Genomic DNA, 72,089 nt, shown 5'->3' on the forward strand with positions numbered 1-72,089 from the left:
CTGGCAGCTGCAGCACACTGCTTGTTCATACTTAAATGGTGATGCACCAGAACACCTAGATCCTTCTTACAGTTACTACTGTTGAGGCTGTATCTCCTGTTCTATATCCATGCATTTGGTTTCTCCTGCCTAATTGCAGACCCTTACTTTTCTTACCAATGAGCTGCATTTTGTTGGGTGTAATAAGGCTGTTAATTAAAACAACAAAAAGCGACAATACAAAGATGTCAGGCACCCTCATAAAGGACTGGCCATTTTCTCAACTTCGTTTGACCTGTACCTGGGACTTTTAGAAAGCAAAGTTGATAAAACATGATTTATTGCAGAAAGAAAGGAAGAATCAAATCAACCCTTTAAATTGTGTACTTACTTCTGAGTAATTATCTGAGAATATTTAAAATGTTTTAATATTTACATGACATATAATAAGAAATTCACCAGATTCTTTTCTGTCACTACCTTCAGAAAGTAAGACATATGTTGTCATTGGCACCTTATAGTCCATTTCTTCTAATGCCAGCAGTTGCTGGCAGAAGTGGACTATTTTCTGGAGACCACAGCCGATAAACTGCACTCCTGATGCAATGAGCTTCTTGGTGGGCCTCTTCTGAATTTGGTGTGTATTAAGTGTGATGGCAGCTTAGTGTAACGTGATTGGGGTCTTGTGTGCTGAATGAGCCTGTGCACTACAGTGGTTTGAAAACCCTGATTTATGGGTTAGCATCTGGTGGAATATCTGGTGTCAGTTGTACCTTATATAGTATAGCATGGTTAAGTAAACCATGCCTTAGCTCAGTGTGTGAACTCAGCTGTATGATTTATTGTATTTATTTATATTCATGTTCCTAGATCTCCCATATCCTTATAGAACTGCTAAAAGGAAGAAGATAGGCATTTTAATCTATTAATGATTATATAGAGGGAAGTGGAAGAAGTCTAGTTTTATAAGAGCTGTGATGGCACAGTGATTAGGATGCAATATTGCAGGTTAATTCTGCTGACTGCCAGGGGTTCAATCCTCACTGGCTCAGGGTTGACCCAGCCTTCCAGCCTTCCAAGGTTGCTAAAGTGAGGATCCAGATTGTTGGGGGCAATAGGCTGACTCTGTACACGGTTTAGAGAGGGCTGTAAAACACTATGAAGTGGTATATAAAATTAAGTGCTATTGCTCTTAGGCTCTTCTCATGTCTGTTGAAGAAGAAGGAGCTTCATTCTCCCTGCATCTGGCACCTAACTTAATGTTAAGCCTTAGCTGGCCTTTAACCAAACTGGCCAGTTACTTAATGGAATTGACACAAATTGTATCTTTTGTACTTTAATGGATTTTACTTGCTTAAATTCCCCTCCCACTGTTTTCATTGCTTTTCTGTGAAAAGCTTTAGATTAGATGATCAGATATGATTAATGTTAAGGACATTTTTCTCTGCAAAGCTATTAAGAATTATTTTCTGACTGCAATTCAGCTCTTGACTTTTTAAAACACTTGCATTATTTCACTAGCTTTTTCCTTACTGGGAAGGGGTGGGAGTTTTGTGGCTTCCAGATATCTTTTTCTGGACTTTCTCACCACCCACCTGTTCCTCCAAAGTCCTCCCCCTTTCAGTCCCTCCCTCTCTATTCAATCTTTCTCCAAAAAACAATGACTAGAGAGCTGCACTTGCAAGAGGGGGGGGGAGTCTATGAGTCATTTGCACCTGGACGGAAGTTTTAGTGCTAAAAGCTGCAACCAGGGCCATAAAGGGCTGGCTGATGTGTTGACTCAGTACAGATGCCAGGCAACTACAGAGAGCCCCAGGAATTGAGCCAGCCCAAAGTTATTTATACATTGCACTTTGTTTTCCTCTTGAGCTTATTCTATTCTTTCAAGGAGAGTTTTATATTCTCATTTATACCAGGTACCACCGTTCTGGTTTAAGCCAACTTGCAGTTCATGGGCAGCCTGAATATTCTGGAGGCCAGTGGTTTCCTATGTCAGTTTTGTAAAGTCTGCGAGCCACAAAATCTAGTCACCCAGCAGTTTGGACTAATGGGTTATGGGAATGTGCAATCAGTTAATAGTTAATGGTTCTGTGTATCATGCAGGCTCAAAAAAGTGGATTCACTGAACACATTATGGTAAGGAGAGATTCACTGTGTAAACCCAAGGCTACCAGCCTAGGGTTAAAAACATCCAGATGACCACTGGATGGCAGCAGAGAATTGAAACTGTATCTCTTTGCTGCCATCTAGCAGTTTTCTGGATTTTTGCAGCCTCGGGTTTCTAGTCCTAATAAACCACAGAAGAAGAGGGAAAGAACTAGAAATAAAGCAAAGATTTTGGGAGATAGGACTTTTCAAGGATGTGAATGTGTACCACTCAGAAAAAGAACCCCTGTTCTCTTTCAGCGCAGATAGCAAAGCACAACATTCATTTAAGGTACCAGAAGGCAGATTGTTATTGGAGGGAAATGTCCTTACATTAATTAATTACATTAATGCTCTTACAAATTGCCACTGATAATGAGAAGGGGCCCTTTCCCTAATAGCACTGTGCACACTTCAAAAATTATTTGGAGTAAATGCTTCAGAACTCAAGCAAGCATAGCATTTCTCTATTATTCAATATAGCAGCCAGATTACCCCCCCCCACCTCTCCATGTGGATCTGGAAACAATTGTTTTAAAATTATATAGTGTAATAGCTTGAACCTATTGATTCTATGAAACAGTCAAGGTTGGTTCCCTGCTCCTCCCCATGGCTCCACCCTTCAAATTTTTTTGTGATTTATCTTTGGAGGAGTAAATTTGAGTAGTTCGGAGAACTGGTAAATACTACCTCTGACTGATCCCGCCCCATCTATTCTCTGCCTCCCAAGCCCCAGCTGATCGGGAAGAAATGGAGATTTTGCAGTAACCTTCCCATGGAGTTGGGAGGTAATGGAGATTTTACAGTATCCAAGCCATGCCACACCCACCAAGCCACACCACGCCCACAGAAAAAAAAATTAAACCCCACCACTGGTTTCCAGTTTGTAAACTAACATTATTAGCAGTCACAAACCTGGCTTGAGAACTAATAAGTTTTATAGGCTTTTTACCAAGTTGTGTAAATGTTGTTACAGGAATGCACTCTGCATGTTTTTCTCTGTTCCCACCCCCATTTCCAGTGCTCAATCATGGATCAATATGTTACTGTGTTTAAAACTCAAGTACTCTTCACTTGATGTTACATACATCAAATCATGTAAATATTCCCACATTAGATCGCTTTTGATCCTGTAACATTTCTAGCTACAATTGACCCAATTCTTACTTCTCAATTATCACTTGATTTAGCAGAGATTTAACTTGGAGACATTTTTTTTAGTCAGTCATCATGTTTTAATGGATTAATCCAACCAATTGACTAAGAGCTACAGGCAGGATTCTGTCCACAAAGGCAGCAATTTCACACAGTGAGGTTGTCAACAAATAAAAACAGATGTATTAAGTATCAGGAATATTGAAACCTTCCACAATCATTCTGTCCTGTGGGACTGCCAAATCTTTATCGACTACAATGGCTATCATTGTTGTCCAGGGACATTTATACAAGGGGATTAAAAGTAGTCGAGATGGCAGCCACAACCACAAATTTGAAGCCTCCTCTTTTATGCACATAACATTTGGGTGGGACTCTGGTCATGCAGCCCCCACCTTCATGCTTTCTTAAACCTCTTCCCCCACAGAGACTCATATGGCTGTTCATTCTCTATGCTGGCTGGGGCTAATGGGAATTGGAATCCAACAATAGGCCCGAAACCACAACAGTTCTCATTCAGATGAATACTACCGTATAGGTCCATTTCTCACAGTGATTTTGTTACTAAATTTGCTACTAGTTTACTCCTAAATATTTCGGCATGTGTGACAGTCTGACATGTCACTGAACTTGTAACATTTTTCACGCATGGTTTATTATGACTGTTTGCTTAAGTGATTGTTCAAAGTTGCAATGGAACCTCCCACAGAAGAACCTCCCACCCAACTTTGAATTTACAGTAGCTGTCCTCACCCCCAAGTCATGTTGTTTTGTGTCCTTAGCAAGTGGTTCACCTTTGTGGCGGTTTGCACATCCTGTGGTTACATGACTGCAATTTTTGGTATTTTTGCTGGTTTCTGGCAGTTTTCAGCAAACACCATCCATTGGGTATAGGGGATTTATTTAATGACAGCAGCATTCGTTTAACCACCATGTTCCTGTAATGCCTGCACAAATATGTTTTAAAGTTGGGTCCTGTCACATGGTGTCCTGCTTAATGATTGCAAGGATTTATGACCCTAATTCTGGGCTCAGTTATGGTCATAAATTGAAGACTATCTTTATCTTCAATCCTACAGTGCAGTGGAGGAGAACCCTATAAACTGTTCCCAATGACAGTTGAGTCACAAGTTCTCATCTATTCTGATCCCTTCAACTGAAGGGATGAAGTGTGGCCTCATCTAACTTATTAATAAAGTTGCTTGGTTCCCATGATATAGTTAACCATAAATTATTCACTTTAACCCAATCTAGCCTATTGTTATGATCTTCAGCATTTCTTTTAAGAACATCATCCTTTGCCAAACTACTAATTTGTCCACTAAACATATCCAGGATTTTGAGTTGACCTTAATAGCTAAAATAAAAAAAATGATAATGAAACTATTTAGCATTTAATGTTCAAAGCACTTTACATACATATACCTTCTCGTATCCCTCCCCCAAGTCCCTGTGAGGTGGGGCACTTCTAAAGCCTATATTGGATCAAAGCAATTACATTAAAAAAATATTGATATGAAAACAATTGGCTGTACTAATTTCTTAAAACTGTAGAATTTGATACTGCAACCGATGTATTTTTCAGTATTATTGTCCCCATAGTGAGGAAGTAGGAAGGTTTTTGGAAAAGAGATGATGTGATGTTACAGCTAACTCTCTGGTTCATACTGGTGGTGAGATTTTACCAGGAACTTTCTGAGACTCATCTCATGCATCCTTCATATGTGGCCATTACATATCAGCGACGGGCAATCTTTGGCCTCCAGATTTGCCGAAATAAAATTTCCAGCATCACTCCTCCTTAGCTACAAAACAGTGCTTCAGCAACTTGTAAAGGGACACGTGCTCCTGTATAACGGTACCTCTAACCCATGTTGGAAATGTGAAAAACATGGTCATTTTGCCATGCATGGCAGACTTGTGAAGAACAAACGGATAAAACTACATACAATGATATAAAGAATTTTAAAGCCTAATATTCAAATGAAACTAGATAACCAATTAGAAAAGTTTTATAAATTTTGCATATGATAACTGCAGCTAAACTATTATATTCCCCAAGTTGGAAAAATGCTGCCATACCCATAATGGAGAAATAGATTGTGAAGATGACAGAATTGGTGGTAATGACAAATTTTGTTTGATCAGGGATAAAACAAGTTTTTTTTTATAAAAGACTAGAACAAGGACTTTATGCTGAAATGGAAAAAAATGATTTTTGGATTTTGCTGATTAAAAAGTGTTGAATATTTATAAAAATGGTGGGATAAAATAAAAATAAATAAAAATATGAGAAGGGAATCTCATATGTAAGATAATTTTAAAGAGGAAACAGAGACAATAAGTTTGTAATTCTTCTAAAGGAAATTGGAAGTTGCTTCTTTATATATTTTTCTTTTTTTCTCTGTACAATCTTTCACACTTTTATCTTTTTTTGTTGGTCTTTCTGTATTATTATATTTATCTTTTAATAACATGAAAAGTGTTAATAAAAATCATATATATAAAATGAAGGTAATAAGTTCTTTGTAATAGTAATATATCAAGAGGAAAGCAAAGTTTAAGTGCCAAAATCTGTCCTCCAATTTCAACAAAGCTTCCTTCCAGTGGTGGGTTCCAGATCCCGTCGCAACTGGTACGCTGCAACGGGGCCGGGTGTCCACCACGTACACGCCCACTGCACATGCATGCACACCCATTGCCCTGCAATGCTCCTGCTGTTCGGCGGAGCGTTGCACAGGCGCTGTATGCTGTGCGCGCGTGCGCAAATGGCCCGGTTGGTTCAAATACAGGTAAGGAACGCAGGTGGGTGGGCCCTCCAAAGCACTGTTCCGGTACGGTGCTTGCTGCTCCTAGCAGGCACTGGTATGCCCGTACGGGGGCTCACCTGCCGGAACCCACTACTGCTTCCTTCTCCCAGAGAACGTCTTCTCTTTTTCTGCCTCATTCTATCTGCCTCATGCCAGGGATTTTCTTTTTTTTTTTAGACATTTTTAGTGTAAATATTTTAGCACTGATGAAGTTATCTAGCTTGGTAATGAAATGTCTGCAAGAAAACCACCAAGCTCAGAGAGCACTAAGGACCCCACAGTTCAATCTTGAGCTACAAATATTCCATCAGTGTAATTAAATTTATAAAGAGGCAGTCAGTAGTTCCTTTTGTCCCCTATAATCTGTATCTGCATCATTCCACAGCATTTTTGACTACCCCTTCTTCTTAATCTGAAAACGGTCTATGGAAGGAGTTTTCTTTGTCAGTCTTTCTCTGATTTGACCTTCATCAATACAATTGATGGCTGGGATACCAGAGAGTGGGACTATGACTGTGGAATGAAAGGAAGAGCACACACAAGTACCTTTCAGGCACTTTGCAACTAAGGTACTGTAAATATTAGACACAGCACCACAGTTACGAGAAATCTACAAAATGTTCTTCTCCCTTGGAAACAGATGTGAGAGCCATTTCTTTCCCATCAAACAAAAGAACTATCAGGGGAAATGGAGAAGATGTTTTCATCTTAGAGATAATTGGGCTGCTTTAAAACGTATGGGAGCTCAATTAAAGTTCACTTTGCTACTGAGGTATTCAGTACGGAGGTTCAAAGGAAGTTTTTCCAAGGACTGTCCTGACTGTGTAGCTTTTCCATTTCCTTCCTCCAGAGCTCTTCCTGTGCTTTGTGGTACGTGCCGTTCATTTGCAATATAAGGATGTTAAAATCAGACAAATGAAAAAGTTAATAAAAATCTGATTCGTTCCAGGAACCTTTCAAATTATTTTAGTCCCACCACCTTTCAGCCATTCTTTCTCCATCTGTCCTATCCATGTTGTTCCTTTCCCAGTAACACATGTCATCTCAGCTGCTTGCTTCAAAGGAATGTAATTTTCTATTATGTTACAATTAAAGACATGCTGCATTCATGTTCGTGTGTATATATGTGTTAGGATTAGGGAGCCTGTCAGTTTGCACAAAGGCCTTGTTTTAAATCTTTGTAGCCTTGTAACAAACTGAGTCCCCATGTGAGGGAAGCAGAAGCATTACTATATGCGTAAAAAGATGGAGAGTTAAATTCTATTTTAATTCTGTAGCACCCATGCCTCACCCTATTCTCCCTCTTCTGTTGCCTTATCCATGCATTGACCATCCTGCAGGAGGAAAGATAATCTTGAATCTTCCCCAAGTACAACAATTGGACAGGGAGTTTCTGTGGGTTTTACACAGTGGGAATCAGAGCAATCCAGTCATGTTCATAATCTCATGCTAGCAGGGTCCGTTATAGCACGATGGATGGAAAATCTCGCTAGCTCTTGGTCTCCTGTTCTTCAGACCCATCTTGCTCCAATTCTTCCTCATCTGACTGCACCACAGGAGTCTCAGCTCCTTCTTCACTGGTGTCCAGGCTATTCAGGTCTGTAGAGGCAGATGAAGTGGACGAAATTCGTGATTTGACCTCAACTGTATTGGGCACTTGCAGAGAAATATCTTCCTGGAAAGGATTTGAATCTGGCAAAGGAGATGGACAAAAAAGAAAAGAAAGAAGGCATTAATTAGATGATTGGCACTTGGTTCATCCTGTCCCATAATATCCTGGTATCAGCCCTCAGGGATAAGTGAATCTACTACCATGTTTCCCCAAAATAAGCACTTGGCCTTATTTTCAGGGAGGTCTTATTATTTTTGAGATGCAGGAGGCAGCGAGCGTGGTCACCTCATGGCTGCTGCTGTGTTTCAATATTTTCAGGGAGGGACTATTTTGGGGGGGAGGGTTATTTTAGCGCATGCGCTCAAAAGCCCAATTGGGCTTATTATCCGGGGAAGTATTATTTTGGGGGATACCAGATTTAGTTTTTACTTTACAGCTTCTGTGTATTGTAGTTGATTGACCAAACTTGAGAACTCTGTATTAAAATTGTATGAATGTTGGTGCACATTTCTGTAAACATACATACTTCTTTTATCATATTACCCTCCTGCATACATTATCAGCTAATAATAGCCCAGTATATTTTATTCTTTCTTTTCATGGATATCTACATCTTTGTGCAGACCTTTCTCTTAGCAACATACAGACAAATTTGTTGATAAACCTTATAGTAAAATTTAAAGAAGTGCAAGTTTTGAATAAGAGCCAAGGTGGTGCAGTGGTTAAATGCAGCACTGCAGGCTACTGCTAGATCAGCAGGTCAGCGGTTCAAATCTCACCGGCTCAGGGTTGACTCAGCCTTCCATCCTTCCGAGGTGGGTAAAATGAGGACCCAGATTGTTGGGGGCAATATGCTGACTCTCTGTAAACCGCTTAGAGAGGCCTGAAAGGCCTATGAAGCGGTATATAAGTCTACTGCTATTGCTATATATATATAATAACGAACTTTTTGTACGCTGCTTTAAAAAGGAAAATTATGTAAGTCTGCACTGAAATCTAAATTATAATTATTTTTGCAAATGCATATATTCACAAAATAAACCTAAGTTCTTGTTCAAATGCTACCACTTCATTTTGCAGGAAGCACAGTAGGAAATTCTAAGTATTGCTGCAGTTTTTCAAAGATACGCATTGCTTTTTGAAATCATTTAACAGACACAAGCACACCAGGCACCAATAGAAAATGCAAAATGCACTAAATTGTATTACTGCATCACCAGAGTCATACAAAGTCGTACTACTTGTTCTGGACTTAAATAAGTTGAATGTAAATCACTCTCAAAGCTATAGCACAGACAAGAAAAATGCCATTTTAGGTCAGAGGAGTTTAACCATTTCTTCTGGGAAGCAGTTATTCAATGATCAATCCTTCTTCAAACAAACAAACAGAACCTTGCAGATTGCCTAGAATTCAATGCCCCCTGACAGTTACATGCTGTAAAGAATATTATGAACTCATTGCACTATATACATATGTGCAGATAAGCTATCCAGTTCCACAAATTGAGCTGATCTTTCCTTGCAGTCACCCTGCAGATAGTGAGTGGTGGATGAGAATCCTTTTCCTCTAGTTCTGCATAACTCCTTCACCATGCCAGAAGAATCCATCATAAGCAGCCTTTTCAGGCATTTTGTCATGCCTGACCTAATTTTAAAATGTTATAAACATCTACATCTTTGGATATATTCTGCACAGTTTAGAATACAAATCATGAAATGTAATCTGAGAGGCAATTGGGAGACAGTTTCACTTAATGCTTAACTTTAAACATTCTGCGGTGGTCCAAAAGAGGTGACCAGTTTGATGAAAGATGTGACTGACTACCCCTTGCTTAGCAGATTAATTGTATGGTTTGAATCGTGCTGAAGCATTATTATTTTATTTTATTTTATTTATTACAGCATGGGTTCAGTCAGCCTAAGTTCATGGAATGCCATAGTATAGCTGCCAACTAGAGAAAGAGATGTGACTTGGATATAAAAATGCTCTTGTAAGACTGCAGCATCAATACTTCACCGCCTATTTGTTATAACAATAATCAGTTCTGTAGGACCCTGCCTTAAGATGAAAGAAAAGGAAAACATGTGTCAGCTCCTTGCAGTGCTGCAGGAGGCCACATCAAGAAAACATACCCTTCAGGGATTCCAGGAAGGTCACTTTACTGTTGTAGGGGTATTGACACAATTTTGAAAATCTGTGCAAAATCTCTACTGTCCCCTTCAAAGGCCAAAAAGATCAAGGTGGAGCTAGGCTGAATCTCTTTCCCATACTTCCCACTCTCCTGGGACTAAGCAACCATTCTCCCTTTCTCACCTACTTCTCAAGGGCAGAGCTAAATTCCTGAACAACATGTTTTTGAATCTTTTGCTCCTGGATGAAAATTGTCAAATATGTGGGACGTACCCTGAGTGAACATTCCCGAGTCCAAACAGTTTCTGCAGTTGCTTGTGCTACTATACCTATGATTATTATGCATCATTCATCTCCATTTTTACATTGTCTACATTCTGCCTCTCGCTACACAAAAATGTACATTTCAAAGGCAGAATTATTTATTCAATAGAAGATATGGAATGTTATTAATCTCGCCTCATATTTCCTGGTGAAGTGATGTAATAATGATAGGAAACACCTCAAGTTGCCATAATAGCAATAGCACTTAGCAATAGCACTTAGACTTATATACCGGTTCACAGGGCTTTATAGCCCTCTTTAAGCAGTTTACAGTGTCAGCATATTGCCCCCAATAATCAGGGCCCTTATTTTATCAACCTTGGAATAAGGTGACCAGACGTCCCGCTTTTGGCGGGACACCCCCGCTTTTTGATGCATTTTCCCGCGTCCCGCCCGCTTTTTAAAAAGGCACGCTTTTTTGGGCGCTTGCCGCTCCCGCCCATCAGCTGCTGGGCTGGCTCATCGTTCTGTTCTATGCTACCACCTACAAATTTAAGCCAGCCCAGCCTGCCGCTCACTGATTTGATTGGCTGGACTTCAGCCAATCAGTGAGCTGGCCAACCAGCTCACTGATTGGCTGGAGTCCTTAGCTGAGGACGCATGCACGAGTCTCCATTTTATTTCGTCTTTGTTTTGGGCAGCTGCGCTTACTCACTGGTGGTGAGTAAATCATGTTTTGTATTAAATTTGGTACCGTGGGAATCGGGAGGCGCTGGGCTGGGGGAAGGAGACAGCCCCCTTGCGGAGTTCGCAGCCAGCCCCTGTGCTGCGCTGGAACGGGCGGCAAAACCTCTGGAACCACGTGGAAGTTCTCGGGCGGCTGCTCCCAGCTCTCCTGCCCCGGAGGGAGCAGCCGCCGGTGGCGGCGGAGGAGGAAGCAGCCCGGCGTCGCTGCTCGCCGCGCGCTCCCTCACTCGCGGCCAGGCTTTGGTGCTGCCTTTCCCGCTCTGTGCGTGCTGCCCAGACCAGACCTCTCTTCCTTCCGTGGAGTCCGTTCGTGAATCAATGGGATTCGCCGCGGAAGGAAGAGAGGTCGGGGGAGCGGCAGACGCCAGCAGAGAACGTCCCCTCGCTTCTGGGCCTCCCCGCTGCTGTCCCGACCTCTCTTCCTTCCGTGGAGTCCGTTCGTGAATCAATGGGATTCGCCGCGGAAGGAAGAGATGTCGGGGGAGCGGCGGACGCCAGCAGAGAACGTCCCCTCGCTTCTGGGCCTCCCCGCTGCTGTCCCGATCTCTCTTCCTTCCGTGGAGTCCGTTCGTGAATCAATGGGATTCGCCGCAGAAGGAAGAGATATCGGGGGAGCGGCGGACGCCAGCAGAGAACGTCCCCTCGCTTCTGGGCCTCCCCGCTGCTGTCCCGATCTCTCTTCCTTCCGTGGAGTCCGTTCGTGAATCAATGGGATTCGCCGCGGAAGGAAGAGATATCGGGGGAGCGGCGGACGCCAGCAGAGAACGTCCCCTCGCTTCTGGGCCTCCCCGCTGCTGTCCCGATCTCTCTTCCTTCCATGGAGTCCGTTCGTGAATCAATGGGATTCGCCGCGGAAGGAAGAGAGGTCGGGGGAGCGGCGCCGCCAGCAGAGAACGTCCTCTGGCTTCTGGGGCTCCCCGCTGCTGTCTGTGGATCAATGGGATTCTGTTAAGGTTACAATTGGATGTGTTGGACGAATCTTAAAAGATGAAACTTTTATTAAAACGTTTGACTTAACTAATAAACAAACTAATCCAACCTAAATGTATAGGAGGAGAAGAGGGGGGGGATTTAAAAAGAGCAGAGGAAAAAGAAAAGAAAGCATGAAGAAAACATAAAGAAAGGGATGGGAGGGAGGGAAGGAAGGAAGGCAGTTTATGTTGAAACAGAAAATATTATATAAGGAAGAAAATGGAAATAACTTAGGAAGGAAGGAAGGAAGGAAGGAAGGAAGGAAGGAAGGAAGGAAGGAATTGCACTTAATATTGAAGGAAAAGAGAATGAAGGAAAAAGTATTGGAAGGATTGAAAGAAGGAAGGAGGAACAAAGAATTACACTTAATATTGAAATGGAAAAGAAAATATAATGAATGAAAGAAGAAGTATAGGAAGGAAGGAAGGAAGGAAGAAACAAAGACTGTTGAAACAGAAAAGATAATATAAGGAAGAAAATGGAAAGACGTATAGGAAGGAAGGAAGGAAAAAAGGAAGACAATGTTGAAATGGAAAAGAATATAAGGAAGAAAATGGAAAAAATTATAGGAAGAAAGGAAGAAATGTACTTAATATTGAAACAGACAAGGGAATGAAGGAAAAAAATATTGGAAGGATTGAAAGAACAAGGTTTTCCTTGTATGGGATTGATAGTGTCATTCTTAAATTTATTCCCCAAAATTTTTCCCATTTGTCTAGTTCAATGTTATAGCCAAAGTTCTGTGCCCATTTTATCATTGGTTCTTTTACAGTTTCCAATTTCCTCTTCCATTTGATACTTCAAGAGGAATTTGTATATTTTCCCTATCATCTTTCTGTCCAGACTTTGAATAATTTTATTCAATTCGTGTGGTTCTGTTTCAATACCATATATTTTAGTGTCTTTATTGTATTTAGTTTTAATTTGGAAGTAGGTTAGCCAATCACCTTTCATATTCTGATCTGCCAATTCTTCAATTGTTTTTAAATTTCCCTGTCTGTCAATTAGATCTCTGTATCTTAGAATTTTGTTCCAATCTGTAAAATTTGGGTGTGTCGTTCTTTCTGTTGGTGATAGCCAATTTGGGGTTTTCACATAGTGGATATTTTTGATTTTGAGCCATTGTTGCAGTAAAGTTCTAATTAAATGATTTTGAAAGTATTTGTGCGTTTTATGTTTGTCATTCATTCCATAAGAAATTATGCCAGCCTGCCTGCAGGTCATGGCCTTCTAAGATCAGAATTCTTTTATTCTTTAACTCAATCCAATCCTTCATCATTGTCATTGTTACTGCAGTTGCGTATATATAGGCTCCCTGTGTGCTTCCATCCATCCCTACGAAGATCTGCTGACTCTGCCTGCCTGCTGGTAAGTGAGCTGGGTTTTTTCTTTTATTTTTTTAATGTATTTTAAAATAATATTTTATTTATTGTGCATATGATTTTTAAAAATAGTGTTATTCTGTGTTGATTCTTTTTTTAAATTGTCTTAAACTATTTAAAAAAAGATTCTATCCAAAATAAATTGAAACAAGCCATTTTTAAAATTTCTATGCACAATACTTTGAAATGGACTCAGGAGTCATGATTGACACTGAGTGAATTTGCACTTTTAATAATCAGGAAGATACAATGGCATTGAAAAAAGTGACTGATGACCATTTTTCACACTTAGCGACCGTTGCGACCATTTTTCACACTTAGCGACCGTTGCAGCATCCTCATGGTCACGTGATCAAAATTTTGTTTGGCAACAGATTCGTATTTATGCTGGTTTCAGTGTCCTGGGGTGACCTTTTGACAAAAAAATTTTTTTTAAATCAAGCCCCACCCCCCTCCCGGTCAAGGGCGTCCCTCTTTTCCAATCTGAAAATCTGGTCACCTTACCTTGGAAGGATGGGTCAACCTTGAGCCTGGTGGGATTTGAACTACCATATTGCAGGTAGCCAGCAGGCAGCAGAAATAGCCTGCAGTACTGTACTCTAACCACTGCACCACCAGGACTCATAAGGTCCACCCAGTAAGAGTCCCCCACAATAATAGATCTAACTGGCTAATGAAATATTATGAAACATGCTAATGAATATGTGACCCACTGGCTAATTGGATTCAGGGACAGATGAAGCCAGTGATCCTGTAGCCTTCTGCACAGATCTGGGCTGTTGTTTGGTCTAGATTCTGCCCATGAATGAATCTTTGAGCTATTCTTTATGTAATGCACAGGCTTTACATTCCTTCTCCATCTTTGGACAGGAGCTTGGGTGCCGGGTTTGTAAATCTCACAGTCTGGAGATTTCATCAGTGAGGCTACTTAAGTGGAATGTGAGAAGGCTATGCTGTGAAATGTCTGAATCACTCTCAGGGTGAATCACTGTGGTATAACTGAGCCCTGTTTCCTCCAGCACAAAATCTAGTCGTCTGGTGTTAGAAGAAAGATGGGTCAGCTTTAAATCCCAACATTTAAAAAGGATCTTAATCTACACAAATTCAAAAAGTATTTTGGAGACGTTAGCAGTGCTGACTATCCAGGGGCTTAACAAACTGACTAGATGATTTGTTGGATTTTTATAATTTCATTTTTTTACATATTTGTAAACTTTACATTCATTGTACGTGCATTAAATAAAAGCATTTGATAGAACACAATGACATCACATGCACCACAACACATTATGTGACAATACAAATGCAATTTGGTGCATAATTGGCATGATCATAACCTGTTACACATGATATCTCTATCTCTACCTCTGATGTGAGGCCATCTGTGCCCTTCCAGATGTTGTTTAACTATAGTTTCAAATGTACATCACCACTGGCTGGAGCTGCTGGAAGTTATAGTTTCAACATCTGGAATATCACAGAAATGGTCCTTAAAGTGATGGTGGCAAAGCGTATTTAACTTTAGAAGTATTTTACTTAGATCAGTCAGCCTGCTTTATCCAACTCCCTCATCATATTGTATTATACTATTTTATGAAATGAGATTAATGAAGGCCACAGAGTGATGAATGCAAGATGTGATAGAAAATGGCCACTCCCTGTAAAATAAATTTGGCTCAAGATATCCAGAATTCTTAAGTCAAAAACTGGTACATGCAGCAAAGAGAAAACACTAAGCATTTTCTGTCAGGATTGCCACATAAACAAAACATACACACAGTTTGCTCCTGTGCATTTATCCATCGTTTGATTTGAATGAAATCAGTTACTTTAGCTATTCGTAAGAATATTGGCTGGATTTCAACAGTAAAAGATGCAAAAGAAGAGCACAAGAGAAATGCGAGCAAAATCTAGCATTTTGAGATTCATCAAAGGGAACTTGGCTGTGTCCTTGGAACAGTTATTTCTTTTCATAAATTTCAGACATTGTTATTTAGGCAAACCTAGAAAGAGAGGAGTAAGGAAAGCACTGTTGCTTAGCAACAAGTATGGGGTTGTTAAGCAACAGCTTCCCTGCACTTTCCATTCCCCACTCCTCAGAATAAACATCACTGTTAAAGTTTACTTCCCCCCACCAAAAAAAGCAGGGGAGAAAATGTGGTAAGTTAAAACTCCAGAGGGAAGAAGATGACAAGGTGCTATAAAAAACAGTTCACAATGTGCAGACAGCAGACAATGAAGGCCGCGACACTACTATCACCAGACTGGTTGTTTTTCTCTTTTAATTTTGGGCAGCAGATCCAAATGGCTCCAAACCCCCATTTTCTAACCCAAACAGCATTTTCTCACTTGAAACAATTCCAGTAAAGTCAGAACAATGAGCTTTAAAACAGGAGGTTTCTTTTCCAGGCTGAGTTTGAAACCTTTCTGCTCCGAAACATTTTGCACACCTCTCTGGCGCAGCCTGCTATCACAGGACACAAAATGGGTTCAGACACCGGTAGGAATCAAATAATTTAACAACAGGTTCTCCGCTCTAATGATTTCTTCCAACAACCAGTTCAACCTGACTGCTCAGAAAGTTAACAACTGGTTCTCCCGAAGTGGTGCGAACTGGCTGAATCCCACCACTGGTTTCGGGCCTGCTGCAGAGTCAGTCTGCCTTGTGGCCCAGTGGACAAATACACACTTGAGGATATCCTTTGCCCCACTTCTGAAGGCTGGCTATATAGCCTTTTATCCAAAAAGACCAGCAAAACAGCAAAGGGATCTATCTGCCACAGGGAAATCCTTGGGTTCACTTTTTGGGAAGTGGGGGTAGAGTGGGGATGTCTTGTCCTGAAAAGCTCAGAAGGGTTTTTTCTAAGGTGACCAGATTTTCAGATTGGAAAAGAGGGACACCCTTGACCGGGGGGGGGGGGGGTTGATTAAAAAAAAATTTTTTTGTCAAAAGGTCACCCCAGGACACTGAAACCAGCATAAATATGAATCTGTTGCCAAACAAAATTTTGATCACGTGACCATGAGGATGCTGCAACGGTCGCTAAGTGTGAAAAATGGTCACAACGGTCGCTAAGTGTGAAAAATGGTCTCAACGGTCGCTAAGTGTGAAAAATGGTCATCAGTCACTTTTTTCAATGCCACTGTAACTTTGGTCACTAAATGTTTTCCCCCTCCTCGAGACTCCTCACTTCTTCCTTCATTCCTCTTGCTTATCTACCTTCACCTTATCTGTCTTCTGCTCTTTCCCTCTCTTCCTTCCTTCCTCCCTCCTTCCATCCTCTTCTTTCCTCACTCACTCCCTTCCTCCTTTTTTCTCTTCCTTCCTCCTTCCATTCTTTATACGATATAAAATTCAATGAGGGTGAAACACACCAAATCTGGCAAAGCTGCCTTGCACCAACCTGGCCTGCCCATAGAATAGCAGCCACTTTGAGACACATAAACCTGGTCTGAACATATTGCATCACAAAGATTTGCAAAGATCACATTTGCAAAAAGGAACATTTCTTGTAGTAAATACATTTTATAAACAATTTAAAAGTAAAAATCCCCCCAAAATAATAAAAAAGGTATTCTATAAATAAAAGAAATCCTTAAAAACCATTGTTAAGTATTACACCAGCAATAATTTATACTGTCACCATTTCAAACTATCATCAGAAATACGAATCCGTTGCCAAACATCAACATTTTGATCGCGTAACCATGAGGATGCCACAACGGTCGCTAAGTGTGAAAATGGTCGCTAAGTGTGAAAAATGGTCATCAGTCACTTTTTTCAATGCCATTGTATCTTCCTGATTATTAAAAGTGCAAATTCACTCAGTGTCAATCATGACTCCTGAGTCCATTTCAAAGTATTGTGCATAGAAATTTTAAAAATGGCTTGTTTCAATTTATTTTGGATAGAATCTTTTTTTAAATAGTCTAAGACAATTAAAAAAAAGAATCAACACAGAATACCACTATTTTAAAAAATCATATGCACAATAAATAAAATATTATTTTAAAATACATTGAGCCTATACTCCTTACAGTAAATGACTCATCTGGAAACAAGCCAATAGCATTTTTTGTGCTTTCAAATTTACAGATGTTCCAAAATCAGCTTAAAGTCCAAATATTTAAAGACCACCCCCCTCAAAGCTATCTTACCAGAGCTTTAAATATCTTCTGGGGAGGCCCTGTAATCCCATTCATGACAAAGGTAGGGCTTTCTCAGGAGGAAGGTTTCAGCTGGTGCCCATCCTTTGGAAACCTCCTCCAGAGCAGGGAGCCCTAACCTGCTGTCCATTCAGGAAGGCTGTACAAATTATTCTGTCTTCTAGAGCCATTGGGATTTAATATGGTTTTATCACTGGATTTTCTTTTTATTGTTTTTGTGGAATTGTTACAATGATTTTATAATAATATAATTTTATTTGGCATTTTTGTTGCTGTAAACTGCTGAAAGCCCCTGATAGAATACAAATTATTTAATAATAAATTTAAAAAGCTGGATGCAAGATATGAAAACATTGCAAATTATTGTTCAAGATAATTTGAGAAAAGGGAATCATTCACCAAGAGTGCTAATAACTACTGCTAAGTTATATAGCAAATCAGATACTAAGGCCTAATGCCACAGAGGGGAGAGAAATTCATAAGTTTTCAAGATTTCCTGCACTGCTTCAAACATATACACTTAATACCAATGAATCCACAGCTATTATTTGATACAAGAAGATGGGTATGGAGAACGGAAAGAAATTTAAATTAATAAAAAAGATGCCACTGAAATCATCTGTTTTAAATTATAATCCCTCTTCCTGACAGTGGATCAATAAAAAAAGATTATGCCCAATTCAAACTGGAAAAATACATTTAGCTCAAAAAAATAAGATCGTCATGGTGATGAAAGAACATGGCAAGTATCCCTAGGAATTATTTGTCTCTCCAGGCAAATAAGGAAATACCTGTTGCTCTGGTCTTTAATGCAATTCTTGCTTAAGGCAGAGCCCTCCCCCGAAAAAATGCTTCTGCCAGGCTGCGAGAGCCACGTGGAAGTTGTCTGCACAGCTGAAAAAAGGACTGTTTGCTGGGCTGGGAGGAGGAGACAGCCCCCTGCCTTCTCCCCCTTTGGCTTTGCGGAGTTCACAGCCAGCACGGGCCGGCAAGTCTGGATGGAACCACGTGGAAGTTCTCTGCGCGACCGGCAGCCGCTTTTTACTCCTGAGTAAAAATTTTACTCGGGAGTAAATTTTACTCCCGAGTAAAATTTTTACTCGGGAGTAAGTAAAATTTACTCCCGAGTAAAATTTTTTACAAAACATGATTTATTTTACTCACCACCAGTAAGCCCAGCTGCAACCCCAACAAGAAAGACAAAATAAAATGGAGACTCGCACATGCGTCCTCAGCTAAGGAGTCCAGCCAATCAGTGAGCTGGTTGGCCAGCTCACTGATTGGCTGGAGTCCAGCCAATCAAATCAGTGAGCGGCAGGCTGGGCTGGCTTAAATTTGTAGGTAGCATAGAACAGAACGATGAGCCAGCCCAGCAGCTGATGGGCGGGAGCTGCAAGCGCCAAAAAAAGCGTGCCTTTTAAAAAAGCGGGCGGGACGCGGGAAAATGCATCAAAAAGCGGGGGTGTCCCGCCAAAAGCGTTATGTCTGGTCACCTTAGTTTTTTCCAAACTGATACTATATATGGCCATAAACTGTACTGCTCTCTTTTTAACATTGAATTATTGTGTATTTATTTAATGTATTTATTTACGTGGCTTATGAATCATTCCAACTGCAGCCAACTCTGAAAAGGTTTCAAGTGCCTCTTGAACATGGCCACTAAAACAGGGATGTCATGAAGCTAGTAAGGGCAAAAATGTTTAATCTAATTTAGGGGTTCAATTTATGGAGTGAAATAGGCGTATTACTTCTAAAGGAGGCTATACTGCTCCTGTTTTGCCCCTTATTTTGATCCAAACCTTTACTTGTGGTGTCAACAATTTTGCCACTCTGCGTAGTGTGAGCTGCAGAAGCTCTGCGGATCACAATATGGTTAGGGGACATGTCAGAGACTTTTGACGTGGCTGCTCCTGCCTTAAACCAAGATTCCTGTTGCTAAGGTTAGAAGTGGATAAACACCCAAAGTCTTGTCAGTGGGAATAAGAAAGACAATTGTTTCCTTAGACTTTAATTTATATAAATGTCTGTGATGCTTCAAGTTTTACAGAATGCCAGAATTATCCATTGCCAATAGCAGTATATCCGTGGTCTTTGGTGCTTACTTCATTGTTTATTTCAATTTTTTTCAATTCAAATTAACATAGAAAGGACCAGACATGACAAAATGGAAGCTATACGTTTGTGAAAAGGAGTAAAAAATACATATGGGTAATAGGAAATACTTGAAAGTTTAGAGCATATAAAGAATGACCCATAGCAAAAAAAAAAAAAAAGAGAGAGAAGAGTTTTTTGGTACTAATAGCAGAACATTAGTCTTTGGCCACCTAATGAGAAAGTAGGACTCACTGGAGAAGAGCCTAATGCTGGGAAAGGGGGCAAAAGAAGAAGGGAATGACAGAGAATGAGGTGGCTGGATGGAGTCAGTAGGCGTGAGGATGGTATAGGAAGGCCTGCAGGAATGTTGTCCATGGGGTTACCATGAGTCGGACACGACTTCGTAACTAACAACAAGTCAGGGTTTAACACAAATGCATACAATACCTTCTGGGTTTAAATTGATTGTGGGTATTTGAGTTGTTCAGCTACAGTTGGGAACTTATAAAACAAAAAAAGCTCAAGCCTTGTCCAGTAGCCATCTGGAAATTTGTTTTGGGTTATGACTTCATCTCCCAAATAAATGCTCCCACTAAGAAGCGGTTACAATCTCCCTTAAAAAGAATATGCCTGGGCATAGAACTTCTTTGACTAACTCTATTTGGTACCATAGTTTTTCAATGTATTTCAATGTATTATACAAGAGTGGTTCCATTGTATACCATCCCACTTATGAATATTTTTCTTGGTACTTCCCTGATTTCTACCCTATCTGTTTCTACTGGACTTTAATTTTAGAAAATAGAGCAAGAGAATGTGACAGAACAAAAAATGTATATATTTTAAAAATGTCTACAGTATTTTTCATAATTGCAGAAAAAGATACCAATGAAAGCTGCGCCATAAGCTGAGTAGGTGGTATTTCTAATGACTAGGATGCTAAGAGTTTTCCTAGGAGGCCATCTCTCTTCTGTTGTCAGCCCTTTGAGGTAGACCAGACTAGGAAATTAAAGTCAAGAATTATAATACCATTTTTATTGTAATACTGTAATATTACAGTAACATGTTTTTTCAAATGAATGCACCTCCTTCCTTTTCCCTTTATTTTCAACAGAATTAAGGAGAGTCAAATTCTGAGGTGCTTCCTCAAATTACATTTCTGCCTCAAACTGAAACTTCTTTTCTCTGACTATGACCACTGTTTCCTGTTTCTCAAGATTATTGTGGTTGCCCATTGCATCTACATTCATACTAATTTCTACCATTAACATCCATGCTGGACCTGCTGATGAACTGCATACACCCACATACTTGGTTAAATTTCCAACTCTTTCCCTGAACAAAGTATTTTACCATAACATATCCCAGATGGAACACAGGGGACAATAATTGATGTGGATAGTTACAGAAGTTGTACATACCTGGCAATAGGGTAGTTACATTGTTGTTGTCCTCGGTCCCACAGCTAAGAAATACATCAACAGTGTCTTGGTCAGAGAGATCCAACATGTCCATCTGTTCCAGCATGTCCACATTGACCTCCATGGAAGAAATGCTACCTAGGGGAGCTGGAAAGATGTAGGAACTATCAGAGGTCACACTGCATGAAGAATTCTCATAATAGCACAGGGCAAGGCCTACACACAGTTTGATAATTGTTTATATCTGTTAGATATTAGCAACTGTCATAATGGTTTCCACCAAGGTCCTCTGTTCCAGCAGGAACAGAGATTCAATCTCATTGGTCGAAGGGTCTGAACTCCCTATAAAAGGGCTGCTGTCAGATTGAACCTTTGCTGGATTGTACATAGTTGTTCTGTTACAATAAAGAGCTGTTGTTGCCTAAGCCTGAGTGTGCCTTTCCTTTACTCAATCTAAGACTGGCGACGAGGATGGGATTGGAAGGCAACTAGGTGAAACAAAAAGAGCGTAGCAATCCAGCAAGTAAATCGAGCCCAGAGCTCAGCGCGGTTTCGAGCAGCCATTTTCGAGCAGCAAACTCAAAACACCTTCAGAACACAAATTGGCCATGCACGCCCCACCGACTCTGTACGACCCAGTCACCGAGCACTGGGAATTGTATATGCTGAGGTTCGACTGCTTCCTCGAAGCCAACGACCTCGTGGGCCTTTCTGAAGGCCACAAGAAGAACATGTTCCTGGGTTACTGTGGACGGGAAGTGTTCGAAACAGCCAAAGATCTATCTAAGCCAACACCACTCCAATCAGTCACTTGGTCAGTGCTCCAACAGACGCTGAGGACACACTATGCTCCCAAGCCATCTAAGCACGTCCACCGGCACGAATTTAATATCCGCAATCAGAAAGAAAGCGAATCAATCAACGAGTACATTGCGGCACTAAGAGAGGCCGCAGCGTACTGCAAGTTCAGAGACCTAGATGAGCTTATACTTGACCGCATCATATGCAGTGTGCGGGACATTAATTTACAGAGGAGATTACTTGCCAAGTCTAATCTCACGCTACAAATTTCCTTGGATGAAGCCAGGGCATCCGAATCTGCTGTTAAGTCTACAGAAACCCTGCAGCACCAAAGCACTCCACAAGGTTGATCATTTTTTCCAAATTCAACATATCATGCCAAGTGCTACCACAAGGAAAAGCCCTTCTGAGCTTCTCATGGGTTGCTGTCTAAGGTCCCACTTAGACCGGCTACACCCAAACTATTGTGCCTCATCACCCCCAGACTCAACAAGCAAAATTCGGAATTTTAGCATAGGGGATTCAGTTTACGCCCACAACTATGCCAGGGGAACTCTGTGGATTCCTGCCACAGTGATAGGCATCACCGAGCCTCGCTCTTATCTCGTAGAGCTCGAGGATGGTCGGAATTGGAGAAGGCACGTTGACCAACTACGTAGCCGCATCTCCAACTCCACTCTTAGGCAGCCAGAGGTAATTCCTGCATGAGTTAGCCAAAGCCCTACCTAAAAGGAGCACGAAGTCACTCCTACCACAGCCAACTCAAACCCAAAGACACCGGGATACTCATCTACTTGTGTTGCAGGCTCGCAGCGAGCTCCGAGCAAACCAGCTCTAGAAGCTCCGGCCGTGGTCTGTGAAAGTTTCCAGGAGCTTCCACCAGGTGAAGCTGCAGAGCCAACAGGTCCGTCCGACCTGTCCGAAGAATACCCTCCGACTGAACTGTGCAGGTCTGGCAGAGCCACCAAAAAGCCCACCTACCTGCGTGATTATGTCACAAGTCGTTTGGTTCCATCTAAGAGGGGAGGGGATTGTACATAGTTGTTCTGTTACAATAAAGAGCTGTTGTTGCTTAAGCCTGAGTGTGTCTTTCCTTTACCCAATCTAACAATATCTATGCCTATTATGGAAGAAATGGATCTCCATTTCATAGCTTGCTGCCCAAATTAATCACAAGTAAATTACAAAGTTACTGACTGTTCTCACACAAATAACACATTGTTTTCCCATATTCTCATTCAGTACCATGAAACAGGGTAGGCAGCCTTTCTTGGAGCTTGGGGATTAAACTGAATTGCACAATGATGTAGAGAAGGCAAGGCTGCATCATAGTATCCACAGGACTAGTCCCCCCCCCCTATTTTTCTTCTTATTCTTCTTTTAGGTTTTCTATGTGATGTTTTGTTATTTTAACAGCACTGAACCTATTTGAGGGCACATGCTGTTATTTTTATAGAGTTGTTTGGGCTCAAGGTGGGAAGAAGCTGTCTTCCTGCTGAAAAGCAGTGGTACAATTGCTATAAAGCGTCACAAAAAGAGATATGGAGTAGAACACTGGTACTTGATGATACAGGATACCCATGTAAGGTCTATAAACTTGACACTTGAACTTACGTCTCCTGTGTTCTATCTGCAGGTGTGATACTGGGAAGAAGAAATCAACATCATGCTGGAAAACTTCTTCAAAGAATCTTTGCCTTTCCCAAAGTTTAAGTTGCTGTTGTTGCATCTGCTCAGGGTCCAGCCCTCGCTGCCCATTTTCAATCTCAGCTGAAATGAAATCAGAATGAAAAGTTGAAATATGGAAGTGTTTTCTCCTGCTTCTTCCAGAACCAAAAATTGTCCTTAACAATATGCAGGATAGAAACACATTTCTTTAAAGAGAAATGGTAATGGTTTGAAAAAAGTTTCACTTCTGTTGGTTTTTTTTTTTTTGCACAGGACAGGAAGCTGGATTAAAATTATCTCCAAAATCCTTTTCTATTTTTAGATACTTTCATGCTTTCATGATTCTGGAGTTTTGCTTTATTATCACTTCCTGCCAAGTAGGAACAAGCCCCAGAAAAGCATTTTTAGTAGTGGTGAAAATCAGAAGGCTTAACACTTTGTAACTACCGTATTTTTCGGACTATAAGATGCACCCGTGTATAAGATGCACCAAGACTAAGGTAACCAGACATCCCGATTTCAGCGTGACAATCACGCTTTATAACAATTTGTCCCGTTTCCCGCCGAGTTCTTAAAAAGTCCTGATTTTCTGGCTTCATATTGAAAGCCCAGTGGATTTGCTTAAGAAATCCTAACTGGGGCAAGACAAAAGACACCCTGTCTAATCCCTCTCTCTGTCTCAGTACTTTCATTAAAGATATTAAAACGTTAAAGCAACAAAACGGACCTCCCCCCCCGCACCGCTTTTACCTCATTTTATAAGAAAAATGGGGCTGCCCTTGAAGAGCATCCGGCGACTTCAGCTAGTACAGAACGCGGCCGCGCGAGCGATTGTGGGTGCACCTCGGTTCACCCACATAACACCTATCCTCCGCGAGCTGCGCTGGCTACCTGTCGATCTCCGGATGCGCTTCAAGGTGCTATTAGTCACCCATAAAGCCCTGCATGGTAGTGGATCTGGGTACTTGAGAGACCGCCTTCTGCCAATTACCTCCCTGCGATCAATTCGATCTCATAGATTGGGCCTCCTCCATATTCCATCGGCCAGCCAGTGCCGGCTGGCAACTACAAGGAGGAGGGCCTTCTCAGTAGTAGCCCCGACCCTTTGGAACGAGCTCCCCGTGGAGATTCGTACCCTCTCCACCGTCCAGGCCTTCCGCACAGCCCTTAAGAATTGGCTAGCCCGTCAGGCCTGGGGATAAGGATAGCCGCCCCTCCCGAATGATGAATGTATGTTGCTTATTACTTTTATTATATGTGTCTATGTCATTGTTTGTGTTCCCCCTCCCTGATTTTATGTGAGCCGCCCTGAGTCCCCTCAGGGAAAAGGGCGGCCTACAAATGTTAATAAAATCTAAATCTAAATCTAAAAAAAATGATCTAGTACCAGAGCTGCAGGAAATGGCTAGAGAGGTTACTTCCTGGATTTTCCAGAGGGGAGGGGCATGGAGGTTGGAGGTCTGCTCTGAAAAATGGTGGCATTTTTCCCTGACTAATTTCACCATTTCAATTTGCTCAGTTCTTTGTATTAACATCTACATCATTCTGGGTTTACTTGGAGTGCAAGCCTGCTGGTAAGTGGGTTTTTTTCTTTTCTTTTTTAATGTATTTTAAAATAATATTTTATTTATTGTGCATAGGATTTATTAAAATAGTTTTATTCTGTGTGGATTTAAGTTAAGAACTCCCTGTTATTAAGCTTTCCTCAATTAATCTCTGAGTAGATTCCCACCAACTTCAAGATCCCAAGGGCACATCTTGGAAGCTACACCTTTGCTTAGTTTATAGATGATGTCTTTCCTTAAATATGAAAATAAATACATTTATTGTTCAAATGTGTACATCTCAATAGAAATGACTCTCAGGGGTGGCAATAATCCACTAAAATAATAATATAAAACAGTAATTACAAAAACAGGAGCAACTGTTATGAAAATTATTATTAAAAAATAAAGAATAAAAATTGAGTTATTAAGTATATTAATTGCAGCAACCACAATACAATACCTCGGTCCTTCTTTTCATTAAACTAGACATACCCAATTCCAAGGAATTAAAAGACGCTTGCTCCTGGGGAGGAAAGCTATGGCAAATCTAGACAGCATCCTAGAAAACAAGGTGACCAGATTTTCAGTAAAGAGGGACACCTTTGACTGGGGGTGGGGGCTTGATTAAAAATTTTATACGGAGCAACAAAAATTTTCATACAACGCAAAAATAGTATTGTAATATTTTTTTATTTCAACATAACTACAATTTACAAATATAAATTGTAACTGTTGCCAAACATCAAAATTTTGATCACGTGACCATGAAGATGCTGCAATGGTCGCTAAGTGTGAAAATGGTCGCTAAGTGTGAAAAATGGTCATCAGTCACTTTTTTCAATGCCATTGTAACTTTGGTCACTAAGCCCATTATATCACCTTTCTTGCCACAGTTCTTAAGTGAATAACTGCAGCTGATAAGTTAGTAACATAAGTGAATCTGGTTTCCCCATTTGACTTTGTCAAAAGGTGATTATATGACCCCAGGACACTGAAATAATCATAAATATGAATCTGTTGCCAAACATCAAAATTTTGATCGTGTGACCATGAGGATGCTGGAACTGTCGCTAAGTGTGAAAATGGTCGCTAAGTGTGAAAAATGGTCATCAGCCACTTTTTTCAATGCCATTGTAACTTTGGTCACTAAGCCCATTATATCACCTTTCTTGCCACAGTTCTTAAGTGAATAACTGCAGCTGGTATTTTGTATTTTGGATAGAATCTTTTTTTAAATTATCTTAGACTATTTTAAAAAAGATTCTATCCAAAATACAAAATACCAGCTGCAGTTATTCACTTAAGAACTGTGGCAAGAAAGGTGGTATAGTGACCAAAGTTACAATGGCATTGAAAAAAGTGACTGATGACCATTTTTCACACTTAGCGACCATTTTCACACGTTGCGACTGTTGCAGCATCCTCATGGTCACGTGATATAAATTTTGAAATTTGGCAACAGTTACAATTTATATTTGTAAATTGTAGTTATGTTGAAATAAAAAAATCTTACAATACTATTTTTGCGTTGTATGAAAATTTTTGTTGCTCCGTATAAAATTTTTAATCAAACCCCCCCTCCCCCAGTCAAAGATGTCCCTCTTTACCAATCTGAAAATCTGGTCACCTTAACCAAGATTTCAAAGAGGTAAGTAAGAAAAGAAAAGTTTTTGTCCTCCCTGGCACCCAGGAGCATTCTGCAGGCTTCAGCAGGGCTGGGGTAAGGCAAAAACACCCCTGTTTTTGCGAAAAATGGCCCATTTTTAATAAAAATGGGATGTGGGGGAGGGGCCTTGGGAGACCAAAAATGGCTGTGTTCGGTGTATAAGACACACCAACATTTCCACATTCTTTTAGGGGGGGGTGCGTCTTACACTCTGAAAAATACAGTAGCATTAATTATTTTCTCTTTTCAAGCTACTTTGAGTTATATGAAGAAAGTAGACCCAACAATTTCTGACCTGCCAAATCAGCTGGACTATTTTCTGCAGAACTATAACGTGATGCAAGATGATGCAAACCAAAGTTTATATTCTGACCAGCTAATCCGCTTCATTTTCCAAAGTCTCAAATAATTTATAATCCTTTCTAGAGTGTATTCATACTGCAGCACAGTTTATAGAACAGAATTCTTTTGCGAGGGGGGGGGGGGAGCAATGTGTACACAGCCTTGAGCTCTTGGATGCCCTGTGCTGGTAGTGTAAAAATGCAATGAATTTCCTATTTGTGATGATGAGAAAAAAAATCATTAAAAGTTTGCCCTGCAAAGCAGACCAGTTCTGTGAAATTCACAAAATGAACCCAAAAACAACATGGTAAAGACTTATTAAATTACCTAGGCTAAAGGAATCAGCAAGAAAGGCTACCTTCAAAATATCAAATTGATTGATTCCTTTTGATTCATTAAACCAAATTAAAAAAAAATACTTTGAAAGGATGCTGATAAATACTGCCTCTGAAGAGGATGTATTTGAAGGCAAATTTAATCATTATCCAATATGAAACCATTTTGACATGGTGGGAGCAATCTTCCTTATTTCCCATTTATTATTTCTTACCCTTTGAGCTTTGTCTATCTACCTATAGAAAAATAATTTGGTTTCACTTATCTCTAATCTATATAAATAAGTAAGTAACAATAAATAAGTTTTGATGTTTTGTATTAATAATTATGATTTTAGGTATTTATTTATTTAGTGTTTTAATGTGCTGTAAACTGCCCAGAGGGGCTTGTTCTATGAGATGGGTAGCTATATAAATGATCGATAGGATAGATAAGCAAACAAACGAACAGACAGACAAGAAATGTTATATAAGAAACAAATAGCACAAGAAAAATATAATTCATTTAAATGTATTATTTCAGGATAGCAGGGCCTGTATCAAGGGAAAAGGGACATATTGATTCCCATATGACATTGATAATAAAAATGGGCCAAAAATATGATTTATGATAACTGTGATTTATAATCTATGACTTATCACTTTGTTGCTTGTATACACACTGACAGCTTATGCACTGGAGACAAATTCATTGTGTGTCCACTCCAGTCACGCTTGGCCAATAAAGAATTCTTTTCTGTTTTATTCTAAATGTTGAATGGAGCTCACAGAAGTGAGAACATGAATAGACAACTCTATCAATATTTTTATGCTAAACAAAGGACAAAAGCTTTGTTAAATATTTGCCAAGAACATTAGCATACCTTCTGATGTTAGTTTAGCAAAGCTAGTCTTAATTAGTTTTTAAGGTCATTACATTCTTAGTGTAGTCCTCTGTTTGAAGCTAATAGTTCAGGTTCTGCTTAGTTTATCAAGTTGTAAGAAACTGCTTGAACTGTGCAAAGAAACTGTCTTGTAGTTCGAGTGGTTTCACCTAATGCACGGTTTGTGGCAAAGTGCATCATTATGATCAGTCACTGGACAATTTGCTTATTTTCTGAATTAGACAACTGACCAAAATAAATTGAAATAATGAAGCCCATTTCAGAGGGAAAATAAACCAACCTTTAAAAAGAAAGATTGCTAAATCTGCTTCTTTTCAGTGTGATTAATATGAATGCAATCCACCCACATTTTCTTTTTTTGCGTCCTATAATCCCTTCATAAATTTTCTCCAGCATATACAATAATTGGTCCTTGAACACAGATAAAGATAAGCAAGTCTTTCCTTGGGTTTTTAAAAAATCAATTTTTAAAAATTATTTCAAAGATGCAACTCACAAAGAGACATAAAGGAACCAGATACAATCAAGTAATCATAGTCCATTATAAAAAGGCTGAATGTTGAGAAATCTCTTTTTTTTTCCTGGGGGAAAAAAAATCCACACGATCAAGGAACAAAGTAACAGCTGGAATAAGAATGGCCCCCTTGACCTTATCTAGGAGATTTTCCATAGCAAATATCAGATGCCTTTAAAAATTAAAAGACATTTCAGCTCCTCCATTCAACAACTGACGATGCAGGGACTGGCTAGACCGACATAAGGAAAATGTGATTACTAAGCTAGGCAGTGCCATAACCAAGGAAACAAAACAAATAATGAAAATTGTAATTGTCTCAAGTAGAACAGCCTTTTCAATTGCCTCAGGGGAAATTTCAGCTCAACAACAACAGTTAAACTTCCTGTTATGGGAGGGGGGAAAGGAAAGAGGGAGATGAGACAGTGTCTCTCTAGTCTGGCCTGCGAATTCAGCTCCAGATTTAGGGGGACCCCTAAATCCATTGACACCAACCAAATTGATATAATAAATATGCAATTTTGAGTTCTCCAGAACTTTTTATCAAGCAAATCACTGAATTCAGGAGAAGTAGTAAGCTACACTCCTAACATTTGGCTAGTCCTAAGAAACGCATCACCCAATGTTTGATTTGGAACTATTTTCCCCATGTATCAACCTGCCGAGGGCAACTTTTTATGTTTCAAGAAGTAATTCAAGAACCTCTGCTTTTCTACCTGAGCAATTACTCAAGAGCAAATCTATCCCACATGCCACCCTTCAAATATGCTGAGATTTCAAATTCCAGAATTTCCAGCTCGCACAAGATTCAATTAAAAGGGATTTGGTAGCAGATGATGAAAATAATGTCTCTCCTGTCCTGGAGACTTACAGTCACAACAGAGTAGTCCAACCAGATGCGTTGAACCATAAATTGCCAATCAGCATGTTCAAAAGCTAAGCATTATGGTAGTTTTTGTTGTTCAGTTATTCATTTACCTTCAATTTGCCCAAGCGTCAAGATCTTTTCCAATGACGCTTTCCTTTCATTATAGGTTCAAAATATCTAAGCTTCATCATTATTGCTTTTAGTAAGCAACCTGTGTTTACTTGATCTAGTATTAAATGATTTGTTCTTTCTCCCTTCAAGGGTATTTTCTGTCAAGTTTTTCATTCAACTTTACTTACTGCGTTTCCCATATATTGTTAAAAACTGGGTATTTTTGTTGGAATCATCTTTAATGAACCCATGAATTTCATTCCAGACAGTGTTGGGATTCCAGATCTTTTCCTACCAGTTCTATGAGAGCGTGTTTTATCAATTGCAGCAGCAGATACAATCAGAATAGGTGCTGATAATAATGATGTCATCTTTCTGACTAATGGACTCAGGGAAGTCAGAACTCTAACACTTTGCTCAGGTTCAAGAGATCCTTTATTAAGTACATCATATTGGCACAAGGTGAAGCTAGCTCTAAATTATTCCCGTGCTTAGGGATAGTTAAAAGAATGAGACCTCTCCACACCCCTTTGTCTCTCAGGTGACATGGGCCAATCAGTCCAGATGTAAAGGTTCCCCTTGCACATATGTGCTAGTCATTCCCAGCTCTAGGAGGTGGTGTTCATCTCCATTTCAAAACTGAAGAGCCAGCGCTGTTCGAAGACGTCTCCATGGTCATGTGGTCAGGATGACTAAATGCCGAAAGCACATGGAATGCTGTTACCTTCCCACCAAAGTGGTCCCTATTTTTTCTACTTGCATTTTTTACATGCTTTTGAACTGTTAGGTTGGTAGAAACTGGGACAAGTAATGGGAGCTCACTCCATTACGCAGCATTAGGAATTCGAACCGCCAAAATGCCGACCTTTCTGATTGACAAGTTCAGCATCTTAGCCACTGAGCCACTGCGTGCCATCCAGATGTAGATTTCCGCTCAACTTCAACAGGTGTCTGTTGATGTGACCTTGGTTCTCATGGCAGCTGATAGATGTTATGGCTAACCGACTGAGGCACCACATTCCTGAGTCTCCCCACTCCCTATGCTCTCCCCATTTCCCCTTGAATGGCAATCAAGAAACGAAGCAAAAGTAAGCATGGCTTCAGCTGAAGTCATTTTGCAGGTTGACAAATACTGCATATCTGAGAACTACATATCTAATCTCTTTAAAATCAGAGATAAATGCTGAAATCAACACTGCACAAAGGAGGCCATTGCCAACTTTAAAAATTCCAAGGTGTTCCTAATATATTCCCTTTAAATAATAAATATTTCAGAATCTGGGCTTGAGCTTCAAGGCTTATTGCAGACAAAGAGGAACTTTCATCCAGCTTAGATTCTGGCTGACACCATCAGCAGAAAAATATTTTTGGACACAGACACAGCCAATACGTATAAATATTTCTGTCTTCAAGGGTGTGACAATGAAAGCCATATACACAACTGTGTGATCCTATTTAGAGCTAGGGTGCAAATATAAACTAGTCTGTGAAAAACTGCTCAGCTCAGTCATCATTACTTAACTTAAAACATCCGCAGTCGAGATTTTCAAAGTGGAAGCTCCATGCCTTATTTGCATAATGTTTCCATGGGTTTAGAAATCATTTCCATTTATATATTTTCTAATACACATTTTTTCCTAAGGAAAAAATGTCTTTAAGGAAGGAAAGACAATTAACTGGTATTTTGATTGCTAAAGCTTACTGCAGGTGCTATCTCAGTTTGGAAGTAATGTTGACTATGCCCTACTTTACTAAATTGTTACAGGGATATTGTGGAAACGAGGGAAAGTATCGTATGTAATGCCTATGGCCGTGATGGCGAACCTATGGCATGGGTGCCACAGGTGGCATGCAAAGCCCTCTCTGCAGACATGCAAGCTGTTGCCCCAGCTCAGTTCCGCCGTGCATGTGCACGTGCTTTCTGCCAGTCAGCGGATTTTTCGGTCTCTGACGCGCATGCGTGGGGTGCATGTGTGAGATGTGTGTGCATGCATGGGGCCGCATGGACTGGGATCGTGTGCGCATGTGCAGGGTGCACACGGGGGGGGGGGCAGGGCTTGCGAAGGGTGTCCCCGCATTGTATTTCAGCATCGGCACCAAAAAGGTTAGTCATCACTGGCTTATGAACTATCTAATGGTAAAAGCAATTGGAACAAATACAGGCAGACTGGTCTTTTAATGACCATTGAAAGTCTGGATGGACTTACCTGGGTAGTACTTATGACTCAGAATTGAAGTTTTGATGATTTCCCCTCTCTCACCCCATGGGTGTTCAGCAATCAGGCCACATTTAGGGTTACTTGCAGCATCCCATGGTCACATAACCCACAATTTACAACAGTTTTGCAGAAAACCGGCATTTACTTCTGATTTTTGGCAAAACCATAGAGAAGCATTGGTTTGCTTAATGACCAGAGGATTTGCGTAAGGGCTGCCGTGGCTACTTTATGAACTCTGCATTCATTTAATGGCCACCACAAAAAAGGATTGTGAAATTGGGTCAATCACCTGGCAGATCTGCTTGGGAGCTGTCATGAATTACAACCATGAGGGGCAGGCTTCATCATGGTCAAATAACACATCTCCAAATTCTATGAAGTATATATTTTTGTTTGAATTCATACTTCTTAATAAAGCATGCCAGGGAAATATTTTTGTCATTATTTCTTCAATATTTATCTATTAATTTCTCCATTAACAGCATTAAACACAAAAAAACATAAAAGCTGCCCAAGGGACTAGAGCTTTCCAATGAAGACAGGTTGTAACATTGTAGAAAGTAGGTGAATGAGAATGGACATGATAGTAATAGATATAATGGTGTATGGTGTAGATAGTGGGCAAGGAGAAGCTATTTTCCTTTCCTGAAATGCTAGAAGAACCAGAGGACATCCAATGAAATTGATTGGAAAAAACTGGGATGGACAAAAGGAAATACATTTTTACACAACACATAATTAAATGTTAGGATTCACTACCCTGGGATGCAATGCTGCCTACCAGCTTGGTTGGTTGGAACAATTAATGGAAGTCTTGGGATCAATTACTATTAGCCTTGATGGTAATGGGACTGCCTCTGAAGTCCATCTGTTGGGAGACTAGTTGGCTTCCTAGTGCAGTTGGCGGGCCATTTGAGAACAGACTGCTAGACTAAATGGGTCAGGAGTCCAATCCAGCAATGCACTGCTTATGTTCTTATCTTCCTCATCTGATATTCCTCCCAGCTTCCTAACACATCCACCCACAATTAGAATAAAAATACTGCTTTACACATATTGCCAAGGGATGATAGACATATTTAAAGCCAAAGTTAAAGGCTTTAAAAGGGGATTGGTAAATTAATATTTAACAAGGGTGTTAATTTTGAAGACTCATGCCTCTAAATACTAATTACAGGAGAAATATGATGGGGAAAGGGTGTATTGTCGCATTTTACTTGTAAGTATCCCAGCATTATCCAGTTGGCTATAGTGAAAAACAAAACACAAGACAAGGATGAACCTTAGCCTGAATGAGCAAGATTATTCTTATGCTCTTGTGTTTTTCTTTTAGAAGGTGCAGTCTTGTCTTTAAATAGCCTTCACCAACTTTGGCACCCTTCAAATATGCAGATTTTTATAATACAATAATACAATACAATAGCAGAGTTGAAAGGGACCTTGGAGGTCTTCTAGTCCAACCCCCTGCCTAGGCAGGAAACCCTATACCATTTCAGACAGATGGCTATCCAACATCTTCTTAAAGACTTCCAGTGTTTGGAACTTCTGGAGGCAAGCTGTTCCACTGATTAATTGTTCTAACTGTCAGGAAATTTCTCCTCAGTTCTAAGTTGCTTCTCTCCTTGATTAGTTTCCACCCATTGCTTCTTGTTCTACCCTCAGGTACCTTGGAGAATAGTTTGACTCCCTCTTCTTTGTGGCAACCCCTGAGATATTGGAACACTGCTATCATGTCTCCCCTAGTCCTTCTTTCTCTTAAACTAGACATACCCAGTTCCTGCAACTGTTCTTCATATGTTTTAGTCTCCAGTCCCATAATCATCATTGTTGCTCTTCTCTGCACTCTTTCTAGAGTCTCCACATCTTTTCTACATCGTGGTGACCAAAACTGAATGCAGTATTCCACGTGTGGCCTTACCAAGGCATTATAAAGTGGTATTAACACTTCAGTCCCAGAGTTCACCAGTAATCATGGGTAATGTAAAGTTATGTTTTGTATAAAGTTTTTATTTTATTTTACAGTAATAAGCATACATAATTTGTGGACATTGCATTGACTGGGTCAATTTTTTTGGACAACATTAATAATAATACAGATAGTATGTGAAATTCTTATCTTCCAACTTCGACAATATTTATCTCATTTCATATTTATTTTACATTTCCCCATTTATTCATTTACACATAAATAACATTTCTTTGCTCCCTATACTTGTTATCCCTTTCTAGATATTGTGTCTTCAATATTATAAAAGTCCCTCATTATTCCACAATAGCTTCAATGTTCCAAATGTGTGGGATTACTAATAACACCAATTATTAACAATATTCAAACCATCATGGGATATATTTTTAACACACTATTAATATATTTTAACACACTATTAATGTTAATAAAACAATTACATTACTTAATTTTAGATTACCATCTATTAATCTGCACTTATTGTGATTATGGTATTTTCCCATGTTATTAATATATTTTCTTATTATCCATCATTTCTTAGTCTTTCTAAAATTCCATCATTTATTGATTTTTTGGTCAACCTTTTATCTCTGTAAATTATGTTTTATTTTGGAGTGGGATAACTATAGCTTCTCAGATGTTAGTATGCTATTTATTGACTGAGGTTGATAGAAGTTACAGTTCAACAATATCTGAAAGGTTAAAGGTTGCCTATTCTGTCTTTGATTACATCTAAATTGATATGTGCAATTTTAAGTAAACTTGTTCCTTTTTTGTTATTGTTCATTTTTGTGGATTCATTTCCTGGTTTTCTTGGTGATCTGTAATTTGCCAATCTACCCACAGTGCTCTGATAAATCTTATTAGGTCTCAGTCACGAATTCATTTGACATAGAATCGAACCTTATAACTTGTCTGAATGTTGTGGTCTTTAAAAAAAAACAGCACTCCTTTCTTTTCAACTAAATATCCAGAGCCAATCCTTATTCTTACTGCTTGAGAATACAAGGTTTAGTTTAAGCTCAGAAAGAAAGCTTTTTAAAATTAATTGCAGTTCTCATTCCTTGGTGGTCTAATTTAATACTGGTCACTATGCTGGGACTTCTCTTCTCCTGATTCTAATGTTTGAGCAAATGCACTATGAAACCAAGCCGAAGAAAGTGATACTAGGCATCAAGACAAAGAGAGATGGAACGGATTGGTACTGTGTAACAACAGGCCACAGCTTGGACAAAATGCTTTATGTTAGAGCCTGAATCAAAAAGATGTGTTGGGATTTATTTCCCAGATAAATTAACAAACCTGCTGATAGAGTCCTGATGAAATTTCATTAGCCAGCTGGGCAGCTGGCCACGGGCACTGAATTGCCATTATGTAATTCTTGGTGATAGTCAGCTGCTTTGTTGAGCAGCTGTTGGCAGGCCAGACTGCACTAGGACAGCAATTGAGGGCCAGAAATGGTGCCATCTTCTTTATCCTACCTTATATATCTTGGGCAGACAAGAAGGGCAACATGGTTTAGATATAAGCTTTTTTACATCTTTCTCACTGGCTTCTTTTTAGCAAAGAACAGAGCAGACGCCTTTCCTTCTCTTTAGGGTAGATGGGCTCTCTCACACACTGCTCGGTACTAAGATTGCCTCACTAGGATGGCATGTCCCCCATGGCTGTTATGTATTCATTCACAATGCTTCCTCTTGTGGGCTGCATTCTGTGTTTCAGGAGAGAAAAATACCTGCTGCTGGATTTTCTTTCCCAGGGCATTCAACCAACTCATTCACAATTGGGGGGTGGGGTGGACCGTGCAACAGTGCTTTCTCTTGAAATGCCTGCCCCCCACCCCCAATGCGTCTGTTACTTGAGTTCCAAAAGCACCAGCCTACTAATCCTTCCGGCTCTTACTGCACACTCATTATGCACTGAAGTCTGGGGCTGAATGTGAAAGCGAGGATTGTTAAGAAAGGAATGAATCTGGGAATGAAACCTGTAGATTTGCTTCTCATTCATCTGTTCATTATCTACATGAAAAGTTTTTCAAACAAAGAGAGGCTTCCCAGCAGTTGGATTAACCTTAGCATCAGGTGCTGTACCTTTCTCTGAAGGAAGAAGTGTATAAAGCTGCCAAAAGATGGATTTATGGGGTTAGCAATGTTATTTTTGATGGGCAACAGATTTCTATTGAATATATTCTGCATAAGAGTTGTATTCCATAATTTCATTTGAAATTATGTGTATTAATGTCTTCTGGAGGTAATTTTAACACATGGGTGAAGACTGAACACTGAAATGTATGGCATATGGAAAGAAAATAGAGGTGAGGAGAGGAAGATGGAAGGGAGAAGGAGAAAAGGAGAGAGGGTAGGAAGGGAAAGAGGAAGAGAGGAGTAGAGGCAAGGTAAGGAAAGAAGAAAGGGAAAGGAGAGAGGAAGGAAGAAAGTAGAAAAGGGAGAGAGGGAGAAAAGAAAGGGAAAAGAAGGTGGTGTCAAAACAGGCGAGGGATGGTAAACAAAGCAACCCAAATGGTATGTTATAATCCTGTAAATGGAATGACAAATGTATAAGAGCAACGAATGTAAAAAAGAATAATACCTATGTGAATGTATACCTATAATTGTATTTAGAGAGCAAAAAAAAAACTTTTCAAAAAAAAGAGTTGGTATTGCATAATTTTATTTGAAATTATGTGTATTAATGTCTTCTGGAGGTAATTTTAGCACATAAGTCAAGAACATTAACACTGAAATGTATGGCATATCCACATCACTTAATATCAGCACATCAAACTTTTCTAGCCTATGCAATAGACTTTATTGAAAGAACGGTATTACCTTCTCTAGTTGTACTTATTTACGTAAATTGAAAATTTTCAAGAGATTAGATAACAGTCCAGAAATTAAGACCAATATAGCTTTATAATCCATTTTTCTCAGGATATCTATAAAATGGTCCAACACAAGAAGTTTAATTTTCATTATTAGCTGCAAGTTTACAATAGCAAAATACCAGGAAGCTAAGAATACTTTTTGTATTTAATCATATTTAAAAGTGGCAAATTGCGTCGGCTGCCAATTTAATGTTAAATGTCATTTAATGAAAAAAGGTTTTACTCATGTTTGTTCTTTTTAGAAAAAAACTTACATTAGTCAATTAATTACTCATAGATTACCCCTTCCTACACAAATGTACATTTCGGATAGAACGTTGGAATTTTGAAGTTTAACTTGACTTTCTCATATTTTAATCTATTGCAATAACCACTACTAAGTTAGTTACTGAAATCTGATTAAGAAGTAGGTTGTCATGGTGACAACATTGGTCTACATCATTAGTATCTGGATTTATATGGACAGGATAGAATCTATAATAGATGAAGCTAATCATTTTTTCCTTCTTTTTGCAAACATTAGTTTGCCAGGGGCAAACTATTGAAGCTAGATTTGTACATGATTATAGGCACCTACTATATTTCTTAACAGATGTTTATTCTCAAATTATCTTGATGCTTCTGCAACTAAAATAATACAAATAGTCACATTGTGTGGGCCCAGAAAATCCTTATATCTAGAGTATAAAATTATCTAGCCACAATACTGTGGCTTCTCTGAATCTCTTTTCTCAAGTCTTAGGCGCCTAAGTTCCACAAGAAGGGTATGAAAAGTTCATCTCAGCAACTTGGCTTTGTTAACGATTCATATTGCAGCTCCCATAAAGATCCTGAATGTTTGTCTGTGTCAAGCTCTTAAAGCAAGAAAGATATGCTGAGGTTCTTCTACGGAGTTCCCTTTATTGTTCCTCACCTTTAGGCAGAAATCTTTTCAAACTAAAGTAGACTGCTTGCACCATTAAACATACACTCTAAGGCCGTGATGGTGAACCTATGGCACGCAGAAGCATCTCTCTGGGCATGCGAGCCGTTACCTGTTGCTCTTACGAGTTCCAGCATGCTGACTACCTGGTCTTCAAGCGCGCGGGTGCACCGGAAACCAGAAGAGCATCTGCCCGGTGAGCATGCTGGGAAGATGACTTTCCTGTTTCTGGTGTGTGCATGCGCATGGGCCAGTTGCTCTTCTTGCATGCATGCGTGCCAGAAACCAGAAGACCAAGTGGCCAGTGCACATGCGTGCACTGGAAACAGGAAGAGCAGCCATCCAGCGGGTGCATGTGCACAGCTCTTCCAGTTTCCGGCACAAGTACGCACATGCTCCCATTTTGGCACTCGGTTCGCCAACACTGCTCTAAGGATTCCCAGGGAGGAGCTGTCTTAACTATTTTTTCTCCCAACTAAACTATTGAAACTTTGCTGCCTTTTGCCCCTCTGGAATGTGACCCATCCATCTTGGGAATCTGGACCACATTCCACCACAGACTGTACTATGAAAGTAAAGGCCTATTTTGATTCAAATGGATAGGTATTTGTGGTTTTCTAAGAAACAAGGCAGGTAATCGTTGGCTTACAATCACAATTCAGACCAGAATTTCATTCACTAAGAGGAACAGAGCCAATTTAACAACCCTATTTACCATGATGGTTAAGTGAATCATGTGGCTGTTAAGCATATTCCATTGTCTTTGCTTGTTGGAAGATGGCTGGGAAGGTCACAAAACATGATAATGTGACTGCAAAATACTTAACTACCCTGTTGCCCTGAAAAAAAACCCTCCCTGGATAATAACCCCTATCGGGCTTTTGAGCGCATGTGCTAAAATAAGCCCGCCCAAAAAATCTTGCAACATAGGAGCAGCTATGAGGTGACCACACTCACTGCCTCCTGCACCTCAAAAATAATAAGACGTCCCTGAAAATAAGGCCAAATGATTATTTTGGGGGTTAAAAAAACAAGACCCTGTCTTATTTTTGGAGAAACATGGTCTCCTAAATGCAAGGTGGTTCTAAGCACCTGAATTCATGTCATAACTTTTAACTGTTGTTAAACTAACAGTTGTATGTTGGCAACCACCTGTATGTCAATGGTTTGTCATTGCCTTTTTCTAGTTCTTTTTTTAATTATTCATTTTTCAATCTAGTTTATAACTCTGGTTTATCTAACACACTCCTGTCCCAAGTATTAACTAGATCTGACCTTCCTTAGCTTTTTGAGATCAACCAAGATGAGCCAAAACATCTTAAATGACTTCCTCTCTCTTACGTTGCTTCGCCTACTTGATAGATTGAAATGTACTGATAAATAAAAGTACTCACTGTTTTGAATTAACACGGTGAGACTATGATACCCAACTTCAAAGCTGAAAGTGAGTCATATGACGATTCAAATCCCATTTCAGATATGAGATCACCAGGGGATATGGTACAAGTTACTAATCTCATGGCTATTTTACATTGGATTGACTGCAAAATGAGAACAGTGAGCTATTGTACATAGTTATGAGGAAGTGTAACATAAAGACTATGAGCATGAACAAAATTCCAGAGCTGTTGAGGTCGCACAGGCAAGCAACTCCAAATTCATTAATTGTTAATTCTAAAAACTACTACCATTTAGATCAAGGGTTTCCAACCCTGGCAACTTTAAAATTTGTGGACTTCAACTCTCAGAATTCCCCAGCCAGCCTGTATGTCAGTTCTTTTAAACCAGGGTTTTGTTCTCTATCTGATAAACCAATAAATCTAAAAAGAGAAAGGACAGTATTCTTTGCCTATGCTGTTGTTTCAAGTTAACAGATAATTGATGTGGTTCTGCTTTTCATAGAATAATAAAGCTTTTTAAAAGCCATTGAGGAAGTCTCCTATTCAACACATGAATTCAAATTAAGTATCTTCAGCAACTGTTTACCTAACACTTGGTTGCAAACATCAATTAAGAAAAAGCTCACAACATCCCTTCACTAATTGGTTTTATCATCAAACTACTCTTGCTATTGGAAAATATTTTCATACTATCAAATGGAAGAATCAGCTTTCCTGAAATTTAAACATTGTTTTGGACTTGCATTCTGAGGGATTTTTCATTTATTTTGACACTCCTTCTGGTTCGTGAAAAGTATGCAATCTGCCTTTCACCTGTCATTTTTTAAAGAGTGAGCAAAGATCCTTCAACTATTCCTGGTAGGGCAGGAATCAATCTTCTGGTCATCTTTATTGCCTTAGCTTGTATTTCTTTCAGTATAAACAAAGGTGTTATTTTAGCAATCTTGTCTAAATCAAGACTCAAAAAAGCCAACACAGTTCTATGCTGCATAAACAGAGGGATAGAATCAAGATCACGTGAAGTGTTAATACCACTTTATAATGCTTTGGCAAGGCCACACTTGGAATACTACATTCAGTTTTGGTCGCCACGATGTAAAAAGGATGTGGAGATTCTACAAAGAGTAGAGAAGAGCAACAAAGATGATTAGAGGACTCCAGGCTAAAGCATCTAAAGAATGGTTGCTGGAATTATGTATGTCTAGTTTAATGAAAAGAAGGACTAGGGGAGACATGATAGCAGTGTTGCCACAAAGAAGAGGGAGTCAAACTATTCTCCAAGGCACCTGAGGGTAGAACAAGAAGCAATGGGTGGAAACTAATCAAGGAGAGAAGCAACTTAGAACTAAGGATAAATTTCCTGATAGTTAGAACAATTAATCAGTGGAACAGCTTGCCTCCAGAAGTTGTGAATGCTCCAACACAGGAAGTTTTTAAGAAGATGTTGGATAACCATTTGTCTGAAGTGGTGTAGTGTTTCTTGCCTAAGCAGAGGGTTACACTAGAAGACCTCCAAGGTCCCTTCCAACTCTGTTATTCTATTCTATTATAAGATACCAAATGAGGACAGCCTTCTATAGTCTGGTGCTTTCTAAACTCTTGGCCATAATAGCTGGAGAATTGAAATATGTACCCATCTAGTGTCTACCTTGTCTAGCTAGGCTGTCTTACAATAAAACAGTTTTTTTAAAATCTTCAGCAGAAATAAACTTGCAAGAACAAAACCTGCCAAATCTGGCAATTAAAAACTGCAGAAGTGTCAGGAACAGAGGATATATTTAACCTAAGAGTCCGAGGGCAGACTTAGATTTTTTTTGGGCTGTCTTGAGAGCAGGAAGTACAGTCTTGTTTTGGACAAGACTTGTCAGAACTGTTGGACTGGATTTCAGCTGGGAGTGGTAGCGTTTGTCATTCTTTCTTGTCCAGTTAGATCCTAAATACAAAACGACTATTGTGAGGCAGGCAGCATGAATGAAAGGAGATGGAAGAGGAGTGTTGTTACTGTAGGCATACATCCAAGAGAGGATGGTGGGCTTCTCTTCTTTAAAACAGGGGTCTCAAACCTTGGCAACCTTAAGCCTGGTGGGCTTCAACTCCCAGAATTCTCCAGCCAGCACTGGGGAAATCTGGGAGTTGAAGTCCACCAGGCTTAAAGTTGGCAAGGTTGGATACCCTGTTTTAAGAGGCCCTTAAAAACCTTTGTGTCTCAAAACGCAGCTCCTTAAGATTAAAACATCCCATTTGGAAGAGACATCTCTTTACCTTTCATCAGTACATAACATCTGGAATTCTTTCCAAGCCAGCTGTGAATGCTAGGTTAGATTAAATGAGAATTGCTAATGCTAATGGCTCATGGTTTGCACACCCAGCCACCATATAAAAAGGGCTTGTACTTGCCTGTGACGCTTCCGCAAGCCTCCATGGTGCTCCAGCTACTCGGCGGAGCGTTGTGCAGGCGCCATATGTGCCATGTGCGTGCGTGGAAGCGCCAAAGGCTTAAAGGACAGGGGCCAAGGTGGGCCCTCTGGAGCACCGTACCAGAACGGTACCCAGTGCTCCGGGCAGGCTCCGGTACACCCATACCGGGGCATACCACCTGCAACCCACCACTGCTTATGACCATTTCTCACACTTACTACCACTGCATCATCCCCATGGTCATGTGATCAAAATTCAGGTGCTTGGCAGCTGACTCATATTTATGATGGTTGCAGTGTCCCAGGATCATGCGATTAACTTTTGCAACCTTCTGACAAGCAAAGTCAATGGGGAAGCCAGATTCACTCAACAACCGTGTTACTAACTTAACAACTGCAATGATTCACTTAACAACTGTGGCAAGAAAGGTCATAAAATGGGAGAAAACTCATGTAACAAATATCTCACTTAGCAACATAAATTTGGGGCTCAGTTGTGGTTGTAAGTCAAGGATCACCTGTATTCAATAAGGAAAATTCAGAAACCAAACAGAGTATTATGGTTGGTCCTAGATTCTGGTTCAATATGATGCATTTATTGAATTAGAATGAATACATAAATTAAAAACAACATTTTCCATACTGCCTGACATTATATTGCCAGAAACGATCAGCATCCAACAGCCAGACAGTTTCGCGCATGTGATTTAAGGAAGTCAGTTTTCCAAACTGGGCAATAATTTCAAAATATAGTTGATCTAGCCCGCTTATTTGGTAACTTAGCAATAGCAATAGCAATAGCACTTAGACTTATATATCGCTTCACAATGCTTTATAGCCCTTTCTGAAAGGTTTACAGAATCAGCATCTTGCCCCAAACAATCTGGGTCCTCATTTTACCCACCTCGGCAGGATGGAAGGCTGAGTCCACCTTGAGCCTGGTGAGATTCAAACTGCCAAATTGCAGGCAGCCAGCAGTCAGGAGCAGTAGCCTGTAGTACTGCATTCTAACCACTGTGCCACCATGGCTCATAACTTAGTATTTCCTAAAGGTTTTTTTTCCAGATACAGGAAGCCTGATACTACTATTACCAAGAAAAGGCATTTCTATCAATTATTCCATCTTTCCTTTTCAACAAAAAAAGCATGGAGGATATGGTGAATAAACAGAAGAGAAATAACAAATGGAACATAACATTGTCTGGATACAAATATGACTATAAATTCCATGAATGAGTCAGGGAAATCGCAAAAACGTAGATTTAAAACTTTAGTTTTTCTTTCAATATTCTGCATAACAGTTCAACTTGATTATTATATCCATTTTGGAGATAGAATCCGAACTTTAAAATCATGGGCCTGCTAAAGTGCTCTCTTAAGAAATTCATAATTCAAGACATATTTTCACATTTTCATTTCACATCTCCAGTTTCCAGGACTGTGAGAAGTACATAGAGCCGCCTGAGAGTTATCCAAATTCTTCAGGCCTCAAAGATGAATTCTACATATAAATGGTACATATTTGTTCCTTTTTGTATAATTTGATATATTTTTGCAAGTCATGGGGGATTTTCCCTTTTCTTTTTTCCCTTTTGAGAAAGACTTGACTCCTGGTGCCTGCCTGGACAAATCCCTACCGATTTCTAAGCAGCATTTTTAGAAGTGATTTCTTCTTCCTAAGGATGAGAGGGAATGAGGAGCCCAAGATCACACAGATGGCAGAACTATAACTCAGCTTTATCTCTCCCAGTCTAACACTTTAACCATTAGGCCAACTTGGCTCTCATTTATTTCCAGTGGAAAAATGCAAAAGCTTAATCATAGAACTGAAAAACAACCATAAGTCCTCGTTTCTGTTCTTTTGGGATATAGGAGAATGCATTATCTGACTAGTTGGTAATTCTGTACTGCAAACTCAACACATTTTGGAGGTCTTCAGATTAGGAGTGCTGACCTATAGGAGCCATAAATTATTTGTCATTTGAAGGTAAATCCCACAGTGTAACAATTGTCATTCAACCCATTCAACACAGCTACGTTCAGGAATGATTCTAGATTTATTGCATGAAAATCAATGGATTGTTGCTTGCTACATTTGCATGGTACTATAGATAGCATTTCTATAGATGCAGAATGCTTTAATTGTAATGCATGAAGTTGCAGATATTTGGATTAAGTGGTAAATTTTCTTCAGCAAAGGATGTGATTTCCATCCAAATATGACCTTGGGCACCTTTCTTTCCCATTCACCCATCCTTCTTTTTTATACACTCCTTTTAGGCTCCTGATTTAATCAAATTCACACTACCACTGTTCCAGCAACCAAAATAAAATCTTCAAGAGAGCAGCGAAAGTTGAGGAACAGGAAATTCTTTTAATACAGAGCATACTTCAATCATCTAGAGAATTGAGACAGCTCCGAGACTGAAGCTGGCTTCACAGCTTGATTCAAGCATGACAAGGAAGCTGCCTCCTTTTGTTGTCCTTGGGGTTTTGAACATCTCTTGTCCTCCCATCAACCTCTCTAATGTGCTCCTGGTTTTATCCTGCTCATCGTTCTATATAAAGCAACTCGTGGCCCTGTAAATAGCCAGGTCTTATGATGTTGTCTCTGCTCGAGCTGTGGCCTGTGAAAATATTTTTAGCTTCAAGACTCAAGGGATTTGAGGTTAGGCCAGCCTAGCTTTCATTATAAATTTGAGGCAGTGGGAAGGGTCACAGAACAGGGTTTCTTCACCTCACCCCGTTTCTCTCAAATCGCCAGCTTTTCGGTCTTCCTCCCTCCTTCCCTCTTTTTCTTGCACTTCATCTTCTCCCCGCAGTTTGAGTTATGCTTTTACTGCAGTATCACATCCCAAAGGAAGGATGAGAGGAGCATTTAAATGGGAGTTATGGATGGATTTTAAATATCTCGTTTCAGGCCAGTTCATCTTTCCATACATGTTATTCCTAAGACATGCTTATCCATTATCTCCTATGGAACAGAAGGGTTTCATTTTATTTTCTATAAAGGAAATCTACCACCGATCTTTCAACTATTTCCAGTTATCTGCCAGAGGCTAATAGATCTCACAAAAGTCAATGTTACTCAATTTCTCTTCGGAGCCTAGGGAAAAAGACTTTAAACAAAGATCAAAAGAGACTTATTTTAGCAACCTCATCTAAAAATGAAGGCTCTTCACCAAACCAGGAAAAATCCCCATAGCCTATAGATAAAACTGGACATTCGCATATTTGCATGAAAAATACATTTATATTTTTTAACCAATTTCGTTATATTTAAGTACAATGACAATAAAGATTATACATAAAGGAATTAATATTGTTGATATCAAAGGCTGATTGTAAGTGAAGGAATATCTAAGAAAATGTAACATGGTACATTTGTGTATGAAATGATGCAAAGATAGATCTAGCTTCCCTCTTTTGCATCAAGGAAGTTGGCAATGTAAAAAAATGGCATCAATATAAGAATCGTGTAAATTCACTACAATTGAAGTTGAAAGTACATTCTGAAGAGAGATTACAGCAGAGGATGCATTTCTTAGGAATAAGAGTTCATGCATAGCTTTTCATGGGGGTGGCAAGTATCTTGTCAGGAATATGACATCAGTATCACACCAGCTCAGGCTCCATCACCCACTAGAGTTAAAAGGTCTCCTTAAATCAGAGCAAGGGCATATCATATAAAGAGCAAAGTTGAAATTGCAGGGATGATCCACAGGAAGCCTAACTTCTTAACAGTAGGGTATTTTTTTAGAAAGGCCTGGAGGAGGGGAGGAGGGCATACTCTGACTAAAATGAGGAGGAGTGGGCTTGTTGCTTTGATTCTTATCTTGCTGTCTCATAGCAATTATCCGCCACTTGCACCTTGTGAAACTACATATAAACTCCCACTGAATTTGCCTATGAGAACAATACTTTATCTTTGCCAAGGGGAAAAAAAACTTTACAATTTGTGCTCTTACACTGGTCGCAGAGGAAGAGAAAGAGAGAGTTGGTGTATTGAATGTATTTTTCTCAGCCAAAACATGAACAAACACATTTATTTTGACCATAAACACTTCTAAAATATAAACTAAAGACCCTATAAAGACTTTATAGAAGGGTGGGGAGCCACTGTTTAGATCTGCCTATAGTTATTTCCTGAATGCAAATCGAAGAGACTAGAAGAGGCACAAAGTCCAAGGTTAGCAGGAGAGTATTTGTAGGCAGGAACTAATAAGCATGGGTTTTCCAGAATCTTTGGACCAATCTGATGCTGGTTGGGATTAATCTGAGTTGTAATTTCTTAAGAAGAGGGGGGGGGGAGGGAATCTCAACAGCATATAAATGATGTAGTCATGTAAATTAGATTGAAATGGGGGGGGGTGCAAGCCTATGAGTCAGATTGTGTAGAGAAATGCTGTGGGCTGTTGTTCAAGTGACAAAGTCCTAAGAGATGAACTGCAATTAGAAGGCAATGGTTGGGATGGTTTCTTGCTGTTAATCAAAAGGTGTGGATCCTGGGACTTGTGCCCCAGCCATTTCCCTGCTCCTAAAATGATGGAGTAGTCAAGCTGCTTTCTCACAATAACTTAGGGCAGGAAATCATGTGTTTGTGTGTGTGTGTGTGTGTGTGTGTGTGTGTGAGAGAGAGAGAGAGGGAGAGAGAGGGAGCTTTTTTTCTCTCTGTATGCATTATATATAGAGAGAACCTGGCCCCACATCCCAGCTGGGAACAAGGACTCTGAAATCTGGGGGCATTAAGCGAAAAACGGGCTTGTCTTCAGCCTGGCCCCCATTACTCCAGGCTAGCCTACACAACCCCCTTCCACCTGCTGGCTGGGCAAGGCGGGGAGTTGTTGCCCGCGAAGTCCGGAGAGGAGTCGGATCCTGGAAAGACTGAAAAAAAACCCTACGCGTCTCACCTCCACGAATGTCACCTGCCAAGCGCCTTGCCCCCCCCCCCCAGCCCCCTAGCCGGTTCTGCCTCGGCGCTTCCGTTTCTCAGAAACGCCTAATAAAAGTTTCGGTTGGAAAAACGGGGGACGGGAGGGGCGGCCACCCGCCCTGGCTCTCCCCAGGCAAAGGACGGACTTACAGGGCAGCCTCCGGCTGTGGCCGTGGTGAGTTTCGGGTCCCGACATGGCTTTCCGTGGGCAAGTACGCGCCGATTCGCCTGGATAGTCCACGGCCTTCCCGGGCAGAAGGAGGCTCTCACAGCAGACCGGCCGCCAACACTCCCGCCGCTCCCAAACGCCTGCTGCTCATCTTCCCAGGGAGTGGTCCAAGCTCCGGGGACTCCTCCACCGGCCGTAACTATCTGGCTCCAGCAGGGCGGACTGGGACTTCGGCAGCAGAGCGTACCAAGTGGCCGAGATGCCAAAGGGGTGGAGCCGCAGATCGTGGGTGGGTGGGGGGGGGGCGTGTGTTGCTCTTCGCGCTGATTTTCCGTCCGCCTCGTTTGGCGAGATCGGAAGCGGAGGACCAGACGAGGAGGCTGGAGTGGCGCAGACGTTCCCGAGCACGTTGGAGCCCCCACGGACTCGCCCGCGGGTGGTTTTTTTTTTTTTTTTTTTTTTAAAGACCGCTTTTCCCCAGGGCCGCTGTAGGCGTGAGAGGCGGACGGGGATTAAAGGAAGAAAAGCCAGCAGTGGGAGAAGAAAAGGCTGAAGGCTGCAAAGATGGGCCGTCAAGCGGGACGACTCCAGGGCCGATCAGCGGAACAAGCTTTCATCGGTTTAAGAGTGATCCTTATTCAGCTCACTTTACCTTGCAGGGTTGTTGTTGTGGAAGGGAAGGAAGGAGGAAATTAGGAGGAACCGAAGTGGGAGCATGGAGCTCCTAGAGACGTGGAAAAATGAAGAAAATGATAAGAATACCACTGATGTAGCCTCAAATGTGTTTGTTGTTGTTTGTTGCGAAGTCATGTCCAACTCATGGCGACCCTATGGACAACGTTCCTCCAGGCCTTCCTGTCCTCTACCATCCTCTGGAATCCATTTAAGCTCACACCTACTGCTTCAGTGACTCCATCCTGTCACCCTCCGTATTCCATCGGCCAGCCAGTGCCGGCTGGCAACTACAAGGAGGAGGGCCTTCTCAGTAGTAGCCCCGACCCTTTGGAACGAGCTCCCCGTGGAGATTCGTACCCTCTCCACCGTCCAGGCCTTCCGCACAGCCCTTAAGAACTGGCTATCCCGTCAGGCCTGGGGATAAGGATAGCCGCCCCTCCCGAATGATGAATGTATGTTGCTTATTACTTTTATTATATGTGTCTATGTCATTGTTTGTGTTCCCCCTCCCTGATTTTATGTGAGCCGCCCTGAGTCCCCTCAGGGAAAAGGGCGGCCTACAAATGTTAATAAAATCTAAAAATCTAAAAAATCTAAACCCCCATTCTCTGTCTCTGTCTTCTTTTGCTCTCAATCCTTCCCAGCATTAGGCTCTTCTCCAGGGAGTTCTTCCTTCTCATTAGGTGGCCAAAGTATTTGAGTTTCATCTTCAGGATCTGGCCTTCTAAAGAGCAGTCAGGGTTGATCTCTTCTAGGACTGACCAGTTTGATCACTTTGCAGTCCAAGGGACTCGCAGGAGTCTTCTCCAGGACCATAGTTCAAATCAGAGGTGGGTTGCTTCTGGTTTGGCCCAGATCAGATGAACGCGTAGTAGCGGTGGCGGGAGGTTCCATCCACCCACCATCCACTCACATGTGCAGGAGCATGCCCGAACCAGTAGTAAAACTATTAGCAGCCCACCACTGGTTCAAATGCCTCAATTCTTTGGTGCTCAGCCTTTCTTATGGCCCAACTTTCACAGCCATTTATTACAACTGGGAAAACCATAGTCTTGACTATACACACTTTTGTTGGCAGGGTGATTTCTCTGCTTTTTAGTATGCTGTCTAGTTTTGCCATAGTTTTCCTCCCCAGGAACAAATGTGCCTTCAGACACCTAAATGTACCTTCGGACACCTGAAAACCAGCAGGCTATTTCTCTCCTACCAAAGGAAATGCAGGTAGAGCAGAGTTTCTCAACCTTGGCATCTTTTAAGATGGATCAACTTCATCTCCCAGAATTCCCTCGGTGGTTGGTTCGCCAGGGAATTCTGGCCAATCAAGACTGGCTGGGGAATTCTGAGAGATGAAGTCCACCCATCTTAAAGATGCCAAGGTTGAGAAACACTGATATGGAGGGTTTTGTTTTGACAGAGTTTCTCGTGGTTTCGATAAAGGAACAGAGAACTGGGAATTTCAGACTTATGCATACTAAACGGGAAGTCCCTGTGTTTTGAACTATTTTGCATTTATGTGGGGAGGTGAAACAGGTGCTTCCATTCCCTTGTGCTTGCAGAAGGAATCCAGGCAAGGAGGACAGGCAGTGCAGCAGGTGTGATAAACTAAATTTCTTGCTTGTCTGAAAGTCCCTTTTCTGGCAAACAGTTTTTTTTTAATTAAAAGGCCTAAGAGCACTGTTCTGACACCCCCCCCCCCCCGGCCTGTGAATACACCAGAACACAGGCTTGGCTGTTTGCCACTATTCAATTACTGTGATAACGAATCCTTTGGCTGAGGGCCCAGGCAACTTGCGTTCAATACAGTAGCTCTGCAGCAACCCAGATAATTCAAACGAAGCAACACAGATAGTCCAAATGAACAGACACGGCTAGAATACACGGATAGATTTTATTAACTACTAATTCGAATGGTTGTTTCCTGCAAATGTCCCCTCCCAACGCCTCACCTATAATCTCTCTTGGGAGGGGCCAATCAACAACCACCTGTGCTTAATCATCTTCTGTGTGTCTGCCTACGGAGTTGCTGCCTCTGTTTCTCAGCCCTTCTAAATCTAGCAACAGGGACAAACTGCCTTTGATCCTCCCCACTGCTCCATGTCTCAGGCACCTCCTGGTGGCCAAACAACCTCCCTGGTCCCTGCTCTGAGTCTGAACCCTGCCCAGGATCCTCCACAATTTCCATGGCAGACTCATACGGTTCCTCACTATCCGAGTCCATCAGCAGCTCAACCGGATCCTGCTGGGCCACAACAGAGCACTATCAGATCTTTTGCTGCCATAGATTAAAACAGCTCTCTTCCCACATTTTTTCTTGTCTGATGATGATAATGATGAATGTTTAAAGATTCAGAAAAACGTGTGAGGTATAAAGATCAATGCTGCCAAAAAAACCCCTGCTTTATGCAGCTAATAATTCTGTGAGTCCAATGTTACTTAATCCACTGGAAGTGTCTAATGTCTCCCTGGCACACAGATTTTCTCTCCTAGATATCTTGTTGCTGTGAAATGATTTGATCTGTTTTGATCTATTATTAATCAGTTTGAAGTACTCCTGCACGTTGAGCACAATTAATTGATGGGATTCAGTGTGCTACTTGAGATGCAGTTGCGGCTGCTAGCTCAGACAAATTAAAGGATGATGCTATGAATGGCCATTAACCAAGATGGCTAAGAGAATCACCTTATGTGGGACAGATATCTGTGAGGGAGAATCTTGCCAGATGCTATGTTTCTCTGCTGATGGATAAAATGTCACCCAAGGTGCTGAATTCCACTTCAAGCAACTGAAATGCCTGATATACAGTATTCAGGATTCAGTGCACTCATTTATAGTGCATTCTGTAATTCTTAATTAGGCAAATATTAACCAGCTTTCATGGGCATTGAAAATTAGATGTAATAGATTTTTTCATGTACACATTTTCTAAACCCTGACTCACCAATGCCTTAAAATTGAAGAGCAACAATGTAATATTAGAAGGAAGGATATAATTATAATCTCCAATACCTAGGTAGTGGATCCATCATAGCCCTTTACTGATCACATTTATATCCTTTGCCCTCCTTTGCTATTTTTGGGACACTATGAATGACTGACAGATACATGTCATTCCTACATTTATAACACATGGGTATTGGTTCTTAATTCCTCATGCTGCCATGCAAATAAATCAGGGCATCAGAACTTCACCAAGTATATTTCTGCTATGACAGTCAGGGCACTCCAACTCTGGCTGTATAGTAGCATTTCCAGTTTTACCATTTGTTCATTCAAGTATCTTCTTGTTCCAGAAGGTTGACTTTGAGTCTTCATCGTCTATTTTGACTCACAGCTCACCATGGCAGAGAAGGATATGGTAACAACCAGATTCCCCCCCCCCAATTCTATGCCATTGACAAAATGAGGCTAGTTGTTTCACCTTTAGAGAGGGCAAGACCCCCTCCACCAGAGCAAGAGAGTGCCCTACAGGCCCCTTCATCCAAGTCACCATTGAACAAAATGGTAGCAACATATCTCTGTTTGTACAGCTATTGGAGGAAAGATGTTAGGAAAATCTAAATGCTGTTGAACAAGAACTAGTCCACATGTCCACTGTAACCAATTTTTTTAGAACATCTTCTGTAGGTGTGGCCTGCTTTGTGGGAGTGGCTTGCTGGCCATGTGACCGGGTGGGAGCGGCTTGGCAGTCAGTCATGTGATTGGGTGGGTCTGGCCAACTTGTAAAATGTAGTGAAACTCACTTAACAATGCTCTTGCTTAGCAACCAAAATGTTGGCTCAGGAACTCTGGCATTGAAGTGTGCAAGTCTTAAAGCTGTCAAGTTACAAGACCCTTGCACCCCTAAACCTTTAGAAAAAAAAAACCTAGGGGTGTTCAAACTTGACAGCTTTAAGACTTTAAGGTTTAGATAGGACACTTAGAGGCGGGCGGGGCGATTGGTGAGCCAGCCAATCAGTGGGCGGTGGGCAGGGCAAGTGTGGTGCGGATGGGCAGGGGAGGGAGCTGGAACCGGTTCTAAATGGCACGGTAGATTTGTGGAACCTCTTCTATAGAAGAGGTTAGAACTGGCAGGAACCCACCCCTGACTGTAACCTATATATAATTTAGTGGCCTGATGAGGGTCACAGGTCCCCTCCCCAATGCTAGAACCAATAAGGAGAGCTATGTAAGGATGGGAGACGAGTTCCCAGATAGAGAAATGTTGGGCACATCTGGGTTTTACTGAATTTTCATGCATTGTTTTTGCGCGCAAGAGAGCTGTATATAGAATCTGGTTATTAATGAAATAGTTATTTTTTAGAGTCAGAGAAGCAGTCATCAGCAGTGAACTGATTCACTGCCAGTTTAGAAGGTGGAATTAAAATTGGATTTATTTAAAGCTGTCCCTCACAAAAGGAACCACATCGCCAAGTTATTTGTACTTTTTAAATTCAGGAAATGCTCTTGGAATAATTTGCTGAACATAATACATGGTTTTTGTCTAAGTATGTATTCATGAAGCCCATTATTGTGGCTTTAACATTCCTGTTTCCATCCTCCAAAGTAGGTAAACCCTCCTCAGAGTCAAGCCTTTCTCCTATTAATTTAATTTACATAGTTTAATTTTACATAGTTCACTCGGCATAATATGGCAGGAGTTTGCCATCATTTTCTTCCTGGGAAAGTTTTAGATTTCTCAATTTAATCTACTGCACTGCAGTGGTATATTCTGGCAGCCTTCCAACCTATGCTAACCAATTAATAATGCTAATTTTGTTTCATTTTAGATCAGTGCTTCTCAGTCTTGGCAGCTTCAAGGAGTATGGACTTTAACTCCCAGAATTCCCCAGCCAGCTTGCTGTCTGGCTGGGGAATACTGGGTGTTGAAGTCCCACATCATAAAGCTGTTGACTGCCTTTGATCTTAAAGCAGAAATAGGATCCATTGCCCAACTTTCCTGTTGTAGAAATGTAGTATAAATGTCATTCAAGTACCGTATCAGCTATCTGCGAGACACTTCAAGTGTTTATTTTAACAGGTTCATGAATCAAGATGTTAAATGCCAGACATCGGATGGACTAATCATTCTTACTACTTGACAGTTCTATTAGAAATAAGCATGCAATCTTCCTTGCTTATCTGTCCTGCTTTACTGTATAGTTTCCATGGTGATTTTAATCTGAGCAACATTGCCCCCTGCTGATAAAATACCAAAGCATCCTGCATTTCGTAATATTTTTACGTTAATATTTTTAGTCTTGCAATCAGTTAAAAGAAGTCCAGCTTGCTTGATAATCTCATTCCTTTCTAAACACGTCATTCGTTGCATCTGAGAACGATTTCTTTCTGTGCTTCTAAATAAGGTGCAGTCAGTGTCTAAAATGAAGAATGGGATGTCAGGACTGAATGGCACATGTGAGGCACAGCTCCCAAATCTGTAGAAACATCTTTTTTAAAAATAACAACAACACTCTACATGCCTAGGTTATGAATAGTTGATAAGCGGTTAGTTCATTCTGCTCTAATTATGAAAGCAAACTATAATCTGGAAAAATAATAATTTTGATTTTCGGTTCCATCTGCCTCCCTATTTATTTGTTTCCCTCTCCTCTTAAACAAAGCAAGAGCTTCTTCAGAAAGATTAAATAAAGAATTTTCAGGGGGAAATGCAGATAGAACACAATCTAGTACCTTCTGAGTCAGAAGAAGCTAAATGCAAGTTGCTGGGGAACAACTACACAAGCATGTGACCCATCCTGTTATCTGTGCTTTTGTGATTTAATTTTAACCAATGTGTAACACAGAACTCTTGATTGTGTGGTGATTCTGTTTGTCCATTTTTTTCCCAATAACACTAATACCAAAACTGACTACACCTTAAAGCCCATTTTCGATATCAGAATTGAGTTCTGAAAGTAAACACTTTAATGTCATCTTCAGGAATTCAGGATAAACATCTGGCAACCGGTCAGATGGTCTAGTCTAGACCCATCTTAGTCATGACTGGGTGATCTTGGACCAGTTACTCATCTCAACCCAATTCACAGGGTTGTTTTCGTTATGGGGAAAATAGGAGGAAGAAAGACTATTGTATGTGTTCACCATCTTGAATTATTTATTAAAATAATGTAAAAGGTGGGTGATAATAAATCAATAAATAAAAATTTTCACACTATCATATATTTCCTAGCTTTTCTCTTAGAACAGCCCCAGTAAGAACAATCTGCACAAGAAAAAGTCCTTCACATATACCAGTGGTGGGATTCAGCCAGTTTGCACCACTTCGCGAGAACCGGTTGCTAACTTTCTGAGCAGTTAGGTGAACTGGTTGTTGGAAGAAATCATTAGGGCAGAGAACCGGTTGTTAAATTATTTGAATACCACCACTGACATTTACAGCAAGTTCTTGACAATAGAGTAGCTATATAAGTGCCGCTAAACAATACCTCTGTATTCCAAAAATGTTTGGAGCTGAGACTAGTGATTTAGAAGGTCTTATCGTCTAACTTACAAAAAAGACTTCCTAAGATCTTCTAAATGGCCAGCCTCAGATCCACCCTATTTTGTCCCCAAGAAACAAGACCTAGGCACCCCGAGTGTGAGTAGGGTGGTTCCCCTTTGTACAGTCCATGACTATGGGGGTCCTTAATTTCAAATATTAAGGAGTCCGAATATGGCTTCAATGTTACTAATCCCTTAGCGGACATTGGATACTGTCATCTGGCAGGTATTTTAGTCCCTAGGACTATCAGCGGCACAGTCCAGAAGGGGGAAGGGGGAGAAGTTTCCTCCTGAAAAAGACTGTGAAATTTGCATACTTGCCAAGTAGGTTGGTTTTCAATATTGGTTGGCGTATGGGAATTAATCCTCAGAGAATTATGATTGATGCAAGCTGGGTCATCAAAGGAAATAGCACTTATCTTCTAACAGATTGTGGGGTTCAGCCATCCAGTCCTCAAAGTGATTGGAAGGTCCAGGGGGTTAATCACATAAAGGGTTAACATTTCAGTGTGTCCCACTATTAAGCACGAAGGGACTATGGAACGAATAATGGGACCTGCCTTCAAAAGTCAACCATCAATGGCTTACATTTGCAACAGGGACTTCAATGGGGTAGGGGAATGTTTGGCACTGTCGGAGGTTAGCGCCCACCCCTCTCCTAGGAGAATGAAATATCCTAGGAAATATTGAAAAGGCAGAATATTATATTTCCCTGGATAAGAAATTGAGAAACATGTTTTTAGGCAGGAAACAGACTCACTCTTAATAGCCCCACCTTTGTCAATGGGCCATTAGGGGCCCTGAGCTAGTCTACATCATAAAAGTAGGATTAGCCTTCTACAGAAACTCACCACATGGCACCTGGGAACTTAGCCAAGCTTGGATTCAAAACACAGCCTAGAGAGTTGCCCCTGCATGGCCCCTTGGGAGTCTGACAACCACTTGGAACTGAACCCAGGAGGACATTTCTTCCAACAGCACGTTGACTGTTGTAAAGTCCATAAAATTGGCTGTTGGCCCAGCAGCAACATTTTTTTCCTGCTCTCCTGAGAGAGATCAAGTAACAGGAATCTTTAACAAGATACCTTGATGAGGTTGGATGCAAGCTCTGTTTACCGCTTGAATAGTCCCTCCTGTGAGCTCTTTTGACATGTTTAACCCTCCCCTCTGGCTCAACCTGCTTTTCTCCCACAATACCACATTGGTCATATCTAATTTGGAATCTCTCCAAACTTTGGAGTGGAGAAATGAGTTTCAGCCCAGGCCTCAATGATGAATAGAATAAGAAAATTCCTCCTCACATCATGTACTGTGATTCCTTATAGGCTTCTTTGATGCTGCTGCTTTTTTTGTGTGAGAAGAACTTCGCTATTGCTAGAAAAGGAAAGGAAGTTATTTTTCTACCTTGACACAAATACTGAACAACAGTGCTGGGCTTTGCAAAACAAGCTATGGAAGATGTCAACAGTAAGCTGTGGTGTGTTGATTTTCTGTAGCATGTGATTTCACAATATGTGACTCTTTCTTAAATTGAATGTTCAGTGGTTAAGATATCAGACAAGAAGTCCCTTCTTATTCATTGGTTTCTCTAAATGGCCTTTGAAGGACCAGCACACTTATCTGGACAAGGAAGAACTCTGCAAACCTCACTCTCCACAAGTGAGCCCAAAGGTGCTTTTTCAAGCGGCAACTGGACTTTCTGGATTTTTTTCTCTGAAGATGTTTTGCTTCTCATCCAAGAAGCTTCTTCAACTCTGACTGGAAGGTGGGGAATGGAAGGATTTATACTCCTTGCAGACAGCTGGTCATTTGCATTCTTTTAGAGGGTCCTTAAGGTCACTTGGAGGTTTATCTGTGTCATTAGGTTCACCTGAGTGGTGCAAATGGGTATGGAGCAGAGGTAGGTTCCTACCGGTTCAAACCGGTTTGGCTGAATAGGTAGTAACTTGGTGGCCTGGGTCGCTGGGACCGGCAGCAACCCAGGCCTGCCACACACCTCAAACCATTTCTCTTGGTGGCGCCATAGGTGACGCCATCTTGTTTTTGGCTTCTGTGCATGCACAGCAGCATTTATTAGTATTGTGCATGCACACATTGTGCGCATCAAGTGCGCACACGGGGTGCATCCCTGAGCAAACCAGCAGTAGCAGCAGCCAGAACCCACCCCTGGTATGGAGGCTTCTTGAAACTGTTGAAAGAACTGTGTGGTAGCTGGCAGCACAGGGGTCTCCCGAGCTCCCTTTTCGCTGGCAGAGAGTTGCAGGAGGTTTTCACAGCCAGAAACGGAGCTCAGGAGCCCGTTTTCACTGGCAGAGTGCCCCCAACATGAGAGACTGTCTTCTGCCGTATACCTCCCTAAGACCAATAAGATCGCACAGGATGGGCCTTCTCTGGGTGCCTTCAGCTGGACAATGCCGGCTGGCGACGCCTTGGAGTAGGGCCTTCTCTGTTGCCGCTCCGGCCCTATGGAATGAGCTACCCCCAGAGATTCGGACCCTACCCACTCTCATGGCCTTCCGTAAAGCCATCAAAACCTGGCTTTTCCGGCAGGCCTGGGGCTGTTGACCTCTTGATTGAGGTCCAGCCCCCCTTTGATTGGGTGCATGTTGTTTCTTCTTAATCTTGTTGTATTTTATTGTTTTAATTCTTTTTTTAATATTTTTCATTTCTGTAAGCCGCCCGGTGTCCTCCGGGATTGGGCGGCCTATAAATTCAATGAATGAATGAATGAATGAATGAATGAATGAATGAATGAATGAATGACATTGAGCAGGCCATGCCCATTCTGTCCGCACCCACTCCATCCCCTGAGGTCAAACACAATCCTGATGAGGCCCTCAATAAAATTGAGTTTGACACCCCTGTCCTAAGCGTTGCCCCCCAAGGTCACTGCCTACTCAGCCTTATCCTAAAGCCAATCTTAGGATTCCCTTATTGGAATCTGTCTCAGCCTCTCAGAAAAAAACCACCTCCACGAATATTTCCAGTTGCTTTCCATAATCCTGCTCCTCCCACCCTTTTCTCCAGCACTTTAATTTCTCTGCATTACTGTCATGGTTTCTGATGTCACAAAGAAATGATGTCATAGCACCTGTGCAGCTTGAACATCACTCATGGCTCCCCAAACCAAGAGGTCCAGTAGCTTCTCAGAGGCAGAGAGAGCAGCAGTCACCTTTTCTCTCAACTATCTTGCTACAGGCCCTCCTGTGAAGCTCAGACTGAACCACCGGAAAGAAAATGAAGGCTATCGGGAAGAAGAAAGAATGTCTTAATGTATTCCTTCTTTAGGCATTTTGAATATTTTGGACCTAAGTTTCATTTGAAAGTTGATTGTCTTTTTAATAGCGACTCTAACAATCTCCAGTTATGGAATAATCATTTGTCACTTTGTAATACTAAGTTATATTGGAAATACTTTATTGCATTATGGTTTTGTGCATTGAATTTGATGGGTTACATTGTTCTTTTCGGAAGACTAATTAATTAGTCTAATTAATCTAAGACTAATTAATATCAACAAGCCATAAGGTTGTAAATGTGAAGAAGAGATGACCTTCCAGATGTTGCTTAACCACATATCCTGTGATTCCCCACCATTGGCCATTTTGCCTGGGGTTCATTGCAGTTTCAGTTAGCAATACTTGGAAGATCCTTTCCTGTTTCCCTGAAAATAAGACCTCCCTGGATAATAAGCCCAATCGGGATTTTGAGCACATGCACTAAAATAAGGCCTCCCCCCAAAACAAGGCCTCCCTGAATTGCAACATAGCAGCAGCCATGAGGTGACCATGCTCGCCACCCCCTGTACCTCAAAAATAATAAGACCTCCCCAAAAATAAGGCCAAGCACTTATTTCGGGGGGGTGGGGTCAAAAGAAAATAAGACCCTGTCTTATTTTTCAGGGAAACACGGTATGTTTCCCATCCTGGTATACAAGATTAAAACCTAAGTTATTAAATAACTAATAAAAGGAAAGAAATAAACTTGTTCTTGGGGAAGAAAGCTAATGAATCATAGTATGTAAACTAAATAGCTAAAAATATCATTTTAAGGCTGAAACATTGAACTATCTTCTATAGAAACAAAACTGAGAAAGGCCTCTTTCCATTGTTCCGTCAGCGTTATATATTATTGACTTTAACAATTTGCTGAACTAACAAATGATGTTTGTCAGTCTAACAAATGATATTGCAGCAATACTGTATATTCCAAATCCTCAAAATCATGGTTCTTATTCAAGGAGCTTGGTTATTTAAATTGCATTATCAGCCAACAGTAGAAGTTATTTGGAGACTTCAAGGATAGAAGAGACTGCCAGAGAAGGTGGTGGATAGTATATATACCAGATGTCAAGATTGAAAGCCATTCTATCTCGACCATCCCATGTCTCAAAACTGAATGAAATTAAGCTTCATAAAAGTAAAACAGTGATTATGTGATATCCACAATTTGTAAGCCTCCCAGTTCAGGTCTAGAAGCTGTTAGAAGAGATAGATGCTTCCAGTTGACTAAGATTTGACTGGTCACTTCATTGATCCAGAAGAAACACTTTACTGATAAAGGTAGTCCTTGACTTATGTCCACAACTGAGCCCAAAATTTATGTTGCTGAGTAATTTGTTAAGTGAATTTTGTCCCATTTTATGACTTTTCTTGCCACATTTATTAAATGAGTCACACTGGAGTTGTTACATTAGTAACACGGTTGTTAAGTGAATCTGGCTTCCCCATTGACTTTGCTTGTCACAAAATGGGATCTTGGGACCACCTGGGACATTGCAACCGTCATAAATATGACCCACCTTGTCAAGAAACCGTAAATCATGTGACCATGGGGATGCTGCAACAGTCATATATGTGAAAAATGCTCAAGTCACTTTTTTCAGTGCTGTAACTTTGAACGAACTGCTGTAAGTCAAGGACTACCTGTATACACCCTGCCAATCATAAGAATGAGTAGTCGGTATCTCATGATGAGTATAGATTTTACTCCTCGTATAAATCTATAGGTAAGATGGACCACACATAAATAAATAAAATAAACCTACTATTTTTTGGAGTATAAGACGCACCTTTCCCCCACCTAAAAGAGTGTGGAAATGTTGGTGCATCTTATACACAAAATACAGCCATTTTTGGCCTCCTGAAGCCTCACCACCGTGTTCCATTTTTGTAAAAAATGGATGAAAAATTGGTTATTTTTCGCAAAAAATGGGGGGGGGCGTTTTTGCCTTCCCTCACCCCCCAGAAGCACTCTGCAGACTTCAGCAGGGCTGGGGGAAGAGAAAAATGCCCCCCGTTTTGGCATTTTTCCCTTCTCTGAGCCCTGCTGAAGCGTGCAGAGTGCTCCTGGGGGCCAGGGAGGACAAAAACTTTTTTCCTGACTTCTTTGAAATCTTGGTGCTTCTTATAGTCCGAAAAATACAGTAACTTTCAAAATTTCTCTTGGCAAACAGTTATAGATGGCACTTCCATCTTCTGCCAAGGTAATAGCAACTTATTGATGGAACTCTCTCTCCGAGGCAACTCATATCATATCTATTTCAATGATTTACAGATGCTAAGTGAAAACGTGGGGTGCTTAAGGAAGCACTCAGCGCCTTTGGTCTTTAGGACATTTTTGCTAATTGTATTTCTCAAGTTTCTGCTATTTTTGTTTTTGTCATATCTTATTTTCATCAGGTTGGATCTTAATTTAGCTGTGTTTTTGTCTCAGGCTTGCTGAAATGAGTGCAGCTACTGCCTGGTATATTTTTAAGCCCATTCCTTTTTTTAAAAAAGTTTTATATTTTTCTCTGTCAAATTCATTCACAAATAAACATTCTTATAATTGCTATTAACATTTATCTATTCATCATTAATCTTTATCATTATTTTCTTCCAAATATATACAATACAGTTTGGGTCATTTTCTTGCCACCCCATGCCTCCATCTTATTTTGCAACAACCTTGCTCCTTCTCAACCTCCCTTCTCTACCTTCTTCTTTCCTCCTCTCCTTCATCCTTTCTTTCCCAACTCTCTTTCTCCCCCCTCCTCTCTTCTCCTCCTTCTTACTCTCTCTTCTACTCTTAATTCCCCACCTTTACTTCCTCACTTTACCCTTTCTTCCTTTCTCTCTTCATCCTCCCTCCTTTCCATTGTTGCCCTTGCTTATTTACTTTCTCTGATGGGTTCTCGGGATGGCATTTCAGCAATCCCAACTTTATATTTTCATACAAATAATTTTCTCTGTTACATTTTATTTCTAATAATGATTCCACTTGTATCATTTTTAATTTGTATACTTGCATTTTAATACTTTCCTACTCCCTCCCCCTAATTTAATAATGTGTCATCTGAGTTATTTATTTTATACTTTGTTCCTCTATTTGTATCTCTTTTCTAACCAATCATAAAATCTCATTCCTGGTGTAATAATACTTAACAGAAGTATTTTGAATTTGGTGTCTTAATATTCCCAATGAGTTAGTCCTATCTATAATCCCTTCCACATGCAAGGATCGCACTGATCAATTATCATTTGCTTTTGCCTCCATATTGCCATGGAAAATGTATGTGCGGGATTATCAGCTCTTGCTTTAGAGGATACATTGGAAAGGCTGATTTGCAGCATTTTCTTTGAAGATATTTGGCAGTCTGTGTCCTACTCAAACTCCAACCTCATCCAACCTCCTGGATCCCGTGACTTCTTCTCTTGTACCCAATACAAGTCCCTTGGGTCCATCTTTCTTCCTCCTATCTTTTCCAATCTCTTCAAAAGATGGCACTGATGCCCTCTTACACAGTGGCAGTTAGGTATGCTTTTCTTAACTGAAAAAAAGCAAATGTTGTTAGGCATATGTGGGTTCAAGGTGCACATTAGTTGCATTGGGTTGGGGTCCTTATTGGGCAGCTGGAGGGAGTGCTGGTCAGGTGTATGAGCACAGCAATTGGGATGATGATGTAGTGGCATGGAACAGTTGCTGAAGGTAAAAAGGACAAAGCAGTGACTGGATAGAAGAACCATAAATATGCATCTAACTCATTATATTTTTTTTAAAGATAGAGACACTTTGAGAATCTTGAGTTGGAGTGTGCAGCAAAACATATGAATCAAAAGATAGAGTGAAACAAACAAAGCAAATTAAATTGAACTTAAATGAGAAGATAAACTAAGGCCAGAGTTTCTTACCCTTGAAAGTTTTAAGATGTGTAGACTTCAATTCCCAGAATTCCCTAGCCTTCATGGCCTTTGGCCACAAAGCCATGTGTATTTGTTGTGTCATGTGTATTTTTACTTACAATTCATCTCCTGTAGTTTTCTTCTACATGGCATCCTTCAAATGTGTGGAGGATTGCCAAGACCAGGCTGGTTCAGAGGTCTAGCATTTTTTCAACAGACCATCTTGTTGGGGGAAGCCATTCTATACAGTTATTTCAGAATATTTATAAGCAATTCTATAGCAAGTTAAAGATCTAGGACTTTATTTGTACCAAATATTAAGCTTGGTATTTTGAACCCTTTCAAGCTATTTTTGGGAGGGGTATATAGCTTTTTAAATTTTCCTTTGTGCAGCAAAGTTATAAACATAAACAATTACATTTTTATGAACCTTTTCCTGATTTGCCCCCTTTTCAGGTTTATCTTTCACTTTTTTCCAATAATTCATGCTCACAGTAGACCTAATTTGCAGCTCTAGCCCTTTGGGTTAGTTTATGTTCCAATGTATTGTGTTAGCCCAGAAACTTGATTAATTCAGCAACTGTGTAAAATTTGTGGGACACTTGCTCCTTAAGGATATATGTAATGCAATATTTGTGCTCTGGATTCATAGCATGTAAGGTTAGAAGGGATCACTTGGGGATCACTGAATTCAATCTCTTGCACAGTGCAAGAATCCACTTTTACAGCCTAAAAGAGGCTCTTTATGATAATATGTGATCAAACTCTAAACAAGCATGTTTTAATTCATCAAATTCTCAATATCTGTGAAAAGTCCCTGTTGAGTTCCATCTAGTTTGTTTACTCAGACACATAGTTTCCATAAGTCTATAATGATTTATCTAACCCATTACTCAGGCCAGTTACAGATCTAGTAGATTTTACATTGAGGGTGCAGATCACAACCATTTTCATTCCTCTGAGTTCGTTCTTATTATATTGATCTCTGTTGAGGCCACTTGGTTGTGCTTCACTTCTGGAGGCCCAAGCTACACCCAGCCTTGAATACTGTGGAACTTGCAATCCAATCCTTTCTAAATATTGCTAGCAAAAATTGTTTTATTGGGGTGATAGAAAATAAAAATGATCAAATACACATTAGTAATAATATTTCCTTTATATAGTTGCTTTCTTTTCATTCAATTCAAATGTAAATAAAATAAATTTAAATTATATTTTCCCTTGGTCAAGCTTACTTTTCAGTTTACAGTTGTATGGCTTTAAAAAGGTGCACTAATATGGGGCCATTTGATATTATAGAATTAGCCTAATTTATTGGATGAGGTTGTTCTAATACTTTATTGCTATTAATCATGTGTCTTTTTCTCTTATCCCTATAACTTACTTACTTACTTCTTTCCTCCCTCCCTCCCTTTCCCTTTCCCAGATCATTGATGTGATGAATGAAGTACCAAAGATAAGCAATTTAGTACAAGTAATAAGCCAACTCAAAAGGGTAAGATGGCATTTCTTCCTTTCTTCCTCAAATTTAATTTAGGTTAGATAGCTGTATGATAGCTAGGAATCACAATAGAGTAGAGAGCATGAATGAATGAGGGACTCAACCATTCACCCCCCCAAGGATTTTCAGGGACTACACATAACCTGTGGCCTACTCTTGGTCAAATTATGAATCAAATCCTGAATTAGGCAGAATGGTTTGGAAAGAAGCAACTTTATTTGTTAGATTACAAAACAAAACAAACATAAACTTCATTTCTTCAGGGTCTTATAGGATAGCAATAACACTTATATATCACTTCATAATGCTTTACACCGCTAGGAAACTCACATCACACTGACATCTGAAAGACTGTGAATGGCCCAAGGTCACCCAATGAATGTCTGGCTAATAGCAAACCCTCCACTCCTCATCCAGGATCTTTTGTTTTCTGTTTCCTAAACGTTCAGAAAGAATGGTATTGATATCTGGAGCATATCAATCAAGCCTACATCTAGAAGAATGTATTTGGTCTCTTGGTGATGAAGCATACTGGTGGCACACTATTCTTTGTGGCAGTGGGAACTTAATTTTGGAATCCTGGAACTGCTTGATAGCAAATCTACATAATTTGTCAGCAGCCATTCCTTCCACCTTCATAATCTGAAAAGAATGAGCATCAGTTCTGTGATGCATTCTCATATCACGATAGCACTGTGTAGCATCTTCAACAGCTGTCAAATCCTGACGTTCCTTGGCCAAATTGTTCACACTGTGAGTTCCCTTGTGAGAATCAGAGGGTGGCCTAATATCAGTTTTTCATCTTCCGAGGAGAATCTCACAAGACTTTTTTTTATCTTCTTAGCTAAATATAAAACACGAGAAACAGGATTTAGCAACAACATAGTTAGGAGCAGGTCTGTGCACCCAATAAAAGGGGGTGTTGGATACCCAGGACTAGGAAGACGTCTCCCAACATTTTTATACTCCCTTATCAGGGGTGAGCTGCTGGGGGTTCAGCAGAACCTCTAGTTAAGATTCTGTGCAGTTTGGAGAACTCCCAGATCCACTCCTGGCTGTCCCCACCCACCCCATCCCGCCCTGCTCTTCCCAGGAGTCCCCACGCAGCCTGTAGGTGCAGGGCACGCGCAGAGGCTTGGGGAGGGCAAAAAATGGGCCAACAGACATTCGGGCCTCCAGAGCTTGGGGAGACAGTTTTCACCTTCCCAGAATCTTGAGGAAAACCTCCAGAGCCCGAGGAGGGCAAAAACACTCCCCCTACCGTAGTGCAGGAGGCCAACTAGGCCACGCCCAACATGGCCATGCCCGCCCAGCTTGCTAAAACTTTTGAAGCCCACCCCTGGGTCTCATCTCTCTCACAGTCATCAGAAAGACATTCAACTACTACATTCTTAACCACTACAACATGCTGGCTCTGAAATGGGGTCTATTTTTAAGGAAGATACGGTTAAGATCAGAAAACATTAGAATGCATTTGAAAACTTACCTTGTTTCTCTCGGAACTCTGGTAGATAATGAAGAAATTGGTTCTACTCAAAATGTTCAAGAACCGGAACCGCAGAATTAAGTGGCTTTGGGAATTAGCCCACAAATACCTGAAAATGTTAGTGCATGAGAAGCCATCAAAGAGTTCAACTTCCATTTTAGGGTAAGTGAGAAATAATTGAGAATTTTTTGTCCAAATGTGATAAAGTTAAAGCGAGATATTTTTAAAACTCACTATCAAGAAAAGTAAAGACTCCCTTGAGTTGAGCTGATGATAGGGTTTTTTTTTTTTGGCAATAATATAGAAATGATTTACATTGTCTTATTCTGGGAATGTTTTTTGACTTCCTATCCTGGTGATTTCTCATCCAAATATTATTTCATTGTTGTGACATGATATTCACAAGTCAATTTATTATTTGACCTCATGGTGGCCACTGGATCTCAGGGAAGGATGGGAAAAACATGATAAATTCAAGAATTGAAACAGAACTTCATCTGTCTCTCCACATAGAAAGCAGTAGTGCAAAAGATCTTCCCAGTTCAGTCAGAAAGGCCATGCCACAGATTTCAAATGCATTAGTGAAAATATACTATTTTAATCAACTTGATACTGTCAAAATTTAGACCAGCCAATCTGGTAAATGCAGGTGTACTGGGATTACAGCTCCATGTTGGCTAAATTGGCTTAGAACTGTAGTCTTATACTTCCAGAGGATACCAATCTGTGGCATCACAATAGTACTAAATCCAAGTATCAATTCATTGGGTGGTTCCAGAGAAACAAGCCAACAATTTTTTTCCTATATTCAGAGTAGGAAAGGATAAGTATAAAATTATAACAGGGTTTGCAGGAATACCATCCCGAAAATACACCAGTTCAGAACTGAAAAGAGACAACTACAACAACAGAAAAGGAAAGGAAGAGAATAGGAGAGGAGAAGAGAGGAAATGGGAGAGAAGGAAGAAAGAGGAAAGGAGAGGAAGGGATAGAAAGAGAAGGAGAGAGGGTAGGAGGGGGAAGAGGAAGAGAGGCGTAGGGGAGAGGTAAAGGAGAAGAGGAAGAAAGAAAGTAGAGAAGGGAGGGGAGAGTGAAAAGAAAAGAAAAAAAATAGAGTGGTGACAATACAAAGTAGGTGTATAGGATGGTAAAAAAAAGCAATCCAGGACATAAATTTTAATGTTTTATATGGAAAAACAAATATGTAAAAGTGATAAAGATAAATAAAAACAATAGCCATGTGAATGTATGTGAATGTATATCTGGTAACTATATATAATAGAATAAAAAATTAAAAAAAACTTTTATAAAAGAAATAGTTTTTTTCCCTATACTCCATGGTAGAAAGACAGAGCAAATCAGAATGCAGATGATCTATAATAATGCTTCCATTCTGCTTACATGGCAGGATGAGCCTCTCCTCTGCAGATAGTCTGAGTTCTAATGCCGATATGGCCATTGAGCCTGTCGTGGATATTGCTAAGGTGTCTATTGACAAAGAGGTTGGAGATGATTGTTTTCCTGAGACATCCTTGAAGGCTTCAACCTCAGGATGTTATGAAGCCCTCTGCTTGAAAGGCCTGCCTCAACGGTTCCACATGCCAGCACCCAGAATGCTCTGTAGACCTTCAACTCTGAGATGGACCAAGCCCTGCTGCACCAGATCGTGTAATGAGTCTCTGGAGCACATCATCACAATCAACTATTCAGAATGCCAGAAGTCATATTCTGTGAGCAACCAAACTTCAATTATTGTTGCCTAGAATAGAGAGAAGGGACGTGGTGGCTCAGTGGCTAAGAGGCTGAGCTTCTCGATTAGAAAGGTCAGCGTTTAGGCATTTTGACTCCCTAGTGCCACGTAACAGAGTGAACTCCAGTTCCTTGTCTCAGCTTCCGCTAACCTAGCAGGTCGAAAGCACGTAAAAAATGCAAGTAGAAAAATAGGCACCACCTTGGTAGGGAAGGTAACAGAGGTGGGTTCCTCCCGGTTCGGCCCGGTTCAGCTGAATAGGTAGTAACTTGGCGGCCTGGGTCGCTGGAACTGGCAGTGACCCAGGTCTACCACCCCTTCGAACTAGCTCTCAGGTGGCACCATCTTGTTTTTCAGTTCTGTGCATGCACAGAACAATTTTCATTGTATTTTCTTTTTCATTTTTTAAGGTTTTGTGCACGTGCAGAACTTTTTATTTGCAAATTCGCATGCAGGCAGAGCGTGCGGGGGCAAAATTTTTGCACGCACCAAACCATCAGTAATGACAGCAGCAACCCACCCCTGGAAAGTAACAGACAGAGTTCTGTGCACCTTTGGCGTTCAGTCATGCCTGCCACATGACCACAGAGACGTCTTCAGACAGCGCTGCCTCTTTGGCTTTGAAGCACCACCCCCTAGAGTTGGGAACGACTAGCACATATGTGCAAGGGGAACCTTTACCTAGGATAAAGAGTCTCTTAAAGAAACTCATGCCTACCTAAGAAGCCAGGTTTTGCCTAAAAGTCAAGCTTGAGTCTCTTTAGGAGTCTTGTCAATAGCTTCAGCATTCTACTCTGAAGCAATCCAGGAATATTTCCCAGTTGGTACAATGTGAATCTCTGTGGTGATTCCCATCCTGCTTACTCTTGAAGTGAACAAGGTTAGAGACTCAGAAATTGTATAAACAGCACGTTTCAAAGTGCTCATCTGATCTAATCGATCAACAGTAAGTACCTTGTTTCCCTGAAAATAAGACCTCCCCAGATAATAAACCCAATCAGGCTTTTGAGCGCATGCGCTAAAATAAGCCCTCCCCCCAAAAAAATAAGTCCTCCCCAAAAATATTGCAGCCATGAGGTGACGACACTCGCTGCCTCCTGCATCTCAAAAATAATAAGACCTCCCTGGCAACTGGCAACCAAAAAGGGGAATGTCTTTGTCTTCTCAGACTGAGGAAGCACATTTACAATTAAGAGTTGACTTTCATTTCTTGCAAGACTTTTTGTGTGGAATTAAAACAGAGAAAGGCTATTTCTTTGGGACTGGTGGTCACAGCTTCTTGTAGGCACTCTCCCAAAAATAATTACCACGGGGTCAAGGCCAATCCCTCCATCTATCTCCCCCTCCCCCCAAAAAATACAACATTTAGTGGTAGGGTGCTTCTCATTGACTTCTGTAGTTGCTATTGATCTCCAGATAACTCTGTCTTTTTCTTTTACCAAGTTGATTCACATCTAAACAAAACTGAAGTCACCCCTCCAGTTTTATTTCTTAGGAATATTTCTCAGACCTCTGTGATATTGTAGGCTGAAGCTTTACTCTGCAAGGTGGTAGTTTTCTACATTTTTTAAAGTTAAAAACTAGTTGTTTTTTTTTAAAAAATAAATAAAATCAGATGGGTTTTTCTCCCCAGATTTAAAAGAAAGGCTTTGATGAACATCTTTGGGATGATTTTGATAGGTCTAAGTAGTGGAAACTGTGTTTGCCACAGGCAAAAGAAAAGAACAGGAGGGATTAAATGTCAACATCAATAATGAATAGTAGCAGTGGTAGAATTTGGAAACCTTGGTTTGAAAGTCTTACATGTGAGCATCCTTGTTACTTTTTTTTTCTCTTTTAAGAAACTGGATTGACTGGACTAATGCTCATTTCAGATGCTCGGAAGATACTGTAGTAAGAAGAATCCTGAAGAGATAGATCTATTAAGTGCCCTATTAACTCATATTCCTTCAATAAATGGGATATTGATCATCCTTCAAACACAAAACCTGTCTGCGATTTGCAATGAACTGGGCATGCTTATTCAGACCAAGGGAGGGGAATAATGGTCAAAGATTACGGAATTTGAATTTCAGATGGGTCCTTAGGTTTTGCCTATCCTGACCAATAACAGAGGCATGTACAATACTATTTATACCCTTTTTATCGCACCACAACTAAAGGACCTGGCATCATAGCTAAACTTTTCCATTCAGTCCACAACAACTTCCTCTCATCAATCTCTATCCCAGCATACGAGGGGGGAATAGCAATAATAGCATTCATATACTGCCTCATTGTGCTGTACAGCATTTTTCACCCTACTCAAGCCTCCGTGCAGGCCATGTACTTACCTGCTATCCCAAATGGGCCGCGTGGGGACTCCTGGGAGGGGAGGGGTTGGCAGGGCCAGCCAGGGGTGGGATTTGCAAGTTCTCTCAACTGGGCAGATTCTTAGATACAGCTTCTCCCAAACTCGTGCAAACCTGCAGCAGCCCACCCCTGGTCTCTCCTTCAAATGAAGGTTGAATAGTCATCTGCTCATACGGCTTCCGCACTTAAGATAGGGATGGGTTGGATTCTAAGGTCTCTTCCAACTCTCTGATTCTATGAACACACATTTCTCTTAGTATTCTGGTTTTGCAAGATAACTTCCTTGATCTGAAAAAGTGATATGGTTTACATATTAAATAGGCTTAGTACTCATCAGTGAGTATGTAGAATACAAATGTCTCTGCTCTCTGGAGTTCTCTCATGAATAAATGACCTCAGAATCCTCAATGGTCCAACATTTTAGGATATTTATACACAATAAGTTTTAGTGGTTTTGTATGGCTGCCTTGTGCAATTTAATCATGGCACCAGCTGGAATGTAGAAATAAATGATGTCTCTTTTGCATCAGCATCATTTACATGTAACAGAAATTATACTGGAGAGGCTAAAGTGAATTCTTAAGCACCTCCTGCAAAAAAATATGCCCAGAACAGGGTTGTCAGTTGGCCAGGAAAGAGCATTACTCTAGTACAGCAGCCTTAACTGAATCAGGATTTAGTGATTAATCCCAATTGCCTCTATTTGTGCAACAGTGAGTCAATCATATTTTAGCATTGTGTAGGAATGCTAAAATCTCTAAGCTTTTGCAGGATTTTAATAGCATATTATGAGGACCAGTTTCGTATAGTGATTAAAGTCTAGAAACCTGGAGACTGTGAGTTCTAGTCCCGTCTTAGGCTAACTGGGTGGCTTTGGGCCAATCACCTTATCTCAGCCTTAGGAAGGAGGCAATGGCCAGATGCTTCTGAAATCTTGCCAAGAAAACAACAAGGTCTAGCCCAGGCAGTTGCCAGGAGTCAACGTTGACTTGAAGGCACAGAACCAATATGATATAACGACACACTTGAAAATGATAGTTGAAGACTTTCATGGCATATCATGGTGGCCATAAGAAACATAAGCAGCAACAGGGCACTGATTTTCTAGAATTCTGTCTAAATCTTGACTCTTCCACCCATTCACCTTACCGGTTTATCTTCTGCTTTCCTAGACAAGTGTACACATTTCTAGCCAAAGGATTCCACTGTATCCATTCATCTAGAAACCTCTTAGAAACAAACTTGATGTTGAAGATTGGCAGTTGGGAGGCTTATTTCAAAAATTATTATTTTATTTTTGTAAAAAAAACCCTCAAATGTCAGATAAAGCGGGAAACTAAAAAAGTTGTCTATAGGCACACTGGCACATCAGGGCACAAATGCTGGTAATATCTGGGACATTGGTTCTCAACAAGTGGTCCACGGAAGAAAAGGTTGAGAACCACTGATCTAGGATATTGTGCTCTTCCAGCCAATGGCATAGGAGTACCTGCCTTTTTAAAAGTTTGTGTCAACTTTGAATCGAACCTGGCAGAAGCCATTTTTTTCATTCCCCAGTTGCCACTCAGAGTGGGGAGGGGGAAGGAGGATGAAATACGTTGCTAGACAAAACACAGAACTTTCTCATGGGAACCAAGGTTATCTCTATAGGTGATAGATAGAGACGGGGAGGAGTGCCTGGAGATCCCACCAATGAATACTGATAATTGCATTTCAAAAATAATAACTCCTCTCCCCTTGGGAAGCGGGCACACACATTTTACTTTAATGTTTCGAATAAAATAAAGATTGAGGGAGGGGGAAGTATTACAGTATTGCTAATATTAATTTAGGGCAGCTACCAATTTGTGGACTATTGGAGGCTGAATTCAGTTCCAGAAGCAACACAAAGCAATTCAGAAACTCTGCACAATGGCTCACTCATTTCAATAGAACCAGAGTAATAACAGAAGATTGAGGACACTGCAAGGGAACCAGAGATTGTCACCACAGTGACTATGACTACTTGTAACAATAACCTTCTTCAATTTGACATTAAAAAACAGCAACAGGGAAAGCTGAGAGGTAGGTTCAAGACTGATAAAATATCTGAGACATGTCCAGTGGTGAAATCCATTTTTTTAACCTCACCGGTTTTATGTGTGTGGCTTGATGGTGGTGATGGGGTCATGTGACTGGGTAGGCATGGCCAACTTTTTTTTCTCTTTTTAAAGCATTTTTCCCTGCCTATTTGCTGTGAGCCGTGCGATTGTCGGAAGCTTTTTAAAAAGCTTTTAAAAGCATTTTATCCCTTCCGGTGCAGGGAAAAAATGCTTTAAAAAGTGGGGAAAAAACTTCCAGTGATTGCACGGCTCACAGCTAAGCTGTGCGATCCTCGCAAAGTTTTTTTTTTACTACCAGTTTGCAGAACCAAGGACAATCATCCCTACCGGTTTGACCGAATTAGGCCAAACTGGGAGGATTTCATCCCTGGACACATCCCAAGTATACCATGTAGAGTTAATTCTTTGAATGTTTGGAATTATACAGGTCGTCTTCTTGTGCCATATCAGTAATCGGATGTTGGTGATTATGTTGGCAATCCTACTTTTGTCAACAAACGCATGAAAAAGTGCTGCTGAATTTTGTCCAAACCAATGTCTTAGGTTTTGAAGCCATGATGTTCTTCTTCTGCCTGGGCCTCGTTTGCCTTCCATTTTTCCCTGGAGGATCAAGTGAAATATGCTATATTTTTCTGGGTGTCACATCACATGTCCAAAATATTGTAACTTTCTCTTTTTAATGGCTTTGATGATTTTACTTTGCTTTCCCAGGTGGCTTATCACCTCCTCATTTGTGATTTTGTCACCCCAGTTTATACATAACAGCCATCTTCAAATCCTCATTTCAAATGCTTCTAGTTTCTTCAAGTGGTTTTCTGTCAAAGACTAATCCTCTATTCTATAGAACAGGATAGCAAAGATGTAACATCTGACAAGCCTGATTTTCAGTCTTAGGCTTCTGTCATGACTGCAGAAGACCTTTTTCATTTTGAAGAATGCTATTTGAGCTTTCTCTATCCTTGTCCTGGATTATACAGGTAGTCCTCAACAACTCATTTAGCAACTGTTCAAAGTTACAACAGCACTGAAAAAAGTGACCGTTTTTCAACCCAGAGGTGGTATTCAGCAGGTTCTGATCAGTTCTGCAGAACTGGTAGCGGAAATTTTGAGTAGTTTGGAGAACCGGTAAATACCACCTCTGAGTGGCCCCACCCCCATCCATTCTTTGCCTCCTGAGTCCCAGCTGATCAGGAGGAAATGGGGATTTTGCAGTAACCTTCCCTTGCCACGCCCCAAGCCACGCCCAACAAACCACACCCACAGAACCGGTAGTAAAAATGTTTGAATCCCACTACTGTTACAACCGTTGTAGCATCCCCTGGTCATGTGATTGAAATTCGGATGCTTGACAAGTGATTCATATTCATGACGGTTGCAGTATTTTGTGGTCATGCCACTCCCTTTTGCGATCTTCTAATCAGCAACTTCAATGGGAGAGTCAGATTCGCTTAACAGCCATGATACTAACTTAAAAAACGGCAGTGCTTCACTTAGCAAAGGTGGCAAAAAAAAGGGTTGCAAAACGGGGAAAAAATAACTTAACTCATGACTGACTTAGCAACAGACATGTTGGGCTCAGTTGCCGACGAAAGCGGAGGACTACCTATAATTCCCATCTTCCCTGATGATTGGCTGGATGGATCTAATGGATCTCACAGGAGTTGGTGTAACTGCTCTCCAGATCCCAAACCTTTTTCAGAACCTGCACCAAGACTTGGGGCTAAGATCACATGGCTGGAGCCCACCGGAATGGACTCAGTTGGGTTTTCTTGGAAATGGGCTTGTTCCGCGCTGTCCCTCTTTTTTCTTCCCTGCCTCCTTCCACCCGCGACGTCCCCCGCCGTGTCCGTCCCGCGTGGCTGTTCCGCAAAGCACCTGGCAAGGTCTGCCCTGCCGTCAGCGCCAGAGAGCCCGACCTGAGCGAGGGCAGAGACAGAGCAAGCGCGCTCCGAAGGGGAATCGCGGCACTTTTCTCCCTCGCGTGGCGTGGAGGCTCCCGCGGAGCTTTGCCAGGGCCAATTCCCGCCTTGTCTTCCTCGTCGGGAGGTGGAGAA

At 40.7% G+C, this 72,089-nt stretch overlaps 1 protein-coding gene and 1 pseudogene across 1 annotated transcript; both read right to left on the reverse strand.

Annotated features, from left to right (window-relative positions):
* Positions 1-6,335: 6,335 nt before the first annotated feature.
* Positions 6,336-46,753, reverse strand: DBNDD2 (dysbindin domain containing 2). The gene is made up of 4 exons (XM_032218538.1): positions 46,507-46,753; positions 23,295-23,450; positions 20,880-21,026; positions 6,336-7,781 (listed from the first exon to the last, which is right to left on the reverse strand). The coding sequence occupies exons 1-4, from the start codon at positions 46,550-46,552 to the stop codon at positions 7,579-7,581; spliced, it is 552 nt and encodes a 183-aa protein (XP_032074429.1). The 5' UTR covers positions 46,553-46,753; the 3' UTR covers positions 6,336-7,578.
* Positions 46,754-62,838: 16,085 nt separating this feature from the next.
* LOC116509444 lies at positions 62,839-63,987 on the reverse strand (annotated as a pseudogene).
* Positions 63,988-72,089: the final 8,102 nt, after the last annotated feature.

Source organism: Thamnophis elegans, chromosome 5 (genome assembly GCF_009769535.1).
Source record: "Thamnophis elegans isolate rThaEle1 chromosome 5, rThaEle1.pri, whole genome shotgun sequence".
In the NCBI taxonomy this organism is placed as follows: domain Eukaryota; kingdom Metazoa; phylum Chordata; class Lepidosauria; order Squamata; family Colubridae; genus Thamnophis; species Thamnophis elegans.

What these genes read in the sequence shown, in the direction of transcription:
- DBNDD2 (XM_032218538.1), bottom strand. Translation starts at nt 46,552, where the DNA reads ATGTCGGGACCCGAAACTCACCACGGCCACAGCCGGAGGCTGCCCT. An exon ending in GCAGATAGAACACAGGAGAC is followed by an intron (nt 21,027 to 23,294) that starts GTAAGTTCAAGT and finishes ACATCTTTCCAG; the next exon opens with CTCCCCTAGGTAGCATTTCT. An exon ending in TGTAACTACCCTATTGCCAG is followed by an intron (nt 7,782 to 20,879) that starts GTATGTACAACT and finishes CTCCTTTGCCAG; the next exon opens with ATTCAAATCCTTTCCAGGAA.